The sequence below is a fragment of the Tupaia chinensis genome, unplaced genomic scaffold (genome assembly GCF_000334495.1).
Source record: "Tupaia chinensis unplaced genomic scaffold, TupChi_1.0 Scaffold000685_1, whole genome shotgun sequence".
Classification (NCBI taxonomy): Eukaryota; Metazoa; Chordata; class Mammalia; order Scandentia; family Tupaiidae; genus Tupaia; species Tupaia belangeri.
This window is the reverse complement of record NW_006160208.1, coordinates 1,012,787-1,084,875: the sequence shown is the minus strand read 5'-3', so window position 1 is coordinate 1,084,875 and position 72,089 is coordinate 1,012,787. Positions and strand designations below refer to the sequence as shown.

At 43.4% G+C, this 72,089-nt stretch overlaps 1 pseudogene; it reads left to right on the top strand.

The window, feature by feature from the left end:
• The first annotated feature begins 39,514 nt into the window (after positions 1-39,514).
• LOC102491806 (ribonuclease T2 pseudogene) lies at positions 39,515-58,795 on the top strand (annotated as a pseudogene).
• Positions 58,796-72,089: the final 13,294 nt, after the last annotated feature.

Sequence of the window (72,089 nt, the reverse complement as noted above, 5' to 3'; positions counted from 1 at the left end):
GCTTTTCAGGTCATCAGAGTTGGGATTCGAACTACGCAGTCGACCATGTGGGATGGTAAAGTCCCATTCAGTATAGCTCTTCTGAGCACCACCTGGTATCCTCCAGGCCTGAAGAGGAACCAAGGCCAAACTTCTGCATAATTGCTTTTGGCAAGAGCCCACACTCCAGGTGCTCTGATTGCAAGGTCACACTGGCCCAGGAAGTGGCAGATAAAGGCCCAAAGGGAGTACTGGGAGGGAGAACGATCAAAAGACCCACCAAATGTTTCATGTGTGCTTATCCCACTGTGCCTGACTCCCCTGCTTGTCACTCACACATACAGTCTCCCCAAATAGCTTGATTACCTCCTCCCTCTTGGCTGGTGGGCTGAGGTGCTTCTGGCTTCAGACCCCTGGGTGCTCTTTCTCTCAAAAATATGTCCTTTTCTCTTGAGATGATGTCTCCTGAGTTTTACTGGGGACAGTGACAGAGATCTGGCTCCCTTAACCACCAGGCCAAGGAGCTGGCTCCCTACTGTTTTTTCATGCTCCTCATTTCCACACCCTTCCATTCTCCTCAAGTAAATTTCATCTGCTTTGTCTCCTGCTCCCTCCCCCAGGTCTCCTCCTAGGTCGGCCATAAAACCTAAACGAATCCCACTAGCCTTTTCCCCCCAGGGTTCACCAGCAAATCAATCAAGTCACTCGTGACTCCTAAGACTGTTCTAGGTTTCTTCCAGAAGAGAACCTATGCAGCCAGCCATGGAGAAATGGTAAAATGGCCACCCACATGCCAAAGGCCCAACCATACCAAGGACACATGATATAGTTCAGACGCGCCGCACTTGAACTGCGGCTACACGAGCCTTACTGACGTTAGCTGCTGTGAGAAAGCTACCAACGATAAACCCCACATATAAATCACGATAGGTCATAATGTAAAACTACGCGTCCAGCCACATTTGAACTTAGGCAAGTTGGACAAGTACTTAAGAAACCACCCATTGAGGGAGTTCTGCGGTTTCCTCCACAGCAATGCGAGCTCAGAGCCACTGTGTGCTTCCGGGGGTTTTTGTTCTATATAAATACATCCAAGCTGGATTTATTGGCTGAGAGCAGGAAAGTGTGTGAGTGGTTGTTTGCGGGGTCCAGGGAAATGGGGAAAGATGAGATGGAGAGAGGGAGCGAGAAGGCAGCTGTTCTGGGGAGGTGGATGGGCAAAGAATGAACAGAGGCTGGCTTTAGGCCGCTTGGGCTCACTCAGCCAGTCTGCACCAACCCATATAAGATAGTCTGGGAAATAGCTGGCTTTTTATCTTTTATGCCAACAGGGTGTAAGGACATGAAGTTGATCTGGAAGTCGAGTCCTTTCAGTACCGCAGTTGATTTTTCTCGTTTAAGGACAGACACCATTGTGCAGATTCCGTCCTAGTGCAGACCTCAAAAAAGAAAAAAAAAAAAACCCTATCAATGAGTAAGGAACAATTTCAGAGAGCAGAGCTTTCATTGCAATTCTTTAGGGGAAAGAAAAACAAAACGAAGAACTCAGCTCCCCCCTGGCGGGCTACCCTTTGTGCTCCTAATCTCAATACAAAGGTTGGGATTAAAAGCACTGGCATTAAAATAGCCTGCAGTTTCTGCTTTGATGTCTAATGATGACAATAGCTAAAATCTTTGGCAACTTTGGAGAAGGCAGAGTCCTTCGAAATCCTTTGAAATGTTAAACACTAAATTGAAAGGGTCGTTATAGAGGAAAATTTTTCATAAAAGGTGCACAATGAACATGCTTTTTGAATTCACACTCATTCCGTTTTCTTTCAACACCTGGACTGCATGTATGTTCCCCATTGGCTATTGTCTGCAATTCTAATTCAAAACCAGAATCAGGACCCAACTTCCTGGATTAAATGCAGGAAACAACTGTTAAAACAGAATAATTGGTCCTTATGAAGTGACAAATATTTCTTATGTTGTGGCGGCCCTCATTTGTCATTGGGCCAATCCACCACTGAAGACCTAGTTAATAGATGTTTGGAAAAAAAAAAAAAAACCAACTAAATAATAAAACAAAATGAATAAGCTTGGAGCAGCATCATTAAGCCTATTTTTTAGTCTTTTTTTATTCCTGGAAATTCTACATACGGGCACCTTTACCAGGCAGGTTCATTGATTTTACACATGTCTGCAGCAAGGCCAGGCCACAGATAAGATGGAGAGAGGGGCACGAGAAGGCCGCTGTCCTGAGAGGCGCATGGACAAAGAGTAACGGGAAGCTGGGTTTAGGTGGCTGCGCTCACTCAGCTAATTTATGCCAACCCCTGTCCCCCATCCCTATCTACTCACTGCACATCACAATCCTGACACATACAGTGATGTAAATAAACCTTGAACTGGACATTGCCTCTTGGATTCAACCCTCCTGGGTGCTAATACACATCTTTTCCCTCCTAGCAAGTTGCCTTGACTGGCTGCTAAGCTCTTTGCAACTAAAAATCCAAGCAATAATTATTCTCTCATAGTATATTATTGGCTGGACTTCATAAAATAAATTATGTGGAAGTGTGGCATGAGATAGGTACTGATGATTCTTTTTTTTTATTTTTCTAGATTCTTTCTGGGTGCATGTGCTCACCAGAGAGACAGAAAGTGAGAAATCACTCCCCCCCCCCCGCAACCCCCGAAGATTTGGCCATGCTGCAATCCCTTCTCCTCCATTCTCCTCTCGGGATTTTGGGCATGCACACACACATGCTTGGCAAGTTTCAAGTCAGTGGGCCCGGGACACAAACCTCAGTCAACCATCTAGGAGTCCAGCACCTAAACCACTATACCACCAACTGGCCCCAAGTGGTGACAATTCTGAATAAAGTTAATAACCCTTAATCCTCAACTTGAAGGTCAAAGCTTCCATATCTGGTACCCCACTGTATAAAGAATGCAAAACAATATTGTAACAAAACTCGACCTTATTTTCTCCTTCCGCCAGAATTAATTTCCATGTTGGCCCAGCTGTGGTGACACACGCTGCTGAGACACTGTGTCTCCAGGCCGGGACTGAGGCAGGAGAAAGTTGGCAAATGGAGTGGGTCAAGGCGATGGAGTGTCTGCTCATGTGGCTGGATAGAAAAACGGATGGAGGCAGAAATTTCCCTGCCCAAATGAATGCAGGCAGATTGGGGGGTGGGTGTCTAGCTGAACAAGCCACATTCAACAGAGCCACTGAGATGAGAAGAGTCAGAGGGCTCAGCCAGCCAACAATCTACACGACCAAGATTTTAAAATGATAAAGCTCGCAGAATGTCACGGCCGGGGCCTTGGGCCACTCTTCCTCTGTCCGCTTGGGCCAGCTCCCACCTCTCAGGAGTGGACTTTCGCTTTTACTTCATAAACTACCTTTTCCTTTCACTACTGGCATGGTCCTGTTCAATGCTTTGTCCAAAACACCAAGAACCTGGGTATCACTGCAGAAGCCATCCCACAGCGGGACACATGGGAGACCGGGTTCCAGGCCAGGCTCAGTGGCACGGGCTATGATAGAGGCACTCAGGGAGGTGAGGCAGGAGGGTCTGGAGCTCGGGCTGATCAAGGTGGACACAGTGAGACCCTGTCTAAAAAAGAGCCACCTGCAGGCACATGCCTGTGTCCCAGCTGGGAGGCTGAGGCAGGAGGCTCGTGGCATGACAAGACCCCATCTTTAAAAACTGTACCATCATCTTCATCTCGTCTGACCCATTCATTCCTTTGGTCAGCGAATTCATCTGATCACTGGATTCGTGCTAACATAGTGGGGAGTGTTCATGTTTCTCCTTACTGAGAAATATTTTAGCAGAATATTTCCTGAAGGGCCTGGAATCTTGTTAAAATGTTGATCCTGTGGGTCTGCAGGAGTCTGAGATTCTTCATTTCTCTGGAATCTAGGAGATGCTGAGAACGCTGGTGCACCATGGACCAAATCGGACCATGGTTCGTTTTGAGGAGTAGAGTAATTCACCGGGCTGACGAGAGTCTGAGGCTCGCAGCCCTTTGAGCTCAAAGAGAACAAGAGTTGTTCTTAAAGTTGGAAAACTGGTCAAATTCTGCTCCCATGTAAGTGTTTTTTATTTTCGATCTTTGAAGTGTTTTAGAAATTGGGCAGTTTTTGCTGATTTACAGCATCAAAACAAAACAAAACAAACAAACGAGAAAACAAGATACGATAGCATGGATCTTTTTTGCTCTGAACAGCAATGAATGCTTAAACTGAAGAATGGCTCTATCCATGGGCCACACGCCCAAGACCCTCCCCAGCCATGTTCCATGGTCCTCCCCAACGCAGAGGTTCAATGGTGAGGCCGTGTAGCACGACATGAGCATGATGGTGACTTTTCTTACACTAGTGACATACTGGGTCATCCGAAAAACCATCAGGCATTTTGCCCTATAGCAAAAACCTCTCCAAAAAAAATAAAAATAAAACCAGAAAACTTGGTCCTGACTTCCCAGTGACCCGGTGTTTCTCAGCTCCCATCTCAGTGGTGTTCACAGGGCCAAGAAACAACAGCAAAGCATGCTGGGCCCACAGCGCTCATTTACCTTACCCACCTGGCAGGCCCTGACCAGCCCCACTGGCTCTGAAAACAGTCAAGTGGGAGGCTAGCCTGTGGCATGGTGGTTAAGGTGGCTGGATCCCACATGACCAACTATGTGGTTCAAGTCCCAAACCTAGTGGCTTGAAAAGCACACAGGACACATGTGCATGCTTGCCCAAAATCCCGAGGGGAGAATGAAGAAGAAGGGGTTGAGACATCATGACCCCTCCCCCTGAGGATGATTTTTCACTTTCTTGCTTCCCCTCACCCTCCCACCTGGGAAGCGCACACATCCTCTAGCAAATTAAACAAATAAATAAAATGAAATAACATAAAACAAGACTTTACCAAGAAAAAAAAAAAAAAACAAAGATTAGCCAAAAAAAAAAAAAAAAAAAGGTGGGCAGCACAGCAGTGATGTGAATGGACCCGGGCCACTGAGCTGGTCAGCAGAGAGAAGGGGAGACTCTGGGTCCCCTACTGAACAATGACAGTTACAGACAGCTCAGCGGCAACCCCGGGGGGGTGGGGTGGGGTGGGGGGGTTGCCTTTGTGCAGGCGGGGCTGTCAGCACCTTTCAAATCCCTGCAGTTGGCAACCTCTCCTCCCCCTCCCGCTTACCATGACTAACTACTTTCATTTTTAAAACTCTCCTCTCTGTAGAGCTCCATTCCCTGCTATTAGCACTATAAACAAAGAACACCAAGAAGCCTATTAGTCATCCACGTTCTGGTCAGGGCCAGCCAGGATGCAGGGCCAAAGCTGGCATCTTCCCAAAGGAAAGGAAGCCCAGACTTTGCAAACCCCAGGAAGGCCGTCATGCACCGCCTCTGCAGGCATGTTTAGGAGGCTGGAAGAGCTTGGGGTCTGGCCAAGTCGGGGGTAATGCATCAGGCTGCTTGCGAGTCTCCCCTTAAGGTTCCAATTGTGGACAATGGTCTCTGTCAAAGAACCGTGCATGGCAGAGACAGGGTCCATGTGTCCTCACAAAACAGAACCTGGGTCACTGAGAGATCTGAACCCTTTGGGGAGCTCAGGGGAGTCACGGTGATCATCAGCAGAATGTTCCTTGTGAAAACTTGAGCTGATGGAGGGCCTCTGGGTCAACAGTATCGAGCACACACATGTAAAACTAAAATAAGCCAAATTCCACTCCGTGAAGAGCCAGCAAGCTTATCCTCCCTTTCAACCCTCTTGGGACAAAACACTTGCTGGCACCAAGTTTTCTCAGGGGACTTTGCAAACGAGACAAAGGAGCAAAGGAAGGCCGAGGCTGGTGGCCAGCGAGGACCCTCCAGGTAACGAGCCACAAAGTGTGCTGTGCAGACGCTTCTCCCAGGGAGGCCTGGCCTGGGACAGAGGCAGACTCTCTCTATATATACCATTTGGGGGGCTGCAGGGGGCGGGGGGGGGGGGGGGGGGGGGGCAGGTGCAGATGGTGGCACAACAGTAACCCAGGTTGACCCACATGAGAAGGTCCTGGTTCACATCCCAGGACCTCCCCACCACCCCGGCTGGCCCAGGCTGGCTGAAGCTGGGGTGTGGTTGCAGTGCGAAGACTCTGTTGGAGGTGCTTCTCTCTCTCAAGAAATAAAAAAAATAAGACTTTAAATAAAAAGCCCTTTGGCTTCTGAGGAAGTATTATTAATAAGGAGAAAACAGAACCACAATTGCTTCCTCCCTTCTGTTCCATCTTCTAGAAGCTTAACCCTGGTATTCTCCGCTACCTAAGATTGATGCCTGGAAGAAGTGGAGGGAAGGGAGAGAAAGAACCTTCCTTGTCTGCAAGAGAGTAAGAACTAAAAGAATGGGAGCTCAGGTGCTCCACGATCCCTAGCACCTCCACCCCTGATAACAGGCTTTGCCAGCCACTGCTGGGGGCAGAATCCTGGCCAGCGAGGGAGGGGGCAGCCACTAGGTCTAGGATAGTCAGGAAGGACTCAAGGGCGCTCGGAAGGTACGTGACTTGTTCTTGGGAATGCCCCGAAACCAAAGCTGCCCCACAGCATGCAAACTTGAGTTACGCTGTAAAGTTGTCATACATACAGACAGAGACAGGTAACTATGGAGTCTCTGCATTCCATATATAGTCTCTGCATATGTATATGTAAAATACTTGCATACCTATGTACATAGTTCTACAAATCACAAAAAAATACTATTAGAGTTCTATATAATTGCTTAGAATGGTAAGAACGTTTTCAAATACTCAACATAAAAAGTGACAGAAGTTCATTCATTTTCTTTTGTCCTCCGGAGAAACTTTTTTTTTTTTGGAGAGGTTTTTGCTATAGGGCGCATGCGCTTGCCAGACAGAGAGAGACAGAGAGATAGAAAGCGAGAAATCACCCGCTGGGGGGATGGCCACACCGCAATCCCTTCTCCTCCATTCTCCTCTCGGGATCTTGGGCATGCCTGCACATGCGCCCGGCATGAGTTTAAGCCACCCGGTCCAGGACTCGAACCACAGTCGACTACGTGGGAGTCCAGTGACAGCCATTACGCCAACTGCTGGTCCCCCAGAGAAACTTTGAGTTTCCTAGAAGGCAACCAAAGATCGCAGCTGCTTACACAGAACTCTAGGGCTAAGCTTCGGCCGCATGACTGTATTTCGTATTTCCTTTTGGAGGAGGAAATACAGAAGGATTTTCTAATTTAGTAATGACTGCAGGGAGGCTGGGCCTGAAGAGTTTCATAGTTCACAGTTCCATTCCCGGCACACCCTCAGAAAAGTGGCTTACTGGAGCCATCAGGTGGCGTAGTGATTAAGATGCTGGACCGCAGTTCGAGTCCCAGAACTGGCGACTTGCTTTCTCACTCTCTCTCTCTCATAAGCACATATTCCCTATAGCAAATTAGATAATAATAATAAATAAAATTGAATAATTCTTTTTATTTTAATAAAAGTAATTTACAAACAGGTCACTTTTGCCAGGGCATAAACACTCTCCCATCATATCCCAACTGAAGTTGTGGATAAAAATGAAGGTTGAATACATCCACGACATTTTTTTTTCCCCTCTAAGTCTCTGCAATCTGCTTCTTGCCATCTGCTAGGGTATTAGTAAAACCACCTCTGAGTCAGACGTCTCTTCTCTCAGAAAGAGAATGATTGCCACTACCATTTACTTACTGGGAGCCACCAACAACCCCCCCCCCCCCAAGCCAGGGAGGGATAAAGGGTGGACCTGGACAACAAAAGGCAAACAGCTAGGGTGTGGGGAGGCCACAAGTCTGGAGGAAAGCTCATCCAGGCTCTCCAGCTTGAGAAGAGGCCATTCCAAACTCATTACTGAGCACAGGAGCTCCAGGCCCGGGGAGCTCCAACACCACCTCCACGTGGGCAGCCTACAGCTTGTTATTTCCACACAAAGTACAAATAATGGTAACAAAACTAATTATTTCTTTTTCTTTTCTTTTCTTTTTCTTTTTTTTTTTTTTTTTGGAGAGGTTTTTGCTATAGGGCACATGCGCTCACCAGAAAGACAGAGAGAGACAGAGAGACAGAAAGCGAGAATTCACCTCCCCCTTCCAGGGGGAGGCAATCCCATCTCCTCCATTCTCCTCTCGGGATCTTGGGCACACATGCACATGTGCCCAGAGTGAGTTTAAGTCACTTGGGTCCAGGACTCGAACCATGGTCGACTACATGGGATTTCAGCAACATAGCCATTACGCCAACTGCTGGTCCTCGAAACTAATTATTTCGAATAGATTTCTTCCCAAAAACTCAAAGCACGTTCACATTCTTTGTTTTATCCTTTCAACACACTTGCGAGATAGCAAAGGGCGGTACTATTAGGCTGTAAGAAAAGTCCTGCCGTGTGTTTTCTATACAAAAACGCATCGTGACTTTCCCAACCATCCAATATTATTCCCCACCTATCTATGAAAACAGGCCCCGAATTATAGTGTTGCAGGAGAAAGGTTGCTGTGGCGTGTGTCACTAGCACAAGTTGCCATTTATTAATTCCCAAAGAAGTCGACCAATTCTCCAAATTTTTTATACACGCACAACACAAAAATGTTGACAGACAGATCTGAACGTGCCAACAGGATGGAACATGCAGGGAAAAGACGTAAGATTCTCTTTGTATTAAAAATAAAGAGACAGCTTTGGAAAAATAAGTAACACTTTATAAATCTGAGAAGTAACATTCACAGCTTACACACAAGTCTCAGAACGTGACTTGCGGGAAGTGTTCTGTCTTATCGATTCTGGGATTTTCACGGTTTTTCAAACTTTCACTGGAAAGCAAACAGCAAGGACCTCGAGATGACTGACTAATCTCATTAGAGCAGATCTGAATTCCAAAGTGTCAGCTACATCGATACCGCAGGGTGAGAAAACACAGGATTAAAAAACTAATATTAAGCAGATGGTCAGTGAGTTACGAAGACCCCAGCCATCAATGTATGTGGGTGTATCGTGTTTATTTACTCAGCTCTTGGCACAAAGCAGGACACCTACCCTAGCAACAGCTCCATCATATGCTCCTGAGGTTGCAACATACCCCGCTGCTAATTTTAAAATGCCACCACTTCGCAATCTTGCAAGAAGCCTCCTTTGTTATCGATGTTAAATATGCTATTTCGAGTCCCAGAGCCTTTATCTTTTCCCTTACATTTACATTTTTAAACACATTTGTGATTTTTTTTAAAGTACATGTAAAATTTGTACATATTCTGCATGCTGACTATACCTCTTCTTTGAGAGTCAATGATGCAGCAGAATCCTAAGCTGAAGGTATTTCACTTCCTTTTTTTTTTTTTAATTTTTCATTATGTTTTTAGATCTTTGCCATAAGATGCATGTGCTTGCTGGAGAGAGTGAGACAGAGAGAGAGAGAGAAAGTGAGAAATCACAACTAGGGGATTGGCAAGGAGGAAGTTGGCCATGCCACAATCCCTTCTATTCCAACCTCCTCTTGGGATCTTGGGCACCATGCGCACACATGTGCCCAGCATGTTTTTCAAGCCTCCTGGTCTGGACTAGAACCACGGGACCGGTCATGTGGAATCCAGCGCCTTAACTACCATGCAGTGTGCTGGTCCCAGAGCTATTTCTAATAAATAAAACATCTTGAACAAGATCCAAACAGCTCTGCTTGATGCCATGTTCTCTTGGTACAAGTTATAGTTTATCCAGATGATAGTTTAAAAAAAAAAATCATGCAACACTTCGTATTAAGTTATTACGTTAACATATGAGGCACGCATTTTCATCTTTACAAAAGTAACTACCTTGGATACACAAAATCCCCTATCTTTCTAGTATAAACTCCTCTTTCTGTAGTAAATTATAGCTGGATTTTCTTTTTTTCGTATTGAATGTTTCATAAGAAGAGCTCACGGGCTGTCAGAGAAATTTTCCAAACAATAACTTATTACATAAGGAATTCATTTTTTCCCCCTAAAAAGAACAGGACTTGAGGTGGTAGTTATAAGGCAGAATAATCACAAGCAGATGTAAAAATACTTTACAAAGTTAAAATAATAATAATAATTTTTAAAAAAAAACCTTTATATGTTTTGTGCCTTTAAAAAAATGTCAGATAGAGCCGGCAGTGGGCAGGCCCCTAATTGTCATTAATTGCCATTATTATGTGCTGTTAATGGCTCCTAATCGTACATTTTTTTTTTGAGCAATGATTTTAGATTATTTTTCTGGCACAAAAGCCTGTTCCCAAATACCACAATGTTCTCATACCAAAACTAAAGTGACTAGGAGATTAAAAGCAATTAGTGTAATTTCACCCACTGGCATTAGTACCGAAAGCAGATCAGGATACAGGCTTTTCGAGATTCAGAAACTTTTTCAAGTTTAGCAAGATTTGAAAACAGAGCAGGAAATGCCCGGCAAAAGCTCTAAAAACTGGCATGTCTTCTAAAGGGTGGCCAAGAAAAGGATCAAGAATTCCTATTCCCTTGAAGAGAGAAAGACCACTGACAAAGCAAAAATAAAGAAATCAATAAAAATCACAGCACACCTGGACTGAAGGTATGAAGCCGATGGTTCCTAAGTAAGGACAGCAACTCCCTGTTACATCCAGCCAGGAATTTGCCCGCTCACCAGAGAATACCCGCTGTGGTCCCGTATGAGTTCAAACAGATAAGGGAATCACAGCAATAAAAAGCTCGTAAATAATTTTGGGCATCCATCCAGTAAGCCATATATAACCATATACAACCACAATTTCGAAGGTTACTTTCTTTTGCTCTAGGGCACATGTGCTCACTGAGAGTGACGGAGAAAAGAGAAACATTAAGAGGAAAAGTGAGAAATCATCCCTGCCCCAGGTTGCAATCCCTTCTCCGTTCTCCTCCTGGGATTTTGGGCACGCACACACGTGCACCTAGTGTGATTTTCAAGCCATCAGGTCTGGGACTTAAACTATGGTCAGCCATGTGGGAGTCCAACACTTTAACCACTACGCCACCTGTTGGGCCCAAATCTGATGTTTATATTACTAAATACATTTCATGCTCATTCTTGTAATTCAGATATGTACACAGATGATCTTTGACTTAAAATTTATAAACCACGATAAACAGTGGCAGAAAGCACGGTCCCAAGAACGGGTATTATAAATGGTAACTCATGTTATCGTCCAAAGTACAAAAAGCCAATAGAATTCATAATGTAGGTGAAATGATCAAAAGTACAAGAGAGGGGTCAGTAGATGGCATGACACATGACTAGTCATTTGGTCACAAGTGAACTCTTAGAACACAACTTATTTTTTTTATGAAGAACCGACTCACATGTGGTGTTAGAAGTATCGTGCAAGTTCCCAAGTCAACCCATCAAAGCCATTGTAATCCTTCTATGGCTCAAGTATTTTAGTACTAGCAAATTACACAATAGCATTATAGTTCTTAGACATTAATATGAGAATATCGCAACTGTATAAAATAGGCTTTGGTGGGTTAGTCTAAAACTTTATTCATTATTTATAATAATTTTTCTCCCACAGAAAAGTGGGTTTACAGAAGCTCCAAATTATCTCATCAACAAATTTTAGGAAATACCTGTATGTTCTTAATTCGAATCCCATTCTTTGGTCTTGCCATAACAAAGCCTGGAATTAATACATCACCCCCCCTCACCTTCGCCTCCCCCTCCACCCAAAGGAAAAAAAAAAAAGGCAAGGAAAAGCAAACCATCTTCAAGATGCAATTAATGAATAAAGAGAATGGCTATAGCTCCTCAATGTTTTCAAGTATATGGGCTCTTCCAGAGAATGGTCTTTCTTCCTTGTTTCCTTTCTATTTCTTTCTTTCTTGTCTCTCTCTCTCTCTCTCAGATTTTTGCTATAGGGCATATGTGCTCACTGGAGAAATAGAGACAGAAAGCGAGAAATGACCTCCTAGGGTGGATGGCCACACTGCAATCTAGTCTCCTCTTGGGATTTTGGGCATGCACACACACGTGCCTGGACTCGAACTGCGGTCGACTATGTGGGAGTCCAGCAACATAACCATTATGCCATCTGCTGGTCCCCAGAGAATGGTTTCTCAACTAGCTTTAGATAGTCACTATTTCTATTTATACGATTTTTATCATCAAACAAGCCTTTTCATAAACTTCACAAGATTAACCCAATCCAACTTTCATCCAAAAATTACAAAGTTGAGTTAGTGAAGCCAAAATTAACAAAGGTAAATTCTGAGTTGCCAAGTTAAGAGTGTGATCCACAACTAGACTAAGTATCAAGATAGATTAAATCTAAGAAATAAAAACAGATCTTATTTTCAAAGATATGTAGTCATGTGGTATACAGATTTATTAATACAAATTACCTCCAATGATGAAACTATAACTTAGACAGTTGAAAAGGTGATACAGCTTTTAACCTTTCATGGGATTCCTACAGCTATAGTTTAAAAAAAAAAAAAAAAAGCTTAGGAATACCATGAAAACAGCTGTTCCTCCCCATCAGTTTCTACGTACCACACGGACATGGATTCTGACTAGCTTTCAATGGTCGGCAGTTTCTCGCCCTCTTACAACTCTGACAGCAGTACGTGGTGGCTCGTATTTTCTTTGTAGTCTCTTTTCTTTCCTTCTGGTGGCAAAACTGCAGAGTGAGACAGCGCAGCTCGCTTCTCCTGTGTCTGTCACGTATCCCAACACCGGCCTCCATCACACTGTACTGGGAAGCTTTCATTTCACTAACCAGAACCATCACAGAGCAAATAAATACTCGATAGTGTTTACTTGTTGCTTAAGTTACAGAAAATAATCTGAGGGAACCAGCAGTTAGCATAATGGCTATGTCACTGGACTCTGACATAGTCGACTGCGGTTCGCGTCCCGGACCCGGTGGCTTAAAACTCACACTGGGCACGTGTACATGCGTGCCCAAGATCCTGAGAGGAGAATGGAGGAGAAGGGATTGTGGCGTAGCCATCCCCCCTGGGGGGGTGATTTCTCGCTTTCTGTCTCTGTCTCTCTCTGTCTGTCTGGCAAGCGCACGTGCCCTATAGCAAAAAACCTCTCAAAAAAAAAAAAAAGAAAAAGAAAAAAGAAAATAATCTGAGTCTCTCAGAGCTACAGCCACATGTCTCATGTCTTACCACGAGGATTAATACAAAAATTGAATGAACCTGGGGAAAGCCTCAAAACACCAAATAACCAAAAAGGTTCAAGGGTATTCACTGGTTGTGGTTAAGTATACATTCGTGGACAAAAACACAGAAGAAAAATAAGGGCTCACTCCTTTGCTTTTTTAATAAAAGGGCTTACTCTTAATAAAAGGGTTTACTCTTAATAAACTAGAACATTCAATTAAGACAGGGGCGTGTTTTCGCTCATGTGAGGTTGTGCTAGGAGCAGCCATACACGACCCACGTCGTGAATTTGAGTAAGAAACTGGCATTGCGGGGCCAGCAGGTGACATAGTGGTTAAGGTGCTGGATTCCCACATGGTTGACTGTAGCTCAAATTCCAGACCTGGAGCCTTGAAACTCATGTGTGTGTGTGCCCAAAATCCCAAGAGGAAAATGGAGGAGACGGGATTGTGGTGTGGTGTGGCCAACCCCTGCGGTGTGATTTCTCACTTTCTCTCTGGCAAATGCATGTGCCTTATAGCAAAAAAAAAAAAAAAAAAAAAAAAAAAAAAAAAAAAAAAAAAAAAAAAAAACCGTCTCTAGAAAGAAAGAAAGAAAGAAGGAAAGGAGGTAGGGAGGAAGGGGAGAGAGAGAAAGAAAAAGAAAGGAAGGAAACAAAGAGAGAGAAAGGAAGCGGGGGGGAGGGGAAGAAATTGTTTGCTGTATTTGGTAGAAACAAACAAGCAGTTGAGGTGAGGGTGTGCTGTCCTGAGCCTCCCTCTGGTTTAATGAGTCGTTTGTCATTTCCACGGGCTCTTCAAGTGCACCTGAGCCATCCTCACCTAAATTAGGACCCCTGACTTGGAAGTAGTCCCACCACCTCGGCAGCAGGCCCAGACCAAGATCTGGATGACTTAACACTATCCAACTCAAAGGTACACAGGGAAGTTTTAAAAGTGACCATCCAGGGACCAGCAGGTGGTGTGACGCATAAGGCTCTGAACTCCCACATGACTGCAGTTCTAGACCCAGATCTGGAGGCTTGAAAGTCACGCTGCATGTGTGTCTGTGTGTGTGTGTGTGTGTGTGTATGTGTGAGTGAGTGAGTATAAATGCCCTGTGGCAAAACCTTAACAATTTTTTAGTTAAAAAAAAAATGTTTTAAAAAAGTGGCCATCCATAGCTCTCTGGGACTCTAGTGTCTTCCCTAAAAATGTCACTAAATTGCATGGGGATAGAGTGACACAGCAGTAGGAAAATGCCAAGACTGACCCTATATAGGAAGGTTCTAGTCGCCTCCTGGGACCTCCCTAAACATGCCACGACACTGGTGCCCATGATCCAAGACTGGTCAAGTCTGGGGTACACTGCAGCCTGAAGACTATAAGGGACGCCTGTCTGTCTATCTTGTTCTCTTGCTCACAGAGAAAAGAAACAAATACTTTTTTAAGTCACTTAAACTTGAAGAGTAAAATGGTTTGACCTGATGTTAAATGCTTCCCTAACGTTTCACCTCCGAGGCCACCAGGAAGCCAGTCATGTTGGGAATCCTGAAGAGAAACATCCAGGGAAAACACAGACCCGTTGGGCAAGCACAGTGCTCTTGGAGCGCATTCTAGATCTACAATGTGGGCGCTTGCTTGACCACATGTCCATCTGCTTCCCTACCATGCAAATTTCACACCACGTGAATAAAATGCTGAAGGAGCTTGGGCTGTCTGGAGCAATAGCTGCGATTCTGCATCCCTTGTACCTGCGAGTGCTGTGTTCCACCTCCTGGCGCTCTGCAATAAGCGGTGTCCCTGTGCGTTTCCTCCTATGGGGCTGCAAGACACCTGTAGGAGAAGCTACTGACCGCTGGATCTCCTGAGCCCAGCGCAGAAGGTAGACCAGAAAAGGGACTCGAATATTAACAGACTGGAAGTGCTAGTACAGCCATGAGTTAACTGTAAGGGAAGAAGTTGGTTTGGGAAATATGTTAGTTATTAAAGGGAAACCCCCTTTTGACATAATGAAGGACAGGCAACTGTCACTAGGTACGTGGTCCCATATCCCCCATGAAACAGAACCACAGTCATGTGGGCCACTGCTCTGAAACACTAACTTTTTTTTTTTTTCGCTATAGGGCGCATGTGCTAGCCAGACAGACAGAGAGAGACAGAGAGATAGAAAGCGAGAAATCACCCCCTAGGGGGGATGGCCACGCCACAATCCCTTCTCCTCCATTCTTCTCTCGGGATCTTGGGCACGCACGCACACGTGCCCGGTGTAAGTTTTAAGCCACCGGGTCCAGGACGCAAACCGCAGTCGACTACATGGGAGTCCAACGACATAGCCATTACGCTAACTGCTGGATCCCACTATCTTTTTTTTTTTTTTTGAGAGACAGATTTTTGCTATAGAGATATATATTTTGTGCTCACCAGAGAAACAGAAAGTAAGAAATCACCACCCAGGGCGGATGGCCATGCCACAATTCCTCCTCCTCCATTCTCCTCTGGGGATTCTGGGCATGCACATACACACACCCAGCGTGAATTTTAAGTCGCTGGGTCCGGGACTCAAACCGCAGTTGGCCACCTGGGAGTCCAGCAATGTAACCATTACACTATCTGTTGCTGCCAACACAGACATTTTTATATGATCTCCATGATGATCTTACCAATAAAAAGTGATCTGCACCATCACAGCTTTCTCTCCTTGGGTTCCTGGCTTAATAAGTTCTGTCATTTCACCCTCTCATCTCATCTTTTTTAAGTTTCTGCCTAACCCCCAGGTAAAGAGTCTCTGTAAATTTTAAAGATAATCTGGGAGGCCAGCAGATGGCATAGCAGTTATGTCAGTAGACTCTCACATAGCCGACCACAGTTCAAGTCCAAATGTTTCATATATGCTTATCCTCACTGTGCCTAACTCCCTTGCATATCACCCATACATATAGTCTCCCCAAATAGCTTGATTACCCCAAATTGGCAGTTCAAATATATTAGTCCCAAGAAAACAAATTTCTGTGACTTCTACTACTGACCACTAGAAGATCCAGGTGACTAAGTGTTTTACACAGGAGTAAACTTTATCCCTGGGCTTTTAAAAACATCAAGTGCTGACTCTATAGCCTGTTGGTTAAGGCAATTACATCCCACATGGGCAACCAAGAGGTTCGAGTCCTGGATTCAGCGGTTTGAGACACACACCAGGCACATGTGTATGCATGCCCAAAATCTCAAAAAGAAGGGAGAGATAGAGAAGGGATTGTAGTGTAACCATTCCCCATGGTAGGGGTGTTTTATCTTCTTTCTTTATGTTTTTCTCTGGCAAGTACAAGATCATTACCATGAAACGCAATGGTCACTGGTTAAACCTGAAGTATGGTCAAGGTGTTGGGTGTCAAACCTGATCCCTAAGTAATACTAACAATGGGAGGAGATATAAACTCCTTTGAACCTTTATCCCTTCTGTTAGTGAAGATCATGCTTGTGATAACAAAATTCCAAATGGTGGTCATTTATAATCTGGAAAAAAACATAATTCAATAAAATGACATGCCAAAAAGTGAACCATGAAAAAAAAATAAATAAATGATACAATGGTATAAGCTGAATCTCGCCTGAACATGGCGTTTTGGACGTCTTGAACATGCCCGTCTTCCTAGCTCCACACCGTTGAGCAAACCCCTATGATGTTTGGGCATCATGAAATAAAATAGCCCCCATCCCACATCTCCCAAAGGCAGCTGAAACCCTTTCTTTCCATCATTTGTGTTAGAGTTTCATGAAACTTTAAAACTCAAATAATTTTACGCATGAGGAACAGATTCAGAAAACAGTATCTCACACAAGGCCACACAGCTCTCCAGAGCCTATGTTCAAATAGAAACTCACTTCTTCTTTTGACTTTAAGGTCACTGTTTATACTACTAATGCCTAAAAAAAACAAAACAAGTACATATTGGAAAAAAAAATTTTTTAAGAGAGATTTTTGCTATAGGAAACATGTGCTCGCCAGAGAGACAGAGACAGAAAGTGAGAAATCACCCCTGGGGGGATGGCCATGCCACAGTCCCTTCTCCTCTGTTCTCCTCTCAGAATTTTGGGCACACACTCTCACACACCCAGCATGAGTTTTAAGATGCTGGGTTTGGGACTTGAACCACAGTTGAGTACGCAAGTCCAGTGACATAACCATTAAACCGTAATCTGATGATCCCAACACCTTGAAATTTTTAAATATCATTTGTATTTTCCGTAAGAACTTCCTGGAAAGGAAAGGGATAAACTTAGTAGGAAATGCATGATTCTCATCTAAAACATAAAAGCAAAATTTTTTGTTCTTTTAGAAAACAGCACTAGCAGAATCTTTCTACAGTACAGCAAATGTCAAAATTATCTGAGGGAAGTTATCGTAATAGTATGCTTACGTGCACAGACTATGGACCTAAACTGCAGATCTAAGCATCCTGGGTTCAAATCTCAGGCACACCATTCCTACTGCTACCCCTTTTGTCTATTTCAGTTTCCTAACCTGAACTACAGTGATAAGAACAGAAGGACCTACTTCAGCATGTTACTAGGAGAATTATGTACGTTCTTATACATCTGGTTGATAGATTATTTCTGGAACTTAGTAAGTATTTAATAGTTAATAGTTAACAGTAAAGCTGTTAACTATTGGGCCAGCAGGTAACGTGGGACTTAAAGAGCTGGATCTCACATGGCTAACTTCCCTGTTCAAGTCCCAGGCCTGGCAGCTTGAAAGAAAACACTATAGGCATGCGTGTGTGTGTGCATGGTCAAAGTCCCAAAAGGAGAATGGAGGAGAAGGAACTGCAGTATGGCCATCCCACTGTGGGCTGATTTCTCACTTCTGCCTCTCTCTGGCAAATATATGAGCCATGTGGCAAAAATCTAAAGAAAAACAAACAAAAGAAACCACTTTTTAACTATTTTTATCATGGAGGGAGGTGGTATAGACCTAAAGAGAAAAAATGGTGAAAGGAAGATCCAGTCATTGTTTATGTGTGTTCTGTTCACTGCCTCGTATTTTAAAATGTACTGTTTTTAATTGATGAACATGGTATACATCTGTTATGTACAACCCACTGTCTTTCAATATATATTTATTGGCTAACTTGAGGTAATTACTCCACATAGTTATCATTTTAGAGGTTTCAATTCATCCATGGTCAAATAACTTGTTCTGCTACAGAATTATTAATTTTTGATGAAGTGCAATTAATCATTTTATTGTGATCATTCTGGGAGTCCCAAAAATACATATTGTTGAAGTTTCAGAAATGCTAACAAGGACTCTTGACAATTAAAAAGCAATTTTAAAAAGCCAGCAACTGGCATGGCGGTTAAGGCACTGGACTTCCATACAACAGACATGGTTCAAGTCCAGGAACTGGTGGCTTGAAAATCATACTGTGAGCACATGTGCCCAGCATTCCAAAATGGGATTGCAGCACGGCCATCCCTCATGAGGGGTGATTTCTTTTCCTCTCACTCCCTCTCCTGTGAGCACATGTGCCCTCTGGCAAAAACCTTAAAAAAAAAAAAAAAAGCAATGAAAGGAAATACAATCACGGCATGAAATAATACAAACACATCCTTGCCCAATGGCCCTTGCATAGTAATTCTGATGTAATTCTGCTCCAATTTGTATATCCCAGCCACCTCCCCCTACATCATCCTGACTGAAGCATCCTACTCCTAACACCGGGAGAAAGAAGATCACATGAGTGTCAGAACTAGTTCTCAACCAGCAGATAGTGTAATGGCTAGGTTGCTGGACTCCCACATGCCCGACTGCACTTCAAGTCCCGAACCCGGTGGCTTCAAACTCACGCTAAGCGCGTGTGCATGCGTGCCCAAAATAAACCCAGGGGGAGGGGGCGTGATTTCTCGCTTTCTATTTCTCTCTCTGTCAGTCTCTCCCTGGTGAGTGCATGTACCCTACAGTAAACATCTCCCGCTGAAAAACAAACACCAAACAACAGGTCCTCCGCAGAAACTCCTTTCTGCACTCATTATTGTAGGGTGTCTGGAGGCTACCAGTTAGAGAAGCCTGGAGAGACACCACTAGGGAAATTAGCAATCAGGTTTTCAGCAAATACACAGCAGGCTCAGGGGTAGCTTGTTAGAAGAGGGCACGCAGGCCAGCAGGTGGCATGTGGTTAAGGCCCTGGATCCCACATGGCCTACTCTGTTGTACAGTTCTGGACCCAGAGGCCTGAAAACTCACTAGGCTTGTGTGTGTGTGTATGCCCAAAATCCTGAAAGAAGAATAGAGGAGAAGGGACTTCGGTGTGGCCATCCCCCTTGGGGAATGATTTCTCACTTTCCCCCTCTCTCTCTGGCACTCACACCCACACTGTGGCAAACAAAAAAAAAAAATCTAAAAAAGTTTTCTTTACTCCTCGTATCCAGATCTGCTGGGATTAACCAAGATCCTTGGATGCATGATGTTCTCAGTAAAGTTTCTCTTTCTTCCAAGAGCAAGAGGCACAGACAGACAGACAGACAGACAGCACTCCCTACAGTGTCTTGATACCATGACCCACTGTCAGCTTCAGCCACCCCTAGAGCGTGGGCACGCATGTGGCTAGCAGCCTCCGCAGTCTTGGGACATGCACCCGGAACATTCCCACATGGATCAGAAGAGTGTCACTTCTTACTAGCGTCAATTGCGTCACATCACTCACCAACTGCAACTTTGCTTTCATGGCCACTCATTGCCTATGGAGTAAAAAGCCTCCCACAATGTGACCTCCACGCAATATCCTCCCTTTGCCTCCACCATGCTCCCACACAACACCTCCACTCCAAAGTTCTCCTGCTTTCTAACCTTCATTTGTGCCATTGCTTTCTTCCAGTTGCAACTCCCTTGCCTCCCCTTGCCCCCACTGTGAACTCCTGACTTGGTCCTATTTTTCAGCCTAAATCACTATCTCCTCTTTGATGAATCTTTCTTTTTATATCCCTTAGATTCTACTTTCCTTTCCGCAGCCCTCTTTCCTTGAAATTAACCGTCCTCGTTTTTGTATTCCTACAATGCTTCTCAACGCAATGAGCATGGCCTTTTATTAAACTGTATTATAATATTTATCTCCCCGAACAGACCGTAAGTTCAATTAGGGAAAATAAGAGTGCTCTTTCTTCACAGAGCCTGGCACCCTCTGTGCTTAATAGGTTGTTTGCAATTTCTACAGTAATTGTTCATTGCTTTTCTACAGTCTCTGTCCACCTCATGGGCCAAGAGGTAGGTAAACCAACAACCCCACCCACCCCAGGCAGTTTCAAACCTAGCATCCAAGAAGAGAAAGAACAGTCTATCTGTAAAATGAAATATAAACCATCCTTTTCCTTCAAAGGAGTCTCCACTGTGTGCAAAGCCTAAGGAGTAAACACACGCACACACACACACAAACACACAGATACACACACATGTGCTAGCCTCCAGGAGCTGAGATAGCACACAGGTGGGGGAACTAGCAGTTAGCGTAATGGCTATGTCGCTGGACTCCCACGTAGTCGACCACGGTTTGTGTCCCGGACCCGGTGGCTTAAAACACACCGGGTGCGTGTGTGTGCGTGCCCAAGATCCTGAGAGGAGAATGGAGGAGAAGCGATTGCGGCGTGACCATTCCTCCTGGGGGGGTGATTTCTCACTTTCTGTCTCTATGTCTCTCTCTGTCTGTCTGGCGAGCACACACGCCCTATAGCGAAAACCTCTCCAAAAAAAAAAAAGATAGCACACAGGTGGTAAGTCACAAGGCAGAAAACGCTGCTAACACTGGCTGAAGCTGTGGTACAGATGACAACCGCTCTCGGAGACGTTCTCTGAGGAGGGTGGTGGTCAGCAAAGTCTTCCCAGAGGCACCGGAATCTTCAAACTGGGATTTGAAGAACTGTATCTATCATTTAGGTGCTGAGAAAAGAAAAGCATTCTAGATTTGCTAAAGAAGAATGGGAGGAGAGAGAGAGAATATCGTGAGACCAAAAGTGGAGAAATGTGAAGTTTTTTAGGAGGATTATTAAAGAGTTGGATTGCTGGAACAGATAGGAGGGCATGGGACACAATGCTGGAGGCCTGAGTAAGCAGCATCCAGGCTGAGAGACCTGGGTTTGACACTGTAAAGGCACTATCCAAAGTGAGATTTGCAGAGTGACGGCTCTACCAGTTGCTGTTAAAGGGGCTGAGACAGGTGTTCATAGTTAAATCAGTGTGCAAAAATGAAAAGACTGACCATTCTATCTCACTTCTGCAGAGAAGCAATGCGCACCAGAGCGTTAAAGGCGCTGAGAAGGTCTGCAGTACGAAGCCCCATGTACCACTGTACTTCCTCGTATTGCAAAATTTTTGTTTTGAAAGCTGAATTAGAAAAATGCAGAGCTCCAAGGAACACAGGGTACTAAAATAAAGTTCACATTTTTAAAAGTGTAGACCACAGAGTTAACAAAATGAAGAAGACAACACAGATGGAGCTGGAACTGGGAACGGGAAAGAGAGAAAGGTGTGAAGAGAAGTGAAAATTCTCTGAGGAATTATAAAGTCGAAGTCGGAAGTGACTGAGGCACTTGTCCATAAACTTTTCCACTGTTCGGTGGGATTTCTATGAATTTCTACCAAGCCCATTTCCTGTTAAGTCCAGATATAACTGCGTAAACCTTTAAGAGCAAAGGAGGAAAAAAAAAAACCCTGCAAAAAGCAATCTGCAGGGAAACAGGTATAGATCCTTTTTATATAGTATAGATCCCTGCATATCATAATCCAAAATCAAAGCCATGCGCAGTTTAGAACACTTCTCTTTTAAACCAGATAAGACTAGCTCCTGTTTTGAAATCCTCAACTCCCCTACCACGATGCTAATGGAAATGCTGTGAGTTCAAAGGGCAAAGTAATTAACATTAGCGTTCAGAACGGGAGTGGATTTAAGATTTTCAACACTTCGAATCTCCATTCATCCGGGTTCTTCATTCTAAGCATATGGAAGTGCTTTACAAATGGTGTTTCTAATCCCTTCGCACAGAGAAGAGATTCAGGCTCAGAAAATACTTGCACTCTTTCAAGACACCATTTAGTCAACACTGCATAGCAGCTCTCTGGACTGACGTTTTCCAAATGGCATTTGCGAAACTTGCCCTCCTAGAGATCTCTGCAGATGCTACACATGAAACGGAGTTCTGTGGCCCCATGAGGAGGCGTCTGTGACACCGGTTAGCCTTCTGGTGTGTACCCGGATGGTGGTTACACAGGTGTGTGAACACTGGGATCATTTATGGAGCTTTAAACTAGTATTTGGGCTTTAGGGTCCTGATTTAATCTACAGTGGTAGCTGGTGTCGGGTCCACACAATCATGAACCAATGCATAATGCTAGCTATTTCTGGTTCTGAGGACCCACAAGGAGCCCTACGCTCTGCCAGGCCCTTCATGTACACTGCTGTACTGCATCCCAAGACATCCCTCCACGTGGTCACCACCATTCACTGGACAGATGAAGAAACTGAGGGGTGAAGAGAACATATCATTTGTTCACAGTCACACAACTGGTTAAGCAAAACTGGGATCTCAAGCCAGTGTGTTCTATCTACAAAAGCCACATGTGTTCTATAACCATGGTCTGGAACTCAGTTCAAAGTCAGAAGTGCCATTGTGAGACATCCTTCTCCTTCTCCATACCCTTCTCTACCTGGAGGCTCTCACGGGCGAAGAGTGGCTGAATGCTCCCTGATCCTCTGCACATTCCTGAGTACCTCTGAGCACCTCAGTGGGATGACCTTCACCTCTGCATCGAACACGTCAGAAACGACCTAATCTGACACAACGACAGTGAGCGGAAAGAACACTGCCCACAGGGCAGAGGTGAGGCCTGCCACGGTTGGAGGGCAGTCCACTCTCACCCAGGGATTCCCTGGACTCCTAAGGTGGGAACAGCTCCTTTTCTGATCTGAGAGGTCCCAGCTGCTCCTGAATGTGAAATCTGACCAGGTTCTGGTGTTTTCTCCACGTCACTGAGAACTTCTTTGGAAGAAATAGCCCCTCTTGTTAGGAGGGATCTGAGGAGCAAGCTGTAGTGGGGAGAAGTTACGCTTTGCTATTTCTTCCCCCAAAAAACCACCTGCATCGCTGGATTAGTATAACGTAACAACAACTGGAAAGGATTTGTTTCTCCAAACAGTCACCTTAGAGCGGTTAGAACGCTGCCAAGATCTAATCCCTTAGCGGCGACTGACGGGGGCACTGACAAGTTTCTGCAGGAACACGCCTGGCAGGCGGGTATGTGGGAAAGGCCCGTCCTGTACCCCAGCAAGCTCTCCTGGAAATGAAATGGTTTGCTTTTCCTTCCACGTGTCTGACAGATCCCCCAGTTTCTATGGGGTTTATTATGAAAGTGTCAGGCTCTATCAGAAATTTGATGGCAGCCATACATTATCAAATAAATAAAAAGAACACTCTTTTGTCCTATCTTTGAAGTTTTCTTAAGTTACTCTGAATAGCATCTCCCTCTGCCAAGTTTCCTGTTTCTTGCATAATGAGAGACTTTCTAATTAGCATATCACAAATATTCCTGATCTTCTTTACAAGTCCTGATACATTTTTAAATGTTTCTTTTAAGGTACATCAGGATTTTTCACACTTTATAAAGAGGTAGGAGAATTAAAATGATGTGTCAGCTCAATGTTCCTTTTTTCTTTCCCATTTTTTGCTTTTTAAGGTTTTTTTTTTCTATAGAGTACATGCACTCACCAGAGAGAGAAGAAAAGAGAAGGAAAGTGAGAAAGCACCGCCCCGGGGGGATGATCACGCCACAACCCCTTCTCCTCCATTCTCTTCTCGGAATTTTGGGCACGCACACACACGCATTCGGCGTGTTTCTCAATCTGCCAGGTCTGGGTCTTCAACTGCGCAGTAGGCTATGTGGGATCCAGCCACCTTAACCACCATGCCACCTAGCAGGCCCCTTTTTTTGCTTTACTCTTTTGTCTTCCCTCCCTCTCTCTTTCGCTCCCTCTCCCGCACAAACACTAGCTAGCTGCAAGAATAGTGGAGAGGTCACAGGACTGAAACCCAGGAATGCTGGGTTGAGGTTTTGGCTGTGCCACTAATTAGCTGTGTCATTTTAGGCAAATTGCTCCACCTTCGAGAGTCTTTCTTTTTCTGTGTAATGATGAGGTTGGCCAGATGAAAAGGCCCTCACCGTTTAAAACAATATGATTCTATTTGTGAAGCTTAAACAATTCCTGTCTCCTTACTCAAAAACTAGAACAAGTTATTTTCCTTGATTTAAAAATTCACAGTGAAGTACATCCAAAATAGGTATAGACATCAGTTAAAAGAAATGTGATTTTTAAAGGAACACAGAGACTTACTTGCAGAATTCTATATTATCTTTAAGCAGCAAAAAGGTTTTTCTAGAGAAGTATAGTCATATTTTTGACTAGCTCTAATATGTTCACAAGTATGTAAATACAGACATACTCTTTTTTATTAATTGATTTATTTATTTTTAGATTTTTGCCACAGGGTGCATGTGCTAGCCAGAGAGAGACAGAGAGAAGGGGAGAGAGACCAGTGCAAGGGGCCGCTGAGAAATCACTCCCCAGGGGGATGGCCATGCCACAGTCTCTTCTCCATTCTCCTCCTGGGACTTTGGGAATGCATGCACTCATGCCCAGCGTGATTTTCAAGCCACCAAGCCCAGGACTCAAACTGTGGTTAGCCATATTGGAATCTAGCACCTTAACCACCACTACCTGCTGGCACCAACACTCACATATTCTAATCTGCCTTTTAGATCAGTGAATATAACTGACACGAAGTAATTATAATATAAAGAATATCTGTAATGAGTCAGCCTTGTGGCCTAGTGGTTAAGAAAGCCAGATGCCATATGGCTGACTGCAGTTCAAATCCTGGCTCTGGTGACTTTAGAACATGCCAGGCCCATATGTATATGCTCAAAGTCCAAACGAGATGGAGAAATGGAGGAGACAGGATTGTGGTGATTGTCCAGACAGGACTGTGCCCCACTGGAGGTACTTTCTCCCTTTCTCTCCCTGTCTGTCTGTCTCTGGCAAGTGTATACACCCTCTGACAATTAAAAGGAAAAAATACTATTATAAGGAAAATAAAGTCAAAGTTTTATAGTCTTTGATATACTAAGAAAAATTAATTTGGTTAGCAAGATAAAATTATTCAGATGGCCTCAATGACATCTGGTTTCAGGATTTGAACTTGTAATATCAAAAGCATAAAAATACAGAAACTTCTCTCGATGGCAATTATGAGGGTCATAATGGCCTTACATGCTTACTCAAAGCTTTCAGGGTGGCTCAGGTGGATGGGATGTTCCAGGAAAGGCCCTTTATTCCCTGGACCTGCCATCTCTTTATTGCCACAGCCACACCAACAGCCTCAGTAACACCCACAATCTGGGCCCTGCCTTCCTCGGGCTGCTCACGTTTCCCCATTCTGTAGCCTTCCTGTCCCTATGCATCCTGCCCACCTGCACCTGACTGCCAGGTCGCATCCCCTCCGATCAGTGCCAACCAAGCTCCATAAATGCATGTCACACCACAAGGCCAGCTCCAACGTCACCCCAGTCACAGCCCTTTTACGGAGGACCCTGCACTATGATCCTGCTGTGTCTGTCTGTGTACATGGCTGTCCCCAGCTCTCAGGGCAGGAGGAGCATAAGCTCAGGGGTCTTTGGTCACTTATGTTATCCCAGAACCTGGCAAGCATGTGATACCCAGTGACACCAGAGAGAGTGACTGGACCAAGAAAGAAGCAAGGTAGCAAGCAGGGCACTGTAGGATTCCAACAACTCTCCCGCCATGTCCCCCAGGCCTGCCATCCTGAAAGATGTGTGGCACACGGTGCTAACATGACCACCAAATAGCAGCTCTCACTCCAGACAAGGGAAGGAGTACTGAAGACTGACAAGGTCAGAACATGAGTCCTGCATAAAGAGAAAGAGGAGGGTGGGTGTGCAGGGGGACAGCAGGAAGTGCCTATGTTTCTTCAGAAGAATGGCAAGACCAAGCAAGTTTTCAAAAATTACCTAGCAGTGGGTCAGTCAATGACATGGTGGTTAAAGAGGTTGGATCTCACATGGCTGGCTGCACTGTTCAAATCCTGGACCCAGTGGCTTGAAAAACACTCTGGGTCCGTATGCATGTGTGCCCAAAATCCCAAAAGGAGAGTGGAGGAAAAGGGACTGTGGTGTGGTCACCCCCCTGGGTTGGGGGGGGCTTCCTCACTTTCTCCATCTCTATCTATCTCTCTTTCTCTCTCTGGTGAACACACAAACCCTACAGTAATTTTTTTTAATAATAAAAAATAGGAACCAGCAGTTGGCATGATGATGTCACTGGACTCCCACATGGCCGACTGCAGTTCAAGTCCCAGACCCAGCAGATGTGCATGTGTGCCTAAAATCCCAAGAGGAGAATGGAGGAGATGAGACTACAGCATGGCCATCACCCCTGGGAGGTGATTTCTCACTTTATGTCTCTCTGTCTCTCCAGCAAATACATGTGCCCTATAGCAAAAATTCCTCAAAATAATAGTAATAATAATAAATCAAAGTTACCTAGTGGTGGTGTACACAATGCATGAGAATGATATACAGATTGGGGCAAATTATTTCAGATTACCACACCCATAAAAAATCATTACAAATACTAGAAAGAGCAATTATATAGGTTATAATGTTCGAAAAGTAAGTTACAAAAACAATTTAGATAATATAATCATGATTCCTAGGCTATTTCTCACATTTGTATACATGAGAATATTTAGAGAGAGAAATACCATGGAAAAAGTCTAGAAGGATAACTATCAAAGCCTTTATAGGGATGTTAACTGAGTGAAGAAATACCTGATTCCCCCTTCCTTCCTTCTTTCTTGCTCTCTTTATCTGTATTTTCTGATATTTTTCTAACATAAACATAAACTGCTTGGGTAATTTTTATTTACTTATTTTTATTTTTAGATTTTTGTGCTCCAGGGAGACAGTAAGAGGGAAAATGAAAAAGCACCAGCCATGGGGGATGACCACACTGCAATCCCTTCTCCTCCATTCTCCTCTCAGGATTTGGGGCATGACGTACCTGCACCCAGGATGTTTTTCAAGTCACCAGATCCAACACTTAAACCAGGGAATCAGACATGTGGAATCCAGCACTTTTACCATCACAACACTCCTGGCCCATCACTTGGGTAATTTTTTAAAAATCTCCTCTGAATAAATAAGTAGCTCAGTTATAAATATGAAATAGTGCAGGAATGAGGAGGTGAGGATTTGGCCGTGTCAGTGACTATGGGAAGAGACAGTAGAAAGCAGAATTGAGAGCAAGCACAGGAGAAGAGCTGACAGAAGTGAGTGGCTGACTGGGTGAGGAATTTATGGGAAACCAGAAATCTAGTGTGACTCCCAGGTTTCCAACCTAAATAAGGCGGGAAATACTGGTGATACTGCCAAAAGTGAGGCAGATGGAGGGCAGTTAGCTGGAAAGGATCATGGGTTTACTGGTATAGGTGGTTGGTTTGAGGTGGTGACAGGTCATCGGAGAGACTGAAGGACAAGAGAAAGATTAGGACTCAAGGGAACTACAGGTTTCAAAGCCAGGTTAGTTGCTCCTCCGCAGGGTCCCAGAGGAGCCTGTACTTCCCCTAGGTGGCGCCTTTGAGGCTATTCAGAGATGGCCTGTCTACCTGTCTCTCTTCTTTGCTCAATGCTAGAGAGACTCCAGGAGGCAGGGAATCATTGGTCTTGTTCATTGCTCCACCCTCCAATGCCTGAACCAGTACCTGATGTATGGGGGACGCTCAATAAATGTTTGAGATAGGAATCAGTGGATCCTCTAGAGTGATGACTTAAGTATGGATGGGTGAATGGTCATCTTCTGAGGGAGAGAATCAGGAGACAGGTGGATTAATTTGTGGGGAATACCCACAGGGCATGGGAGGGAGCAGAACCACCAACAGTATAGACTCAAACAAGGACAGTGCAACTTTCCAGAAACCAAGAAAGAGAAGATGCAAAACAGAACGACGACCACCATGGCCAAGAGCTGAAGGAGATAAAATTGATGAAAAAAAAAAAAAAGGTCATCAATTACTAGGTTGCTCATAATTCAGGGAAGAATAATTTCAGAACCATGGGAAGGAGACCAACTTGACTGCTAGAGGTAAGAGGTAAGAAAATAGAATGGGGGCCAGCAGGTGGCATAACAGCTAAAGCACTGGACTCCCATGTAGTCAACTGCAGTTGTAGTCCCAGACTCACTGGCTTGAAACTCACGCCAGGCGTATGTGCATGCATGTCCAAAACCCCAAGAGGAGAATGGAGGAGAAGGGATTGTGGCATGGCCATCCCCCAGGGAATGATTTCCCACTTTCTGTCTCTCTCTCTCTCTTTGGTGAGTCTCATACCCTACAGCAAAAATCTCTTTAAGAAAAAAAAATAGAATGAATGAAAGTAGAAGGGTCTTTTACGTTTTTAAGTTGTGTGATGAGGACGTATAGTAACATAGCTCAAGGAGAAGCTGAGTCAGGACAGACATTCACATCCAGAGACTACACGTGGAGGCACAGCATCTAGGACACAGCGGCAGGAGTCAGCTTGTCTGGGATAACCACTCATACAAGGCAGAGGATTACCCTTGAGAAGGCAGAGGAAGGCTTGTTTGATCTCCCTGTCCCCTCAAACCCCTGCGGCACTCCCAGCCTATACCACACAATTTAGCTCTAATTACACACTCCCATCACTCATTGCTGCTTCTATGTCTTTCTCTCATCACTTAGACGGCACAGACCAAATCATCGGGACTTTCCACAGTAAACTCTCCATCAGATTGGGTAGCGGACTGTTGCAATCCCATAGGCTAAGTGCCAAAGAGAATAAAGCTGCAGACATTAATATGTACGCAGTAATTAAAGCAGATACTTCTGCTAAAAAGACCATTTTTAAAGTAACACCTTGACATCTTCCTTCCCTTTGTCTCTAACAGCAAAACATCACATTATTCTTGGGCAAAGAACTTATCAGCCCCCAGGATCTGTTCCAGCCAACTGCAAAGCGATGTCCACATGGCCCCTCTTCCCAGTAGCTGCAAGTCATCCAGGGACAGTGGTTGAGGGCAGTGACTGCTTTCAAACAAGACTTCTGCAGGCAGATCCCTGGGATCCTTCAGTCCGACGGAGACTGATACCCTGGGACTATGTCCAGGATCTCAGTACAGACTTAGGACACTTCTGAGAGGTATATCCTTGCAGCCTGACTCTCCTAAAACCCTTCAGGGAGCCCCCAGAGAGGCCAGGAGTGAAACCTTAGTCTGGAAGCTGACACAGAGGAGACCCTCTGAGGCAGCTGCTGGTTTCAGCTTTGCTGGCCCTGCTCCTGACCCGGACTGCAGCAGCTGAGACCAGAGCATTCCCAGAATTTGTGTGAAGGCTGAGGACGCCTATCAAAGTGGCACCACTAGGCAGCTAGAATGCCAAATGTCACTTCAAAAAGAAGGCAGAATGGAAGTGAGGGGCTCCCATTTGCCTTCCATTCACACACTTCCAGACAAATCATTAACATTCCTCAACACATAATTCCAACCATCCCTTCCGCTGAATGAGCCCTTTTCGCCTGCTCACCTGTACATCATGATGGGAGAAATCGACGACGCCTACTTGGTCCACATGTTTTGGAAGTTATAAGGTCTTTATCTATACATTTTCAAAAGTATGTCCTAAACCCATTTATAATTACTTTTGCAAAAGATTTTCCCACACTTAGATATTTTCAAAATGTATGCTGAAGGTATGATCATTAGTTTTTCTTCAGTAATGAGTTTGGATTTCCAAGTTCCTCTTGCCACAAGTTACACTTTCCAGTAAGAAAACATGAACATGTGGAAATGATAGGAACATTTTTAGGACACTGGGGCCCATTTAATGTATTGAAGCAATAATTTATCAAATAGGACCCAGGAGTCCAGAAAGCCTCATGGCCCCTTTAACATATGTCTAAATTACTCCCTCAGGACTAACCAAGGAACTGTAAGAATCTGCATCATTAATTAAAGAAAATGAATGTCCTGCACTAAGATTGGGGTATCCCTTAGTAGGGGGACCTGAATACATGATTTCATCGCAAAGTGACCAGAGGGGATGAAACATTTTCAGAACTAAACACTTAAACTATAACGCGTGTGATTCAACTTACTGCAAAGCTAGTGTCCAACAGGTGTGGAAATTAATTCTGGTATTTCCACCCTCCCCTGTTTCAATTTGGCCAAATACTCTGTAATGTGTTATTCTGTCCATTTTAGGCAACCAAAGAAAAGTACTGGCGTGAAGAATGTCTCTCTGAAACATCAAAATTTCAGGGCTTTACAAGGAATAAGAAATATACCCATGGAACATTTTATATCCAAGAGACTAGACCAAATATCACAGATCTAAGATTTTAATGTCGCCACATTAGACAAGAATTGCCAAGTATTATACTAAATTCAAATAAACCATAAAAAAAGATCCCGTTTATAAACAGTCTTCCATATGTGTTGGATAAAAAAGCACTATGACAATTAATTGGTTGACGTCCACAACCTGCCATTAATTGCTGTTTTCAAGTTAAAATGACTCCATTAAATTTTATTTTCAGGGCTCTATATCCAACTCATTTATAAGAAAATTTCTATTTCTCAATGAGATCTTGAATGATTTACCTAATGTTGCCATTGACGTAAGATACAACTCTATTTTTATGTACACATCTGATTTATTTTGAAATCTGCATCCATTTTTTTATGAAAAATAATAAACTCACTGTCCTGGTCCTGATTCCTATGAATCTAGTTTTTCAAGGGCTAGGGTTTATAAGTTCAGATCTAATATTTCTGAACAAATATAAGCCCTGAATAAGACATACACATGCATGCATGCACCTGACATATGATCTGCAACTTTTATAGTTTTTGTTTAGTCTCTATCTACGAGTTTCGACTGGAAGGAATCAACTATGGGCTCAAGTTATAATGTCAAATAATCAAACACGGGCAAAAAATGCATCTAATGCTATTTAATGCAGGCTCATCAGAAAGCACTTTCTCTTGAATAATAAATATTAAACCCCAAGATCTATAACCATGATAAAAAAAAATAATTCATTACTCAAAAACACTTACACGTGTTTCATGATGACCTTTCGACAAGTTTCTGGAAAGAACGCCAAAACACATTTTAGAACAATCTGAAATTGGAGAGCAATTTACAAATAATTCTACATTTGCAGAGAAATCATGAAAGTATCAAGGGCCGGAATAGTAAAGGTTTACAGCAGTGATATCTCCCACAAGGGGCACACAACTCCTGCAGAAGTTCCAGCTTTCAGACAAATGAACTATTAGTGCCACTGTCGCCAGAAAAAAAAAATAATAATAATAATAAATTGTCAGGTTTTATGAAGTATGATATTTAAAAATTCAGACCAATTTCTGAGTTTCTTCCATTTAACAACACACCCCAGAGTTCAATATACTTACTCTGCAGTCTGGGTCCTGGTTTCTGGTTTTTGCGAGGGGTCTGTAAAATGTACAGATGGTAATAATCTGTGGCTTACTTCAAATCCTGACGACTGCGGCTTTTTATTCTCTTGATTTCCTTTGGTGCCAAAGATGTCGTTCTAGTCCAGAGTTACCGCATGTTAAGTGAAACTGCTGTCAACATTTTATTACATTCCGCATTTCGGGTTTCCTGATAGCTAACTCCAACATTAAAGATAGCTGTGCTCTGTATATTTTTCAATCCTCTTTTTTTTTTTCTTTTTCCCTCCAAGGAAAGGTGTGGGCTCTCCGAAAGCAGCCCAGAGATTTAAAGTTGTACTTTTCCAGACTGTATTAAAATAAATCCCAATGCAATACATTTCGACCTTCAGACATTTTTTTTTTTTCCTCTTCCCTGGTTGCTCTGGCTGTGTTAATTTTCCCACACTCTCCTGTAGTGGTGAAGGACTTGTCTGGGCAAGTAAGATAACACTTGGGCAGGAGATTAAAAACCCACACTGAAGTCATTAAGGACCTGCAGGGCTGGGCCCTGAATCCACTCAGCACAGTCTCCCAACATTGTCACCTGGACTTGAAAAGCAACCGGAAACGCCTAACAACAGAGACAACTGTGTTCTGGCACTTCCAGGATCTTGAACCACCTGTATTTTATGTAACAACAGAGTCCTTCGACTTAGATGCTAGAACAAAGGGGAAATACCTTGCTTCATTTCACCTCACCTTGAATTATGTGAACTGTGGACCCCCTACTGAGGTCTAGAACCAGGTGAGCAGAAGGTTCATTTTGTCCAAAACGGTTCCAGTGTGTAATTATCCCTAATGCTGTCTTTCACTCTCAAAAGTGTCACAGTGTCATCAATAAATTACTTAGATACATCATCTATAGCTTTGACCTCAGTTCTAGAAAGTTTTGTGGGTTTTTTTTAACATTTGCCACCTATGGTTGAAAAATGGTTGGCCCCAAACTCCCAAAGTTCAGGTTCAAATAACAACCTAGCCATTTTAACAGATAAGAATTTACAGCTTTCTTCTATCTGTTACTTACACTTAGGCACTCTGACACCAACTTGTGAATCCATTAATTTTATTATAGAGATTTTTAAAATTTTATTTATTATTATTATAAAATTCTATAGGGCATGAGTGCTCACCAGAGAAAGAAAGTGAGAGAGAAAGACAGAAAGCAAACTGCCAGCTCCATGACTTGAACCACGGTCAGCCATGTGGTAGTCCAGCACCTTTCTCACTACGCCACCTGTCTATTACATAGAAGTTCCTTTTCCTGGGACCAGCAGTTAGCATAATGGCTATGTCGCTGGACTCCATGTAGTTGCGTCCCGGACCCAGTGACTTAAAACTCATGCCGGGCGCGTGTGCGTGCGTGCCTGCCTAAGATCCCGAGAAGAGAATGGAGGAGAAGGGAATGCGGTGTGACCATCCACCCTGGGGCGTGATTTCTCGCTTTCTGTCTCTCTGTCTCTCTCTGTCTTTTTGGTGAGCACACACACCCTATATCAAAAACCTCTCAAAAAAAAAAAACTTTTTTCTTATTAAGATTTTAATGTCGCCACATTAGACAAGAATTGCCAAGTATTATACTAAATTCAAATAAACCATAAAAAAAGATCCCGTTTATAAACAGTCTTCCATATGTGTTGGATAAAAAAGCACTATGACAATTAATTGGTTGACGTCCACAACCTGCCATTAATTGCTGTTTTCAAGTTAAAATGACTCCATTAAATTTTATTTTCAGGGCTCTATATCCAACTCATTTATAAGAAAATTTCTATTTCTCAATGAGATCTTGAATGATTTACCTAATGTTGCCATTGACGTAAGATACAACTCTATTTTTATGTACACATCTGATTTATTTTGAAATCTGCATCCATTTTTTTATGAAAAATAATAAACTCACTGTCCTGGTCCTGATTCCTATGAATCTAGTTTTTCAAGGGCTAGGGTTTATAAGTTCAGATCTAATATTTCTGAACAAATATAAGCCCTGAATAAGACATACACATGCATGCATGCACCTGACATATGATCTGCAACTTTTATAGTTTTTGTTTAGTCTCTATCTACGAGTTTCGACTGGAAGGAATCAACTATGGGCTCAAGTTATAATGTCAAATAATCAAACACGGGCAAAAAATGCATCTAATGCTATTTAATGCAGGCTCATCAGAAAGCACTTTCTCTTGAATAATAAATATTAAACCCCAAGATCTATAACCATGATAAAAAAAAATAATTCATTACTCAAAAACACTTACACGTGTTTCATGATGACCTTTCGACAAGTTTCTGGAAAGAACGCCAAAACACATTTTAGAACAATCTGAAATTGGAGAGCAATTTACAAATAATTCTACATTTGCAGAGAAATCATGAAAGTATCAAGGGCCGGAATAGTAAAGGTTTACAGCAGTGATATCTCCCACAAGGGGCACACAACTCCTGCAGAAGTTCCAGCTTTCAGACAAATGAACTATTAGTGCCACTGTCGCCAGAAAAAAAAAATAATAATAATAATAAATTGTCAGGTTTTATGAAGTATGATATTTAAAAATTCAGACCAATTTCTGAGTTTCTTCCATTTAACAACACACCCCAGAGTTCAATATACTTACTCTGCAGTCTGGGTCCTGGTTTCTGGTTTTTGCGAGGGGTCTGTAAAATGTACAGATGGTAATAATCTGTGGCTTACTTCAAATCCTGACGACTGCGGCTTTTTATTCTCTTGATTTCCTTTGGTGCCAAAGATGTCGTTCTAGTCCAGAGTTACCGCATGTTAAGTGAAACTGCTGTCAACATTTTATTACATTCCGCATTTCGGGTTTCCTGATAGCTAACTCCAACATTAAAGATAGCTGTGCTCTGTATATTTTTCAATCCTCTTTTTTTTTTTCTTTTTCCCTCCAAGGAAAGGTGTGGGCTCTCCGAAAGCAGCCCAGAGATTTAAAGTTGTACTTTTCCAGACTGTATTAAAATAAATCCCAATGCAATACATTTCGACCTTCAGACATTTTTTTTTTTTCCTCTTCCCTGGTTGCTCTGGCTGTGTTAATTTTCCCACACTCTCCTGTAGTGGTGAAGGACTTGTCTGGGCAAGTAAGATAACACTTGGGCAGGAGATTAAAAACCCACACTGAAGTCATTAAGGACCTGCAGGGCTGGGCCCTGAATCCACTCAGCACAGTCTCCCAACATTGTCACCTGGACTTGAAAAGCAACCGGAAACGCCTAACAACAGAGACAACTGTGTTCTGGCACTTCCAGGATCTTGAACCACCTGTATTTTATGTAACAACAGAGTCCTTCGACTTAGATGCTAGAACAAAGGGGAAATACCTTGCTTCATTTCACCTCACCTTGAATTATGTGAACTGTGGACCCCCTACTGAGGTCTAGAACCAGGTGAGCAGAAGGTTCATTTTGTCCAAAACGGTTCCAGTGTGTAATTATCCCTAATGCTGTCTTTCACTCTCAAAAGTGTCACAGTGTCATCAATAAATTACTTAGATACATCATCTATAGCTTTGACCTCAGTTCTAGAAAGTTTTGTGGGTTTTTTTTAACATTTGCCACCTATGGTTGAAAAATGGTTGGCCCCAAACTCCCAAAGTTCAGGTTCAAATAACAACCTAGCCATTTTAACAGATAAGAATTTACAGCTTTCTTCTATCTGTTACTTACACTTAGGCACTCTGACACCAACTTGTGAATCCATTAATTTTATTATAGAGATTTTTAAAATTTTATTTATTATTATTATAAAATTCTATAGGGCATGAGTGCTCACCAGAGAAAGAAAGTGAGAGAGAAAGACAGAAAGCAAACTGCCAGCTCCATGACTTGAACCACGGTCAGCCATGTGGTAGTCCAGCACCTTTCTCACTACGCCACCTGTCTATTACATAGAAGTTCCTTTTCCTGGGACCAGCAGTTAGCATAATGGCTATGTCGCTGGACTCCATGTAGTTGCGTCCCGGACCCAGTGACTTAAAACTCATGCCGGGCGCGTGTGCGTGCGTGCCTGCCTAAGATCCCGAGAAGAGAATGGAGGAGAAGGGAATGCGGTGTGACCATCCACCCTGGGGCGTGATTTCTCGCTTTCTGTCTCTCTGTCTCTCTCTGTCTTTTTGGTGAGCACACACACCCTATATCAAAAACCTCTCAAAAAAAAAAAACTTTTTTCTTATTAATATAAATCTTAAAAGTTCCACTTCTAACTTAATACAGAAAAGAGAATGCTTAAAGAATGGCTTAAAGGAATGCTCCTTTCAAGGTACAGGGTGTGGCTGGGTTGTTCAATTTAGTCATTTTGATGTATGATAAGACAGCGTCTCCCTTTCTCCCATTTGCTACATGATTAAAGAATGGAGGAGGAGGCAGCAGCATATTCTTCTTTCAATTTTTTTTCTTAAAATAAGTCTTACCAAAAAATCAGTAAGAACTATGAGGAATCATTTAAAAGTTCATGGGAAATCAATATTACGGATATAAAAATCTTTTTCCACCAAAGTGAATTCATATTTTAATTGTATTTTTCCAAGAACTTCTTTTCTTTTTTTTTTACTTGCTGGAGGGCACATGCACTCACCAGAGAGAGAGGGAGAGGAGAAAGCACCTTCACCAGGCATGGTTACAAAGCAATCTCATCTTCTACATTTCTCCCTGCTCTGGGGATTTGGGCATGCACGCACATGTGCCTGGTGTGTTTCTCAAGCCACAGGGTCCAGTAATAAACCCACACAGTTGGCCATATGGGATTCAGACTCCTTAACCTCCACAGCATCAGCCGGCCCTCCAAGAGCTTTCTCAAGTCCTGTCATCCTGGCGGATTACCCATAATGACCATAAGTGGGGATCATAAAGGCACAGCCTTGTCTTGGGGAGTGGAGGAGATGGTATTCTTCACGTTGTGTATGTGTCCTCCGAGTACACTTTTAGGTATTAGAAAATAGAGATATTGGGACCAGCAGTTAGTGTGATGGCTATGTCGCTGCTCTCACACGTAGCCAACCGCGGTTCGCATCCCAGACCCAGTGGCTTAAACTCACACCGGGCGCGTGTGCGTGCATGCCCGAGATCCCAAGGGGAGAATGGTGGAGAAGGGATTGCGGCATGGCCATCCCCCTGGGGGGGGGGATTTCTCGCTTTCTATCTCTCTGTCTCTCTCTGTCTCTTTGGCAAGTGCACGCGCCCTATAGCAAAAGCCTCTAAAAAAAAAAAAAGAAAAGAAAATATAGATATTTGGGGGACACTGGGTGTATTTAGTTAAAAATAGGAAAGAAGAATCAAGGGATCTGGGAAAATGATTCAAGGGGAATAAAATGAACTGGAAACAAATACAGCCACTTGGGGGAACGGCATCTCCTTCGACACATAAATGGAAAGGACGTGCTGAGCTCCTTGTCAATGCCCTCCGCCCGTGCCGTCTCACCCCATCGTTATCCGGGCGTGAAGATTCCAGTCTTTACTTTGAGTAGTGTTCTCTTTCCCAAGTCCCAATCTCACACCATCAATTACTAACATCTCTACCTGGGTCCCATCAACAGCTTAGACTCAAGGCATTTTAGCTTCAAAAATTATTGCTGCTTTTCTATTCCATATTTTTGATAAGGTCAACCACCCAAGCTCAATCTCCAAACTATATCATTTTCAATAAATATGACAGGCAAAAACCAGAGCCAGAAGCCAGGCACTAAGCAGGATTCTCCTTGCTCCATCTGGGCCCTGACATGGGCTCAGGGCTCCTGTTCCAGCTCCAGATGCACACGGGCTTTAGTCTACTTTGGCTCCGGGTGACACTTCTGCCTTACCCCATGACATGACCGTCTGGACATTCTGTATTTCTATCTCCTTCCTTCCCCAATAAAGATGACAGCTGCTCCAATTTTGATATGATTAAGACAGTCTTGCCAGTCCTATAAATATTATCTCCCAAGTACTTCTTGTATCGATCCTCAATGATGCCTCAGCCCCTCTTCTCCCTTCCTAACAGGGAACACCTGATCCATCTGGAGCAGGACAGTCTAATCTTTGGTTCTCAGGATCAATCCCATCCTGAAGCAGGAGGCTTTTAATCTGAGCCAGCTTCACACTAGGGTCTGGCATCAGGTAGCACTGGCTGCTGGCCCCTTCCTGAAGTCCCAGATTAGTCAAAGAGCACCTAGTGCCCTATACCCCAGCCTGCCTCCAGCCCACAAAAAAGCAGGGCTTCACCTCTGATTCCTGTTCTCAAGCTATTGTGGTAACTGCCCAGCAAATACGGCTCCTCCTTAGGTGTGGGACTCTTGCCAGTTTTCCGACTTTGCCCTGCAATGCCATTCTCCCAGCTCCAGTTCAATGCTTGGAACCTGCCAGCCCCTGCAATGCTGTTTGTACCCAGAGCGAACCAGTTGTTTAAGGTTTTGGAGATTGCCACACCTGCCAGAAACTTCTTGCCAGCTCTAAATGCAACCAAAACTTCCACTGGGCGAAAACCAGAGCGAGAAAGCAGGCACCGAGCAGAATTCTACTTCCTCCATCTGGGCCCTGACATGGGCTCAGGGCTCCTGTTCCAGCTCCAGACACACCATAGGCTTCAGTTTACTTTGGCTCCAAGTTGACGCTTCTGGCTTTACCCCTGTTACACGATGATTTGGACATTTTGGATTTCTGATTCCCATTTTTATCGCCCTTCTTCTTCAATAAAGATGACGGGGCTGCTCCAATTTCAATACGATTAAGACAAAGAAACCAGGGCCACAGGTGGCATCCTGGTTAAGGCACTGGACTCCCACATGGCCAACTGTGGTTTAAGTCCTAGACCTGACAACTTAAAACTCATGCTGGGTGCATGTGCATGTGTGCCCAAAATCCCAGGAGAATGGATGAGAAGGGGTTGCATTGTGGCCAATCCTCTGGGGAGGGGGGTGATTTGATTTCTCACTTTCCCTCTCTGCCTCTCTCCAGCAAGCACATGCGCTCTACGGCAAAAACTTCAAAAGAAAAAAAAAAAAAAAGACAAAGAAACTGCTGCAACCCTTTGGATCAGCTGCCTCTCACCCTCACCTGCATCCCTCCTGCCTATGGCAGCCATGTCCATCGCCTGCCTAATACTTACTTACCCTTATTCCTTCTCCCTGACTTGCGCAATCCTGATCCTTTGATCTCTTGGAGGCCCTTGCCGAGCCCTGAGGGCAGAATCATAAACTTGTCATGGTAATCTCTTCTTTTGGCCAGTGATTAATATAAGAGTGAGCATGTGACCTATTTATGGCTAATAAAATATAAAAAGTGTTCTGGAGATGGTTTTTGTTCATTCTAACATTTCTTTTTTTTTTTTATTTTTGGAGAGGTTTTCACTATAGGGCGCGTGCACTCTCCAGAAAGACAGAGACAGAGAGACAGAAAGCGAGAAATCACCCCCAGGAGGGATGGCCATACCACAATCCCTTCTCCTCCATTCCCTCGGGATCTTGGGTATGCACGCACAGGCGCCCGGCGTGAGTTTAAGCCACCGGGTCCAGGACACAAACCGCGGTCAACTACATGGGAGCCCAGCAACATACCCTAACTGCTGGTCCCTCTGTTCTAACGTTTCTAAAAGTCACCAGGAAAAGCCCAAATTATCTGTCTTGAATGCAGAGGAGATACGTGGAGCTGTAACAGCCATGCTGAAATCAAGAGGCAAAAGCTGAGGATCTACGAGTGCAATGACAGTGAAAGAGAAAGATGGGGCAGCAAAATTCTACCGTACTACGTTGGTATAAAGTGGACTGGAGAGGAGCGATACTGAATGACAATAGGAAATGGGGGATACTGAGGTACCTAGTCTAGATGCCTCACCTAGATGACATTATCCGAGTTCCTAACAGCATCCTTGGGCTTCTTCTCTAGCCCTTGCCTGTCCATCCCCATGGCTCTGGTAAGGTTTATTTAGCTATTATCAATACATCTATATGATTTATAAGACAAGGGCCAGCAGGCAGTGGAGAGGTTAAGGTGGTGATTCCCACATGGTGGACTGCAGTTTGAGTGCCAGTCTCGACAAACTTGAAAATCATGCTGGGTGCTTGTACATGTGTGCCCAAAATCCTGAGAGGAGAACAGAGAGGAAGGGACTGCAGTATGGCCATCCCCCCACTGCCCCCTGGGGAATGATTTCTCACTTTCACACTCTCTGTCTCTCTCCAGCAAGTGCACTCATTCTATAGGGAAAAAAAAAACAAAACTAAAAACAAAACTACATAATAGTCACACATCCATATCGACGGGCACACACTGAATAAAGATGTATTTATGACATTAAAGCACGCGTGCACAGGAGCACAGTAAATCTGCAGCAGGATGAGAGGCTGCAGTCCCAAAGCCCTGAAAAGGCATGGTCCTTTATGGGACCAGCAGTTGGCATAATGGCTATGTTGCTGGACTCCCACATAGTCGACCGCAGTCCGGGTCCCGGACCCCGCAGCTTAAACTCACACCTGGCGTGTGTGTGCGTGCCCAAGATCCCAAGAGAATGAAGGAGAAGGGATTGCGGCACAGCCATCCCCCCTGGGGGTGATTTCTCACTTCCTATCTCTCTGTCTCTCTCTGCCTTTCTGGTGAATGCACGCGCCCTATAGCATAAAACCTATCCAAAAAAAAAAGCCACAGTCCTTTAGAAAAGATCTCTTTTTGGCCATAGCCTCTCCATTCTGTCGGTTATGTTTCTGAGCTTCGCAGGCATTCGAGTTTGCAACTCTGGTGTTTAAAAACTGCTTCTAAATTAATCACACTTCTACTTAGCAACCTCAAATGATTCTCCATTTCTCAGCAAGATTTTCAAATTGAATGGCCTGGAAGATGTGGTGGGTTTTTTTTTTTCCCCCTTCTTTTTGGCCTCATCTCTATAACTTTCATGTGGCATATTCTATACTCAAGATAAAAGTAACCATGACCACCATTCCTATTCCCATCTCCCCTTACATATTCCACCTGGGTAAAGTTTTTTTGGGAGAGGTTTTTGCTATAGGGTGCGTGCACTCACCAGACAGACAGAGACAGACAGAGAGACAGAAAGTGAGAAATCATCCCCCAGGGGGGATGGCCACGCCACAATCCCTTCTCCTCCATTCTCCTCTTGGGATCTTGGGCACGCACGCACATGCACCTGGCGTGAGTTTTAAGCCACCGGGTCCAGGACTTGAGCCGCGGTCAAGTACATGGGAGTCCAGCGACATAGCCATTACACTAACTGCTGGTCCCCACCTAGCTAAAGTTTTACTTAAGCTTTTCTAGCTCGTATAGAGTGACCCCCCTGCTCTGTGAATGCAGTCATCCTTCCTTGTCCCAGTGACATTCCTTTATCCATCCTTCACCCAGGAGCCCTGTCTCCTCTTCCGGATTCCTCTACCACTTGAGACCGCACTTCTCTGGCTGTATGGATTGCTGTCTATTTTGTACTTAGCTATGGTGGTCATTTCTTATCTCTGTTAAACTATTAGAAAGACATGTCTAGGACTCGAAAAGGTCATGATAGGTAATCTAAGGAACTGTATTAGAGACAGCCTTCCATCGACTGTTATGTGTCCTGCGTTTCCGTTTCATCATAATTAAAACGAAAGCAACATCTGCTTCATGAGATTCTTGTAAGAACTTGATGTTCCCTGTCATCTGTAGAGCCCTGCGCACGCGGGAAGCAGCATTTCGGCCTGGGGGCTGGTACACTTTAGTCACCTCTGTAAGTCTAACAAAATACTCAGCGCACAGTGAGTGAGATCTCAATACAGGTTTTTGAAATAAATGGACATGCTAACTGTGATACTAAGTTGAATCATTTAAAGCCATTTACGGGCATTTTCATGAATAATCTTAGCATCCTAGTTACAATTTTTTTTAATCATAGGTAAGCAATACAAGAATTTTTTCAAGTTTGTTTATATATTTCTTCCATGAATGAGACACCCAGAGAGAGGGACTGCATGTGCAAGAAGGTTCCAGCACCATGATTCACTCCCAGCTTAAGCCAGCCCTGGAACACAGGTACACACATACCCAGCATGCTCTGGGCGGTCTCCAGACGTGAACCCAGAACCATTTCAGAGCTTCGTGTTTTACTGCTGCACCACATCTGACCTCAAGGGAAAATAAATTCATGGATACAATTATATGACTCACCTTGAGTTTTAACACAAGCAATGGCTTATTTTACTACTAACATGGCTCTTTTGGTATGCCTTGAGTAAAAGTCTCTGACTTCAGGGCTATCCTTCACAAAAGTAAAAGCCAAATTGTCAAAAGTGAAAGAACGAAAGGACCTGCACCTGGCATAGCCAAACTAAGCCCAGTTTCTACTTAAAGGCCAAAAAAAAGTTGTTTAACACAAAATGATTGCGTGAGTAGAAGTGCTGATTTCACAGTAAAATAAACTGACTGCTCATATGCTTTTACTCACTTAAAAATGTCAGGCAGCCTGAAGAGGGAAATGAGTTCACAGGTTTGTTCTAGAGAATCAACTGTTGCTTTCCTGAAGACATTTCTAGCCCACTAGACCATGGGAACACTCTGAGACAGTGTTCAAAGCCAGAGAAGGGCCAGTGGAAGGCGTAGTGATTACATCAGTGGACTCCCACATGGCCAACTGTGTTTCGAGCCCCGGACCTGGTGGCTTGAATATCACACCAGACATGTGTGTGCAAGTGCCCAAGATCCCAGGAGGAGAACGGAGGAGAAGGGATTGCAGCATAGCCATCCCCCCACGGGGTGATTTCTCACTTTCTCTCTCACTGTCTCTGTCTCTCTCTCTGGTGAGCAAATGCACCCTAAGGTAAAAAAAAAAAAAACTCTTAACATAAAAAAAAAGTCAGAGAAAAAAAGTTGCTGCTCTCCTAATAACCACTTGTGACAGTATTTTTTTTTTTAGAGATTTATTTCCTAGAATGCCATCATATAAGAATTCACCAAATTAAATAATGATTTTTTAAAAATACACTTTTGGGGTCAGTAGGTGGCATAGTGGTTAAAGCACTGGACTCTCATATAGCCAACTATGGTTCAAGTCCTGGACTGGCAGCTTGAAAAATCACACCAAGCGCTTGGTTGTGTGTACCCAAAATCCCAGAAAGAGAATGGAGGAGAAGGGATTGCAGCATGGCCATCTGCCCTGGGGGATGATTTCTCACTTTCCCTTTCACTATTTTTCTCTCTCTCTTTGCCAATGTGCTCATAGGCAAAAACCTTTAAAAAAAAATCTTTCTAAATTAGACATTGAAATTGGGTATGAAAACACTAAGTATAGATAAGATTAAAGCAGTAAATATAATTAAGAACTTTAATACTTATATAGGGGGCCAGCAGGTGGTGTGGTGATTAAAGATGCTGAACTCCCACATGGCTGAATGGTTTGAGTCTTGAACCTGGGAGCTTGCCTTCTCATTTCTCTCTCTCTGTCTCTCTGTCTTTCTCTGGTCAAAGTAAAACAAATAATAATACTAATAAATAAAGTCAAATAAAGTAATTTTAAAACAAAATTTAAACTGAGTAAAAACACAGAACTATGGGCCAAGTGTGATTACAATGATCAAAAATGCATGGGTATATGAAGAAAGGCATATAGAACAAACAGATTATGGAATTAAGAATAAGTGTTTCTTTTCCTTTTGAAATGTTCTCCCATGTTATTACCTTTATAATAATTAAAACTCAAAGACAAAAAGGAAATCTGGAATTTTTTTCTTGCTAAAACTAAAGAGAACAAAAATATGGAAGCATTCAAATTAGTACAGTCTGTTGTCAATTCTGAATACAAATAATATTATTTGTGGGACCATTAGGAAAATGTTCTTTCTCCTGCTAACATTATAAACAGTTCTTACAGTTTGTTTTCACTGTTTTTCTCTAAATTGTCACTAAAATTTAAATTTAAGAAGTGTGAAAATAACTGACAAATCATGTTCTGAATTTTTAAATTTGGAACAGAAGAATGCTTTAGCGTCGAGTTTAGAAACAATCAAGAATTCTTTGAGTCTTAAGTATAATGTCAAGAAGGCATGAGATAATTCATCTTTTTTTCTTTTAAAATTAGTGCTTATGTATTTAAGAAAAATATTACAGTGGCTGGCCCATCTACAGGCTTTAGCCACATGAAAGGCCCGAGTTCAACTCCTGACCAACCCTAAAAAGCCTGTAGTCCCAGCTCCTTGGGAAACTGAAGCAGAAGGGATGAGCTTGTCTTTAAAATATATATATGGGGGCCAGCAGGTGGTGTGGTGGTGAAGGCGCCAGACTCCCACATGGCTGAACCTGGCAGCTTGCTTTCTTACTTTCTTTCTTCCCTCTCTCTGGACAAATTAAAAATAAACAAACAAATTAATGAATTAATTAATTCTTAAAATAAATACTTAATTAACCTTCTCAAAGCAGCATTTTCTTTCTATAAGTATAAGAGAAACATGTGCACTAATTACTTTATCATGATTGATTTTTAGGCACCAGTCACTAAATATCTTTCTTCTCATTTGCTTATATGTCTCTGCTCCCTCACTAGCCTCAAGAAATCAGGAGACTAAGAATACTTGGTCACTGGACCACACGTTAATCCCCTGTAATATTTCCAGGTGTCACTTACAGTCTAATGTTTGGGTTATATCTTTAATAGCTTAACAAAAGAAATGGCCAAAGTGTTCATAGATACATTTTTTAAAATCTGAAAGCCACCAAAAGACTGTCCTAGCCTATAAATTACACATTCCTGTAGCACGAACAGTGGTATTCTTTGTCAATTTATATATCTGGCTCTGCCCTTTGGCTGTCAAGTTGATTATTTTCTACATGAAATGAAATATTTATAAATATCTGCTAATACTTCAGGAGGAATTTGCCTTAAATATTAAGATGGAGTGAGAGTTCTTCAATACTACTAAACAGTGGGCCTCAATGAGTATTGATATGTTGAATCATAATTCACTTTCATATCTTTTTCTTAAAAATCTTTCTTTTTAGAAAGAGAGATTTTAGAAAGAGAGGCAGCAGGTGGCGTGGTGGTTATGGTGCTGGCCTCCCATATGGTCAACTGCAGTTGGAGTACCAGACTCAGTGGCTTGGAAATCATGCCAGTTACGTATGTGCGCATACCCAAAATCCCAAGAAGAAAATGGAGAAGGGATTGCAGTGAGGCCATTATCCTATGGCAGAGGTGTATGTGTGTGTGTGGAGGGGATTTCTTGCTTTCCCTCTCTCATATATCTTATAGCAAAAACCTAATAAAACAAAACAAAACAAAACAAAAAACACAAATTTTTCTTTTTTTTTTTTAAGCCAGAGTACATATACACTCATGAGAGACAGAGAGAGACAGAGAGAGAGAGAGAGAGAAAGCATGGCCATGCCACAATCCCTTCTCCTCCAACTCTCCTTACCATCAGGATTTGGGGCACCACTCACACGTACCCAGTGTGTTTTTCAAGCTCCACAGCCCAGTATTCGAACTGTGCTCAGCCGTGTGGGAACCAGCTTCCAATGCACAGTGCTTAGTCACTGCACTACAGGGCTGGCCCCTCTTGAAATCTTTACCTTCACCAGATTATATGCACTTGAAAGTGCACCCAAACTTCAGCCCCATGAGTTGTCATCCTGTCTGAAGCTCTAACCTTGTCAGTGAGCCTGTGGGAGAACCCTGGAATTACTACATAATAGCAAAAGGTCCATACGGGCAGAAGCTTCAGCAATTCCTTCACTGTTGTATCTTCGATTCACAATGTACCACCTGGTATACAGTTGGCATTCAATAAATGTTAAAATATCCACATATTTGTTGACTTTGTAGGACTGAATCACAGAAAGATTCAATTTAGTAGAGAAATAACTATACATAGGAATGTTACCAATTTTACAGGAAACAATAAAAAAATTATTTTTCATAATAACTTTCTGAAGTTGAATCTCTTAACTCTCTAAAGCTCTTTTGGAGAGCCAGGTGGAGCATGATTTTAATCAGTGTAAGACAGCGCACTTTGCTGACATGTAGGAGTTGTTTCAAAGCACACCTCTCTTAGGTAGGAGGATCCATTCAATAAATTGTCACTTAATGTACACCTAATGACAACCTATTAACCCATGAGAGGAGATGTCTCTCCAAGAGGTGAAAGACAGTGCTCTTTGCCTTGGAAGAAATCAACTTGGTGTATCTGAGCCTTTTAATAGTCCTTCCTATTTATAATTAGGAGACCTCTCAGGACTCACGCTACCATTAGAGTCTATAAATCTAAATGCACCTATGCCTTTCTTTTTAGTCATTGTACTTGTTCTTTGTAACTCCCATTTTGAACATTCTTAAGACATCTGAACAGAGTCCTGAAAATTTCAAATGGCTCTAGGAAATAGCATCACTTTGCATTAGAGATCCTGTGCCCCTTGACGTTGGCGGTCCTCAGATGTCACTAACTCATCTCTCCTTTCCCTTATTTTCTAGGATTGATCTGGTCATTTAAGGAAAAAGAGCAGACGTCTCTTTGTTGGAGTTTTAAAAAAGAATTAATAAAAGTGTATTCATTTCTTTCTTCCATGAGCAAGAAAGACAGAGAGAGAGCAACCCCAACAGGGGTCAACGCCACAGTTCACCCTTGGGCCCACAGCCAGCCCTTAATCATGGGCAAGCATATGCTCAGCGTACTCTGAGGGATCTGTGGACTTGAACTGGGAACCTTCCTATGTGGTCAGCCTCACAGAGCATAGTGATTTACCCCTGTGCCACTGCCTGGCCCTGGAGTAAAATCTAAATGAAATACAGGAGGAAATCTAGCGTGACAGTGGGTGAGGAATAACTCTCTTCCTGGAGACCCTTCACACTTGTGCACCACGTCTCCCAGGTGGGCTCATCCATCCTTACTAACCACTGCCTCTCACCTCCTGCAGGACCTCTCAGACTCCCAGGACACCACAGCCTTATCCCTAAAACAGACCCCAGCCCCCCTCTCAACAGCAAACCTCTGTTCATGTTGCCACCCCAGACGATAGGGCCAGGTCCCTCCTGTCTGTAACTTCACACATCTTCCCCATCCTTGGGGTATATCCCATCTACCTCCAGTCTCTCATGATGCAGGAGCTTTCTCTGCTGCTCCACCCGCAATGATCTCTCCTTCCCCTGACCCATGTAAAACCTTCCCAGTGGATTCCCGTGTCCCACCTGGGCAGGGAGGGAGCCTTCTCTAGCTGCAGCAAGAACGCTGCTTTTCTCGTTAGTTTTCTATATTAGACTCCAGTTAAATTTTCATTTGAAAGAAAGATTCTGGTGCTAAAAAAAGTAATAATAAAAATAAAAACAAAATCTAGAAACCATCAGTCTGTAGTGCTATTTTAGTAAACAATTAGTTACTAGATGGTTTCATATTTAGTCCTTTTTTTTTTTTTGAGAGGTTTTCGCCATAGGGCGTGTGTGCTCACCAGACAGACAGAGAGAGACATAGAGACAGAAAGCGAGAAATCACCCCCCAGGGGGGATGGCCATGCCACAATCCCTTCTCCTCCATTCTCCTCTCGGGATCTTGGGCACACACGCACACACGCCCGGTGTGGGTTTTAAGCCACTGGGTCCAGGATGCGAACCGCGGTGGACTACATGGGAGTCCAGTGACATAGCCATTACGCTAACTGCTGGTTCCCCATATTTAGTCCTTCTTATAAATGAAGTAAGGAGGCTCTTTGAGTGCAGAATGTGTCAAACTTCTAGTAGGTATCCCCTAGGAAAGTACATGGCAAGTGTTCTAGAAGACACAGCTGAATATATCAATCTTATATAAAAATCAGAATACATATTATAGAAACCTCTTCTAAAAATAAACCTATATGGTGCCAGGAATTTTCATTATCTCTGTACCTTGATTTGGGTGATTATTACATGGGCGTGTGTGTGTGTGTGTATGTGTGTGTGAAAATCATTGAGCACTTACAATTAAAAAGTAAGAAAATATATTTACTCAATTAATGGAGCCCATATTATATTCTGAGTTGGGAGGGGGCCTTATTTCCTTTATTCAGTCATCTTTGGTCCTAATCTATAAGCTCTGGATTTACATCTGTGAGGTTCAATGGCTCTTATCTTCACAGAGCTGACAGGCAAAGAGGACAGACTTAAATAAGCAGGCGTAGTCGAGAACGACAAACACATTCCAAATCTGTACACTGATACAACTATCGAAGTTCACAACTGGGAGATATTTCCACGCTGGCTTTTCACAATGGAGGGTGGAGGAGCCCAGATTCACGAGCAGGCAGGCACTTCTGTGGCTGGTTTCCTGACCTTCTGCTAAGGGTCTTCATCCCATCATGGCACAAACCCAGCCCCTCCTCAGAAGGGCGAGTAAGAACACAACCCCCTAGGATCACTGTCCCCTCACGCCTGGCTCACATGGTCAGAGCTGGGCCAGTACATTGGTCTCCTTTGTCCTCAAGGGTCACTTACTCCTGAATACACAAGGATGATCTTGGGAAGGAAGCAGACTGTGAACTGCTTTAATTAAATACCTGCTCTGGGCCAGGGACCATGCTAGGAAACGTGTAAACTCCTTTATCCTCACCCTTGTTAGAGTGTCGTTCTTGTTACACACATGACAGTGACCAGTACAGAGGATAAACAACCAGAAGTGATGGGGCTGAGACTGAACCTTAAGACGTAGGAGAAGACCTGATCCACGGGTCCCTCCCTGTAGGAATTTTCAACAGACCACGTCCACCCTTTAGAACCTCCATGAAAATGGAAGGCCATCCCCGGTCCAGCTTCTCAGCTCATGAAAGCAAGAAGCTCAGCGTTGCCCTCTCTCTTTCCCCACAAACAAAATAAGCTACAGAAACCAGCTGGCCATCCCAAGGGTCGGACTCTCATATTCCAAGTCTTGAGATATAAATATTCAACCCAAAGGAAGTAGTTCTGTGAGTGTAATTCTGAAATTCCAAACACTCTCCTATAGCCTAGAAAAATAACTTTATTTCATACCTGAGAAGATATTCTTGAGATGCTATTCTAAGAGTGAACTGAACACATATCCTGAATTTACTGTCATTAGAAAACGGCCAATGGGGCCAGCAATTAGCATAACGGCTATGTTGCTGAACTCCCATGTAGTCAACCACGGTTCGAGTCCTAGACCTGATGACTTAAAACTCATGCTGGGCGCGTGTACGTGCGTGCCCAAGATCCCGAGAGGAGAATGGAGAAGGGATTGCAGCGTGGCCATCCCCCCAGGGGGTGATTTCTCACTTTCTGTCTCTCTGTCTCTCTCTCTGTCTTTCTGGCGAGCGCACACGCCCTATAGCAAAAACCTCTCCAAAAAAAAAAAAAGAAAGAAAGAAAAGAAAACGGCCAGTTGGTGGCCTGGTGGTTACAGCTGCTGGATCCCATATAGCAATTATGTGGCTCAAGTCTTGGCCCCTATGGCTTGAGAAAAGCGCCAGGTGTATGGGCATGCATGCCAAAATCCTGAGAGGAGGGAGAGGTGGAAGAGAAGGGATTGTGATGCAGCCATCGGGGGATTCTCTCTCTTTCTCCCTGGCAAGCACATCCACTCTATAGCAAATTGAAAGGGAAAAATAAAGAAAATGATTTAGTAATTTATTGCTGTTTTTGTTTTTTTTGGTTTTTTATTTGTTTGTTTGTTTGTTTTGGTTATTTTGGGGGGATGTTTAATTGCTTTTCTATCAATCACTATATTTTCCATGCTCCCACACAGGTTTCAGCCTGAAACAGCATTTCAAGAAAGCAAAACTGACATTCTAGACATACATATTTGGCCAGAGCATGAAGAATCCATTTTAATTTCCTAACCAATATAAACTTATCCCTAAGTTCATACATAATTTAGCCTTAAATGATTGCAACAGAAAAGGACACATCCCCTGGCTGGGCATGGTGGCACATGCCTATAATTCTAGCTACTCAGGGCCTGCGGCAGGAAGATTGCAAGTTCGAGGCCAGCCTGGGAAATCTAGCAAGACCCTAGCTTTAAACACAAAATGAAACAACAACAGAAAAATTGGTACTTTCCTAGAATGAGGGGAAAAGATTTACTTCCCCTCCCCAATCTCCAAAACATTTAAATTGAGAAACAGCAAAGAGGTCAAATATGACTGATGGCAGGATGTGGGAAGCCAAAATAGGAAACTCTTATCCAGTCTCTAAGATAAGCTGTAGACAAGTGCTCTTGAACCATCCACAGAGTCTAGGAAGCAACAGACTGTGACAGTTACGGCCTCCAGCCGTGGGCCTGGGCTCCAGCTCAGCTTTGTGGCTAACGTGTGAAGTGATCCTGGCCAAGTCTTTCCAACGCCCCACACTCTGGCCTTGACCTCTAAATGGGCTCACACCAAACAACACTGGCCTACTTATCTGACAGGGTGGCTACGAAGGGCAAATAACATAGCAAATTATGAAACACACAAGTGCAAGTGACACACACACACACACACACACACACACACCCACTATCTCACTGCCCAGGGTCATTCCCATTTGTGGGAACACGGCATTGCACTAGGGGAAGGAACAGATGCCAAGTCAGAATGTACAACCGTGCCCGGGTACTTACTGAGGGAAGCACATTTCAGCCTGTGTATGAATTGGGGAGCGCTTTTCCTGGCTCCAATCTTCAACTCCCCTTCCAGTCTTTCAAACCTGCTGCTCAGCTAGCGGAGTGATAAATTACGTTTTGGCTTTTTTTTTTTTTTTTTTTTTTTTTTGTGTGGTTTTTTCCATTGGGCGCATTCCGCTATTTTTTGAGAGGTTTTTGCCATAGGGCGCATGCGCTCATCAGAAAAACAGAGACAGACAGAAAGACAGAAAGCGACAAATCACCCCTCGGGTATGGCCACACCACAATCCCTTCTCCTCCATTTTCCTCTGGGGATCTTGGGCACGCACACACACACGCACCGGACTTGAGTTTAAAGCACTGGGTCCAGGACTCGAACTGTGGTTCACCACCTGGGAGTCCAGCGACATAGCCATTATGCCAACTGCTGGTCCCTGTTTTGACTTTTTGTTGACTAACGATGTGGGGTCTTGGAAAGAGCAAATGCAGGAATCCAACAACCCCCCAAGTCTATTCATTTCAATTGTTCTTATAAAAACAGAAATAAATTGGAGAGTGTCATGGCGGAATGTGTGCATCCCCTCCCTGTCCCTTAGAATTCTTACGCTGAAACTCTGATCCCCTGTGTGATGGTGTTTGGAGGAGGGCCTTTGGGAATTCGTTAGGTTTAGATGAGGTCATGAGGGCAGAGTCCCCGTGATAGAATTCGTGTCTTTATAGGAAGAGGAAGAGAGACCCAAAGCCACCTTCCTAATGCAGATCTGGGTCAGAAAAATGGCTTCCTAATTTTTCTGCCTCTTTCTTTTGTAATCCACCTGTGAAAAGCAATCAGAATATACTTCCTTGAATGATCTACCTTCTCATGTTACTCCCATATTGAAGAGTCTACAGCGGCTGCCAAGCGTCTGTCCCTTCCATGTTTAAGCCCAAGGCCTCTGACCACCACTCTCCTCTCATCCCACCTTCTTAGCCCTCCACAGTCCCACCTGGCCAGACTCACTGGTAGAGACACCAACTCCAGGCCTCACTCGGGAGCTGTCCTGCCTTGATGTCACCAAGCAGGCTGTGCTCCCTGTCTGGCATGCTCCCAGAATCCTCTTCTACAAAGGCAGTCCGTAAAAGTAAAGGAGGAGGGTGAGGAAAGCGAAGAAATGAAGGAAGCCGGAAAATGTATCGACCACCCTCTCTAAGCCTTTGCCTACTCCCTAACACTCTAAAACCAGGGCAGAGAATTCCAGGAATGGAAAAGAACAGATGAGGGCAAAGGATGAGGGGCCCAAAATAGCTCCTCCAAAGGACACGATTTCAGCATTTATTCCTGTGTTTATTTCTTGGGCCCTTGCTGTTAATTATAGCTCTTCTTCTTACACTTTTTTAACCCATGTACTCTTGTTGTGACAGGACTGCGTGGGGCTGGGGAGAGACCTCAAAGAGCGAGGCAGACACTACTGGGGTCCAGGTTTAGGCATCTGTTCCTTAGAAAATGTCTACTAGGAAGGAAACCTAAGACACTGGGAACAAATCACATGTTAAATCTAAAATAATAGCTTTTTAATTTTACGTGCCAGAGGCCAGCCAGATTTTAACCCAGGTCAATGGCTTATGGTCCCAGTATATATTTAACTGCTTCCTGGCCCAATGTACTCAGGGAACATTTGTATCAGGAATCAGCAGCCTCTCAGATACAAAGCAGAGGCATACCGCAGTCTCAGAAAGGTTTCAAAACAAGAAAGAAGTTGGGCCGGCCAGCGGTGCAGTGGGAAGGCAAGGCTCTGTGGGACTGACCCATGTGAAAAGGTTCTAAGTTCAAGTCCAGAGACCTCCCTGAGTATGGGGGCACATGCATGACCATAATCCAGAGCTGGCAGAGGTTGGGGGTAGATCACAGCATCAAGATGCTCTTGGGGATGCTCTCTCTGGCTCTCTCTCTCTCTCTCTTTCTCTCTCTCTCTCTCTTTACTTTGCTCCTGGAAGAAAGAAACTTTCAAAAACGGGGAGAGGAGCAATAGGTGGTGTGGTGGTTAAGGCACTAGATTCCCACATGGTTGGCCATGGTTGGAGACTCAGACCTGGAATCTTGAAAATTGTGCCCCAAATCCCAAGAGGAGAATGGAGAAGAAGGGGCTGTGGCATGGCCATCCCCCCAGAAGGTGACTGATAGCTCACTTTCCTCTCAGTCTCCCTCTGGCAAGCACTTATAGTCTATGGCAAAACCTTAAAAAAAAAAAAAAAATGGAAAGAGGTGGTCAGAGAAGTTGAAATAAAATACAAATGCCTTTATTCCTTAATTTGAACTTTAGCTAAACCTATCTCTCTGTCCCCCCCCCCGAAAGTATGGCCAAACACTAACGTAAGAGTCAATGAACTAAACCCACAGACCATATCCAGCTCACCACTCTATGGCCCAGGAGCTGAGAATTCCTGTCAATTTTTAAATAACTTTTTTAAAAATCTAAGCCATATACAAGACTCAAATATCGGTATCCTTAGTTTTCCTGGAGCATACCTGAGTGCATTCACCTCTACGTCAGTTACGGCCGCTTTCCTGCCATGGCAGCAGAGTCAAGCAGAGACAGACACCACATGGTCCCTGGGCTGGAAATATTTCCTGTCTGGCCCTTTATAGACAAGGTCAGCTATTCCGATGGAAAGTTCCATTCCTATGAAGGTACATAAATGTTTCCATACATACATGTGACTAAGTCTAAAAAGTGAATGGAGGGACCAGCAGTTAGCGTAATGGCTATGTTGCTGGACTCCCATGTAGTCGACCGCGGTTCGAGTCTGGGACCCGGTAGCTTAAACTCATGCTGGGCATGTGTGCATGTGTGCCCAAGATCCCAAGAGGAGAATGGAGGAGAAGGGATTGTGGGAGCCAGCAGATGTGTCTCTCTGTCTCTCTCTTTCTGGTGAGCACATGCACTGTATAGCAAAAACCTCTCCCAAAAAAAAAAAAAAAAGAAGAGAAAAAAAAGTGAATGGAAATATATAATTGCATAAATACGAAAATGGGGGCCAGGCAGTGGCACTGCAATAAGACACAATGCTCTGCAAAACAATCCCACGTGGGAGACTTCCTAGTTCAAGTCCAGAGACCTCCCTAAGTATGCTGGACACATGTTTGCCCCTGATCCAGAGCTGGCTGAAAGCTAGGGTGGGTCATGACATGGAAACCCTGTTTAGAGACTATCTCTGTCTCCATCTCTCCTCTCTCTTACTTATGAATTTATTTGAGAATAAAAAAATTTTGAAAGCCACACATAGATTTTTTGATAAAAGGCATTTTCCATAAACTTTCTGAAAAGTGTATTTGTATTGGGACACTATGTGCAATTTTATCTAAAAAAGAGTTTTCTTCTTAAAAAAAGACATTTGAAATTTACTGCAACCTATTTTAGAGAAAGACTGCAACCTCAAGCAAGTTTCCAAAGCCATAAATGGAAAGAGCCATGATGCCTCTAAAGCCACACAAAACAGGACTGAAAATCAATCAGCATGCAACAGAATGTACGACAAGACTCTATGCTTTAAGACTGTAATTTCTGGGAGCCAGCAGATGGCGTGGTAGTTAAGGTGCTGGACTTCCATGGCCGACAGCAGCTCAAGCCCTGGACATGGCAGCTTGGAAATCACACTGGAGGGACCAGCAGTTAGCATAATGGCTATGTAACTGAACTCCCATGTAATCGACCGCGGTTCAAGTCCCAAACCCGGTGGCTTAAACTCACGCTGGACGCGTGTGCATGCGTGCCCAAGATCCCCAGAGGAGAATGGAGGAGAAGGGATTGCAGCGTGGCCATCCCTCCTGAGGGGTGATTTTTCGCTTTCTGTCTCTCTGTCTTTCTGGTGAGCACACACGCCCTGTAGCAAAAACCTGTCCAAAAAAAAGAAAAAAGGAAAAGAAAAGAAAATCACACTGGAAACATGTGTATGCATGCTCAAAATCCCAGGAGGAAAACAGGGGAGAAAGGATTGCAGCACGGCCATCCTGCATGGGGGATGACTTCTCACTTGTCCTCTCTCTGCTTCTCTGGCCAGCACACATGCCATATGGCAAAAACCTTAAAAAAAAAAAAAAGTGATTTTGGGGGGCCAACAGGTTAAGGCCCTGGACTCCCATGTGGTTGACCACGGTTCAAATCCTGGACCCAGCATCTTGAAACTCAAGCCAGGTGCGTGTGTATGTGTGCCCAACATCCCAAGGGGAGAATGGAGAAGAAGGGATTATGGTGTGGTCATCCCTCCTGGGGGTGATTTCTCTCTCTCTGTCTCTCCAGAAAGCACATCCACCCTACAGAAAAAATCTCTCTCAAAAAAAAAAAAAAATGTGATTTTTGTCCTAAAGCACTTTCTTCCACCTCAGCTTAACCTCATTTGCACATAACGCTGTTGTATGCTTTATTAAATATATAAAATTACAAAGCAATTTGAGTCACATTCCTGTATTCATGCCACACACTCATCTTCCTGGTGGCAGCCAACTCAAAAACTTTAAAGAAACTACAAACAGGGTTGCAGAGTACCAATAATTTATTTTTATAACTAATGAGTCATTAACAGGTACTTCAGGAGGTAATTAAAGAGAAACTGATAGGACTTGACTGGAAGGCTTGGAGTTTTCATGTTTGCTTTTTTAGTAAAGCAATAGTCTTCTACGCTCCACTCAAAACATCTGAAAAATAAGTTCAGTCATGTTGTATGGAACCAGTAAAGTGATACAGGCTAGGCGCCATGGACAAAAGCAGTTCTCATACCTTCCTACAAAGACTGAACTTTGTAGAATGCCCGGGGCAGCCCATAATGAGCGGGCTTCTTAAATACTCAAATGAATAAAGGCAGTAAGAACTACTAGGGAAATGGGGAATTACCTGTGTGTTATATTTTAATGAATATATGTTGTAATAGGCATGAAAGGATCAAGTGGCTTCATTATCCATCTGACTTTTCGTACAGGGATTATATGAGGAAATTAATTACATAAGCCACACACAGGAAGACCACAGCTCCTGCGGAAAGCTACACTAGTGTTCCTAATGCCAGTCCATTTTCCTCCATCTAAATGACTCTTTAAAGCTGTATGACTCCATGGGAAAAGAAAATTCCTGCTCCAAGTATAGTACACAGCTATTCCATCCCAATGTCTTAATTAATGCAAGGTCAATTTTGTATTTGTTTTCATTGTTTATCCAATAATAAAGTCTTAAAATAGAGTCGTTCTCTGTATTCATCTGGGATATGTTTTGGAATGTCTTAATTAGATGTCTGTTTTTCCTGTTCCTACTTTCTAAACTACTTACCTATTCTAAAAAATTGTTCTAAATGTTCAGAAATAGTGAGTGAGACAACTTCTAAACGACCCTCACTTAAAATATATATATATATATATATCAGCAGCCTGGGCCCAGGGACTTGGGCAGTAACCAGCATGCTACAGGGGGTCCCGATTAGTTAATAATGTTATGTTGAAATTTCTCTCCCACAGGTCTACACTACAGTATACAACATCTCCAAGAAAATACTAACCATATTCTTAAGCAGTTTTTGCAGTCAGATAAAAATAATCAGGACCAAATCTCACAGCAACAAAAAGGAGCTGTGGCAAGTTTGAAATATCCATATTAAGTAAGCCCACAGTATTAAGAATTTCCATCGAATCTACTGCTTGTGTTCTAATCGATAGTAAAGAGATTTTTAAGCAGCCAAGAGGAAAACAATTGTATGTGGTCTAAAAAACAGCAAATAGCTATCTCTACACACATGCACACAACACGCACATAAAACTTCTCATTATTGTGAATGCAGGAGGAGAGCATGCCCTTGTGTGGGAGGTAAATAATACCGGACTCATTCTGCCTGTCTTTGCTCGCCCCCTGGTGGAGAGACTAGACCTGAGCAAGCTACCTAATAATGGAGTCAACAGTGCAGAGAATTAATTCAGTTAATAAGAATCGGCTGTAAAAGTGCAAGGACAAAAGAAACAAAACAGGGACCAGCAGTTAGTAATGGCTATGCCACTGAATTCCCATGTAGTTGACTGCGGTTCGAGTCCTGGACCTCTCTTTCTCCTTGATTTTTTTCTTCACACTCTCCTCCTTTTCCCACCCTCTTCCCACACTGTCTCCAGTATCCATAACCATTTTCCATGCTTCTATATCCTCTCATGTTTCAGTTTCCGCCACAGAGTGCGGATAGTCGTTAGATATTACGTGCAGACATACAATATCTCGCTTACAGAGCCTGGCTTGCTTCACTCAGCAGTAATCTGCGTATGTGTCCACTTTCTATCAAAAGCCAGGGTCTTCCTGCTTTCACGGCTGAGTAGCATTCCATAGAGTATATGTGCCACACTTTGTCAATCCACTCAAAGAAAAGAAAAACAAAGCTGCGTATATTCTTAATTTTTGGCATCCCCCTTTCCCATAATTTCTCCCTCCACCAGACAATTCACACACATGCATGTGCACGCATGTGCACACACACACACACACACACACACACACATCTCATGAAAAAGAAGGGAATCTGTGAATACTGTGTCTTCTTGTGCCACAAGCCTCTTTTGTGTTACTCGAGGGTTTCTTTTTATTTATTCCATGAGCAAGAGAGACAGAGAGACAGACAGAGAGAGAGAGAGAGACAAAGAGAGCACCCCCCCACCAGGGTCTTGTGGTGGTCTCCCTAGCCTGCAGTCAGCCCCAGATAATGGATAAATGTGTCCACAGTGTACTCAAGGAGGTCTCTGGACTTGAACCAGGAACCTTCTCAGGGGGGCAGCCTCACAGAGCTTCACACTTTAGCGCTCTGCCACCATTGGGCTCCACAAGGCAGTATTTTACAAAATGAAATAATGAACAAAACAATGTTCACCACAACTAGCAAGGAGTCAATACCAATAGTATTTTGGTACTCTGGAAATTTTATTATTTCATTTTTCACACTTAACGCTTACTTAGATACTTCGCTCTTATAATCTGTGTAATGTATAGGTGTCATTTCATCATATGGAATTCGTAAGAACCAAAACAGCCCATCGTATTTCAAATGATTTCCTTTAGAGTAGTTGTTAATATAAATTATTAGACTGCCCTATAATAAAAAGAGCTTGAAATACAAAGTCAAAAGGCCACATTTCAGGCCAGCTCCTGGCGTGGTGGTGAAGGTAGCTGGATACCACCTGGCAAACTACGCGGTTCAAATCCCAGACCTGGTGGCTTGAGAAACACACCAGGTGCATGTGCACCCATGCTCTCTCTCAATAGCAAAAGAAGTGAGAAATGGAGGAGAAGGGATTGCAGCATGGCCATTTCCACAAGGGGGAGGGGTGCTTTCTCACTCTCCCTGTCTCTGTCTCTGTCCTGTGAGAGTACACATCCTTTAGCAAAATTTTTTAAACAGGGGAAAAGTAAAGGGCCTCAGCACTTGCTCTAACCTCTATTACTAAATTACTCTGTAGCCTTGTACTGTAAGCTGGTGCCCACTGAAGTAACTCTCTCCATTGCAAATTAGGGACTTGAATGGGGAACAACCTCTAGGGTTGCCTGCCTGCTAATCAAGGTTATTCTGCAAGGAGTAGAGCAGCCACATCTTTTGTTTCCCTAGTTCACAGTGCCCTCAAGTGGTTCCTAGGAAAAATTAAGTTTTAGGTGTTTCTATTTTTAATCTTGCATACAGTTGTCTAAGAAAACATTCAAGCCAGTGGTACTCAAACTTTTTAGATGATTAATTTTACATGTCAACTAACCTAGGCCATAGAACCAGTTACCTGGTGAAACGCGTCTAGAGAAAGCAGAAAGGCCCCTCCCCCGGGATGGCGGGCGACTCAGGCCGTCCTCAAGACAGCGCTAGGCCGGGCCGTCAAATTCGCCAGTGGCTGTTGCACAGAACTGTTCCAATCCTGTAGGTGCCCCAGGCGGTCTCGGAGCTGCAACCACGAGTGGAAGAAACTGATTACGCTTCAGCACTGGCCCGCAACGGAGTGCGAGGAAGTTCAAAATGACTGCAGAGACCCTCCGGATTCCTGGACAATCCATGGATCATAGCACTTCTACTTTGACGAGATCAAGGACCTTCTGCCGGAAGTGAAGGCGCAGTAGCCCGTCCTCGTCCCCTCCGCTCCTAACCGCAGCCGCTTCTGGAGCACGAGTGGGAGAAGCAGGGCACCTGCGCCGCCCAGGTGGACGCGCGCAACTCCCAGCACAAGTGCTTCAGCAAGAGTCTGGCCCTAGACAAGCAGCTGGACCTCAACGGTAAGCTCCTTAAGTCTGGATGCAAACCATCTATCAACTACGACCATATTCTAGATTTTAAAGACGCCCTTACCAGAGTGTATGGAGTGATAGGAAAATCCAGTGTCTTCCGCCAGAGCATCGGCCAGCTAGAGCTGTGCCTCACCAAGGAGGACCAGTGCCTGAGCACCCGGGCAGGGGGTCTGGCTGGCGGATGTGGCAGCCCAGGGCCGGGAGCTGGTCTGTGAAGACAGCCCAGTGTTTTACCACCGCCCAAGAGGGCCTGACACTGACAAAAGCAAGATAAACCCATACTGCTTTGTGAAAAAAAACACCCCAAAGTAAAAATCACACATTCGTTAAAAAAAAAAAAAAAAAAAGAAAGAAAGAAAGAAAGAAAAAGAAAAAGAAACAGCAATCTAGCTGTCACTGTGATGGTGCTGTTTAGACGGTATTAGAAGGTGTAGTCAGCAGTCTGAGTAAAGCAGATTACCCTCCCTAATGTGGTGGGCCTCGTCCAATCAGTAGAAGGCCTTAAGAGAAAATGACTGAGTTCCTCCAAAGAGGGATTGTACTAGCAGACGACCCCCAGGCCCAACCTGCAATAGCAGCTCTTCCTTGGGTCTCCAGCCTAGCCTGCTGTGTGTGTGCATGTGCATGTATGTGCATGCATACTCACGTACGTGTGTGTACACACATCCTATGGATTCTGTTTCACCACTCTGGTTAATACAATAGGCAATTCTCAAGTGCTTCCCAGAGAATGTTCATGTGCATCTCTCTAAAAGGAAGGTTCCTGCAAGTAAGGACATGTTACTGTGCCTCTCACGTAAAGGAGGTGAGGGCTGGACAAAGAGTTAAAAACCACTTCGTAAAGTAAACGGGCCCCTTCCTCCTCCTCCATCACCTGTCAGTCTCTACCCATCAACAGTAAATGGTCTCAAGTGGGGGCAGCATAGAGAGAGGCCCAAGCCCCGGAGACTGGGAGTACTATTCTGACCGAAGGTGTTACCATGTTGTTTTGATGGACACGGTCTGTCCCAGACGCAGCAGTGAGCTCTGCTAAGAGTGTGCCCTGCATGTTGGAGCCAGGTGAGTGGTCGGAGTCAGTTCCTGGTCCAATCTAAATGCCAGACACAGTGAAGTGCTCCTGCTGTTCAAGGACCTGGGGAAGCCGAAGCTGGAGGATTGTTAGTGCAAGGCTAGCCTGGACAACAGAGCAAGAGCCTTTCTAAAACACAGCCAGGAGTGGTGGCATGTATCTGCAATCCCAGCTGGGAGGCTGAGGCTGGAGGACTGTGACACAGCAAGACCCACCTACTTTTTTTTTTTTTTTTGGAGAGGTTTTTGCTATAGGGCGCGTGTGCTCACCAGACAGAGAGAGACATAGAGACAGAAAGTGAGAAATCACCCCCCAGGGGGGATGGTCACGCCGCAATCCCTTCTCCTCCATTCTCCTCTTGGGATCTTGGGCACGCACGCACACACGCCCAGCGTGAGTTTTAAGCCACCAGGTCTGGCATGCGAACCGCGGTCGACTGTGTGGGAGTCCAGCGACATAGCCATTACACTAACTGCTGGTTCCCGAGACCCACTCTTAAAACACACAAAAAAAAGGGACTAGCAGATGGCAAAACAGTTACATCACTGGGGCCAGCAGGTGACGTGGGGGTGGAAGCACTGGACTCTCACATGGCTGAACATGGTTCAAGTCCTGCACCTGGCAGCTTGCTTTCTCATTTTCCTTCTCTTTCTCTCTCTCTCTCTCTTGTGAGTTCACGTGCCCTATAGGAAATTAAATAATAATAAATAAAATTAAATAGGTAATTTTTTTAAAAAAAGTTACATCACTGAACTCTCACGGAGTCAACTGCAGTTCAAGTCCTGGACTCGGCGGCTTGAAACTCACACTGGGGACGTGTGCATGCGTGCCTAGGATCCCAAGAGGAGAATGGAAGAAGAAGGATTGTGGTGTGGCCATCCCCCCTTGAGGGTGATTTCTCACTTTCTCTGTCTCTCTCTGTCTCTCCCTGTCTCTCCAGCCAGTGCATGTGCCCTATAGTAAAAATCTCTCTCTCAAAAAAAAAAAAAATGTCTCATACCTTTGTCATGGCTGTGGCAAAACACTAACAAAGTAATCTGGCCAGGTGTGACAAGCATGTTAAAATATTCTTATCTTAGATGTAGTAACTTCATTTCTCAGTAAATAAGAAACTTACCAACAAAGATTTATATAGAAATGTTCATCTCCACGTAATTTATAATAAATCTCAAAATTAAATGAAAAGTAATTAAATAATAAATTAAAACACACCAACAAATAATTTTTACCGTCATTAAAAATGCTTCAAATAATTTTAATCACCACAAAATAATGCTAAGAGAACAACAGGATAAAAGATTTAATATACAGTTTTTGTCTGTTTGCCTGTTTTATTCTTTAGTTTCTTATATGATACTTTAGGAAGACTTATATTACAAATGTATGTATCGGTCTATGATTTTCAATAGGTAATCAGAGCATGCCATCTTACTTTTTACGAATTCAGGAATCTTTGTATAGAAAGAAGTTTATACATCCAATTACTGTACATCACTATAGCTTGTGAAATGAATTTACCCAACATGAACATACTTCCCAACAGTCCAGCTGAAGAGATCATACATGTTATCATCAGCAGACGGTCCTCCATTTCTGTGTCCCTCAAATGTCCTGCCTCTCTATTTTTCTTCTTGATTCCTTTCCTCACTCTCCCCCATTTCCCACCCTGTTGCCACATTGTCTCAGTGTCCATAACCATTTTCCATGCTTCTGTATCCTCTATTCTTTCAGTTTCCACCACAGAGTGCAGACAGTCGGTATATATTAAGTGGAGACATACAATGTCTCTCTTTCATAGCCTGGCTGGCTTCTCTCAGCAGTAAATCTTCCATATCCATCCACTTTCTATCAAATGCCAGGATATTGGTTCTTTATTTTTGTTTTTATGGCTGAGTAGTATTTCATAGTGTATATGTGCCACACTTTTTCAGTCCATTCATCTGTTCATGGACATTGTGGTTGGTTTCATGTCTTAGCAATTGTGAATAATGCCACCATGAACACAGAGGTGCAAGCACTTTTCTGACTGAGTGTTTTTCTATCCTTTGAGTAGATACCCAGGAGTGGAATTGCTGGCTCATATGGTAGTTCTATTTGTAGGTCTTTGAGGAACCTCCATATTGTTCTCCACAGAGGCTGTACTAATTTACATTCCCACCAACTGCGTAGGACAGTCCCCTTTTCACCACAGCCTTGTCCGCACTTATTATTGTTTTTATAATCTTAGCCATTCTGACTGGGTTTAGGCGGAATCCCATTGTAGTTTTGATTTGCATCTCCCTTATTATAAGGGATGTTGAGCATTTTTTCATATGCTGTTTGGCTGTTTGTATGTCTTCCTTAGAGAGTTGCTTGTTCAGCTCATTTTCCCATCTTTTAATTGGCTTGATCATTTTTTTTTTGGTCTGGGTAAGCCACTTGAGTTCCCCAGGTATTCTGTTTTTAAAGATAAAAATTGTCTCTAAGTGTAAAACATGGTATTTCCTATAGTATTTACTTGCAATATTTTCTTCTTTGTTTTTTCTTTAAGAGAGATTTTTGCTATAGGTGTGTACTCTCACCAGAAAGGCAGAGAGACAGAAAGCAAGAAACCACCCGCCCAGGGGGGATGGCCACACCACAATCCCTTGTCTTCCATTCTCCTTTCAGGACCCTGGGCGTGTGTGTGTGTCACACACACACACATGCCTGGTGTAAGTTTTAAGCCACCCAGTTAGGGACTCAAATGGCTGTTGGCTACATGGAAGTCCCTTTTATTTTTCTTTTTTCTAGGTTTGCTTTGTTTTCTTTCCTTTTTGTGTGTTTTGCTATAGTGCGTGTATACTCACCACAGAGAGAGAAAGAAAGAAAAAGTGAGAAATCATCCCCCACCAGGGGTAAGGCCACACCACAATCCTTTCGCCTCCATTTTCTCAGGATTTGGAACACACACGCACATGAGCCTGGTGTGTTTTTCATGTTGCCAAGTCCAGGACTCAAACTATGTAGCTGGCCATGAGGGATCCGGCTGCCTTAACTTCCATGCCACCTGCTGGCCTCCGTTTGCTATATTTTCTAAATAATCCATAGTCAATGTGTTTTTGCATAAAGTAAAATGTTGTTTTTAAAAGCGAATACCCCTCAAACAGAAACCTGTACACTTCCATTCATAGCTATATCATTCACAACACCAAAAGGTGGGAATGACCCAAGTGTCCATTAATAGAGCAATGAATAAACAAAATGAAGTTTAATCTTATTATTCAGCTACAAAAGGGAATGAAATTTCAATATATGCTATAAGAAGGGTGGAACCCAAAAACATGGTATTTAGTGAAATAAACCAGGCACAGACAGACAATATTGTATTGTCCCACCCGTATAAGGGACCTAGAAGAGGCAAATGTACAGACACAGAAAGTGGGACAGGGTTACCTGCGGCTGGGAGGAGGGAGGGAGAGTTATTATCTAAGTACAGAGTTTTCCGGGGATGATGAAAAAGGTGTAAGTATAGACAGGGGGGATGAATACATGACATTGTGAATGTACTTAATGCCACTGCATTGGTATCCTGAAGAATGATCGCGATAATAAATACCATATTTTATTACAATAAAATAAAAAGGAAATGTCTTGGGATGCTTTTCCCCAGCCCCTGAGGGAGTCCCTTCTCCTGCCACGAAAGTACATGCAGGAGGGAACTTCAAAAAGTTCATAGAAAATGAAACGAAAGTACAAGGTTGTTTTAGTGTAAACATTTTCTTGGAAAATCACGCATATCTTTCTCATAATGCATTTTCCATGACCTCATCCCACCCTGAACCTTCACTCAATGCACAATTACTGGTTTTACCTTGGTGTCACTGTGACCTGAGCTCCAGTGAGTCCCCCATCCCAGGCACACAGCACAACACTTGCATATAGCAGGTACTCAAAAAAAAAAAAAAATGTCATCCAGGAATGAACACATGAAAGAAGAAAAGCCAGCCCATTCAAAGGTTCATTCTGCTTAGTCAAATTAAAAGCAAATTCCAGATCAATCCTAATATCCCTAATGAAGTTCTATAGTTCCACTGCATCTGATGATGTATTTTCAGAAAGTATTAGGATATCAAATTTGCTAACATTACCCCTTTTTCATCTCCATGAGAGGCTGTCACAAGGGGTCACATGGGGTCAGACAAGAGATCGCTGATGGTGCACCAGCATAACACTCTGTTAGCCAGCCCAAATGGGAGGGTCCTGGGTTTGTGGCCAGGAATGGTCATGCCAGATACATGCATGCCCATGCTCCAGGGCTGGCTGGGGCTGGGGATGAATCATGGTGTGGGGAGCCTGTTGGGAATGCCTGCCTCTGTTTCTGTCTGCCTTTCCCTCTCTCTCTGCAATTTGCTCCCAGCTTCAGCCAGATCGTGAGCACACATGCGCCTAGGAGGTCTTCAGAGGTGAGCCCAGAACCTTCCCATATGGATCAGCTTCACAGACCACTGTGTTACTTCTATACTACCATCTGCCCCCCGAAACTTACACTTTAGCCCGATTTTTTCATTTTTTTAAAATATGGTTTTTTTTGTTTATTTTTTTAATTTCTATGAATGAGAAAGACAGGGAGAGAAACCGAGAGACAGCACCCACAGCAGGGTCCTGACATGACAGTCCCCACCCAGCTTCAGCAAGCCCAGAGAGCATCGTGCTTTATGCTGCACTGCGTCCATCCCACAAACTTCAGTAAGTCCCCTCTTACATCCAGCACTGCAACGTTTCAGTATATGCTAGTCTGTAGAGAAATAAAACAAAGGCGAGCAAAACACCTAGTAGAGCAAAAATTAACGGCACACATCATAATGTGGTGGTCTTTGTTGGAAATGATAATATCCTTGATTTCATTCTTGCATACTGCATGCATGCTTCGAAAATTCATATTACACCCCACAAAGATGTGCAATAGCTAAATGTAAATAAGAAATTATAAAATAGAAAAAAATTATAGAGACTAGCAAATGCTTTATTGCTTATAAAATATTCCTCTCCTGAATAGCAAACACTGTTTCTCGGTCCCAGAAGTCAGACAAGGCATTTCATTACACTCAGGCATACTCTTACTAATATGACAAAACTAGCCCCTATCTCAATCTTATGTCAAATCGTCGCATCAATTAATCTCAATTTAATTCTACTCAGAGCACTAGCCTCAATTTTAGTAGGCAGACAAGAAGGGCTCAACCAAAACCATCTATGAAAAATAACAGCCTACTCATCAATCACCCACATGGGCTGAGTAACAGCCATCCTGCCATAGAACATCCCCACTATACAGATCCGGACGCTGAGACCAATCGCCTGCCTAAGAAAGCTCACCTAGTCAGAGAGGGCAAATACAGTCACACCTGGATCTTGCCACGCCACATTCTCACCTTTCCACCAGCTTTGATCAAATTCTCATACACCTGGAAAGAAAAACATCCTGTAGAAATATGAAACTCCTCCTCTGCCTACCACATTTTCATCAGCTCTAGCTCCACCTCCCAGGTGTTCTATTTTTTGCTGTGACAACCCGGAACAATTGTTTCTGGCGTATCCTTGTCTGTTATATGTTCTCCTGGATGTGTCCTGTACTACTTGAATGTTTTAAAAGCTGGGCCCCAGAGAAGAGATTGAAGAACACTTGATACTTTCCGTGGAGAAAATACTCATGTTATGAGCTTACCTGAAGAAACAACTTTTTAGGAGTAACTCGACAAACCCTACCAGTGGTGTCATCACCAGAGTCTGACACTGTGTGATTACTCTGGACTTGAGTGCGCTGCTAAAGAGCCATGAGGAGCATCCTGACAGGTCACTTGAAGAACAGGGATCGGGCTGCAGGACACAAAAGCACCATGAAATTGGGAAGAGATTCCAGTCCCTTTAGTCTGGACTTGACTTCTCTTTTTTCTTCTCTTTTTTAAGTTCCTTAATTTATTTTATCCAGAGAAACAGAAGAGGAGGTGCATCCCTACTAGGGTCTCATACACAGTCTCTGTCAGCCCAGATCACAGGCACACGTAAGTGCACCAAGAGTTCTCAGGGAGGTCCCAGGACATGAACCCAGTACCATTCGCATATGGGTCCAGCTGTGTCACCAGTGCACCACCACCAGGCCCCTGGACTTGATTCTAGCAGGCAGTTATTAAACATAGAAAAAAGAACTGTAACTAAATTTATGATTATCAAGAACTCATGGGACCAGCAGTTAGGGTGATGGCTATGTCGCTGAACTCCCATGTAGTCGACTGTGGTTCGAGTCCCGGACCTGGTGGCTTAAACTCACGCCAGGCGCGTGTGTGTGTGTGCCCAAGATTCCGAGAGGAGAATGGAGGAGAAGGGATTGTGGCGTGGCCATTCCCCCTGGGGGTGATTTCTTGCTTTCTGTCTGTCTCTATCTTTCTGGTGAGCGCATGCGCCCTATAGCAAAAACCTCTCCAAAAAAAAAAAAGGAACTCACCAATATTAACATTTCCATCTCAGGGAAGAAATTTTAGGTATACCATCACCACTCTGGACAATCTAAGTTTGGTAACAAATGAGCAAAATATCCTTAGGCTAATAAAGTCCATATTCATGGACTAATCTTCCAATGTCATTTAAGGTTGAAATAAATATACCATAACAAAAAGTGTTAAAGTAACAGAAACCTCAGTGTTTGGTTTACACAGGTGAAGTTAAAAGAAGATGTAGCCCTATCCTATATAGGTAAGAAACTAGTAATAGGCTCTCAAAGAGTTGCAGAATCTAGTTTTCTAGAGTTTTTAAATATTGGGTAATTTTTCTTCTTTTCTTATTTTTTTACATTTAATCACTGTACATCTTTACAGCATACAAAATTAATTTTTCTAGCATGAATACACTGAATAAATTTTTTTTAATTTAAAATTTAAAATAAAGTAAATCACTAGCCTATATTGATACTTCAGTGACCACTAGAGTACTTGGCTTTTCAAAGCCCAGCAATAAAATTAAAATTATGGAAAGGTTTAAAAAAATATACTGGGGGACCCAGAGGGTGATACAGTGGTTAAGGCACTGGACTCCCACATGGCTGACCATGGTTTGAGTCCCGGACCTAGCAACAGCTTGCTTTTCCAATTTCTCTTTCTCTGTGTCTCTCTCCGGTGAGCACACATGCCCTATAGCAAATTTTCAAACAATAATAATAAATTAAATTAAATAAATAATTCTTGTTTAAAAATATATATGTAGGGTAAATTATTACCCATATGCCTTAAATACAGGATCCCCCCCATTCACAGGTATTCACAGGGATGCCCAAAATCAAATCCTTTGTGTGTTTTTCCTATACATGCATCCCTATGATGAGGTTATCTATAAATTAGGCAAAAATAACTATAATAAAATAGAACAATTATAACACTATTATGCAATAAAAGTTATGCGAATGTGGTTTCTCTCTCTTTCACTCCAAATGTCTTCTTATACTGATCTGACCTATTTTGGGACCATGGGTGACCACAGATCAATGAAGTCATAGAGCGCAAAATGTGGGTAACGAGAGGCTACTTTTCTAAAAAGTGACAAAGTGTGACTGACAGCCAAGATCGATGGTGGTGATAATTATAGCCACTGCTTCCAGAAACAAATCAACCAGTTCCAGGACGGCTACAGGGTTCAGGGAAGAGACTGGGAGGAGGCTACACCTTGGCGATCTGAGCCTGACAATCCCAGCAAAGGACACAAAACAAAGACACAGAGGCTGGAACAAGGTATTTCAGGCCATAAAGAGAGTGATAAAAAATGGGATTACCAAAATTTATTAAAAAAAAAAAAACTAACACAGTAAAGTTTTTTTAAAATATAAACTAATAGATTAATCTTGCCTGCACTATAAAATTCCAACACCTTAACAAAATATGATTACACCACCTTCTCCATAATTTAAGTCTGATATTCACAAAACATTTAGAAATTTATAAACTTTCCATCACGGTTTTCAAAAAATAATTTTCATAATCAACATGATTATTGCATTTGCAGGAACTGTCTAACCACCTGTTTCCTGAAAAGAGGAGCAATTTGGCAACCCCAGTAAGGAAAAGAGTCCAAGTTCAAGGCCGAATTAAGGGCAGAAATGAAGACAGGCAAAAGGGCTAAGTTTCTTTCCTGCCAAGCTTTTCCTTCCATTTGTGCGATGTCTCTGGGTGTGTCTTTTACAGGACAACCTCTGTAACCTTCTGTATCCTGCCTTTCAAATCCTCTTCTTTCCCATAGACTTTCAGCAGCAAACAACCCCCACTGAAATCTGCCAGACCTCCAATGTCCCACCCACCACTCCACCCCACCAGGAAAAAAGGAAACGCCAACACCCTCCAACACAGCTACTTTGGCTCAAAGTTCTGCCTTGTCCCTGGCCATTTCCACGGAGGTGGGACCCAGAAACTGGTGATTCTCTTGAGGCCGGCCTAGGAAGGTGTAAACACCGGAGGTGCAGCTTTGGAACTGAGAACTGTTCAATTCCATGCAGCTGAGGCCGGATTGTGGCACAGACGCAAAACAACACTCTGTGAGGCAGACTCAATGGAAAGGTCACAGGTTCACATCCAAAGAGAGTAGGCACCCATGTGCCCATGACCTGGGCTGGCTGGAGCAGAGGGTGGATCATGGTGTCGAGATCCTGTCGGGGTGCTGTATCTCTCTCTCTCTCCTCCCCTCCACTTCATGGAATAAATACATAAACATCAAAAGGAAAAAAAAAATTACGTAAATTACATGCAGCTAACAAACTGTGTGTACATGTTTAATTTTCTCAAAATGCGGACCCACCTACAACAACCTTTCAAACATTTGCACCACATCTTACTTAGTCGTCCCCTATTACTGTGACTTTCCCAGATGTGGATCAGGTGACACCTAAACCATAACGAATTTTCTATTCTTGGAGGAGGGCCCCTTAATTGCTGCTCTTCAGCTGAGAGTGAAGTATGTGACTAATTTCTTTTCAATAAGCCGCTGGGCCAAGACGAAAGGTATGTTTCCCACCCCAGCCAACTTCAATCAACAGATGCTCCCTGTCACCCAAAACCATCCTCACCGCACCCCCACATGACAAGTATTCAATGTCCAGGCCAGACCAGCCCCAGGTACATGAAGAGGGCAGGACCGGGATCAGCAGGTGGCATAATAGTTAAAGTCGTTGTACTCCCATGGCAGACTGGTTTCAGTCCTGAACCCAGAGGCTTGAAAATCACACTCGAAGCATGTGTGCATTGCAGCCATTCCCCCAGGGGGCGATTTCTCACTTTCCCTCTCACTGTCTCTCTCTGGCAAAGCGCATGAGCCCTAAGACAAAAACCTTTAAGAGAGAGAGAAAGAGACAGAGCAAGGCCAAAGCTAAACCCAGCCCCTGGGTCAGAGTACAAGCACCATCCCAACCACCCCTCCCAGCACTGACCCTGTAGCCTTCGCCCAAAGGAAGGATAGACACAGACAGCTGCATTTCGCTGCCCTGTGGAATCGGAAAATGTAGTACCTATAGTGGTCATCTCGTGGTGCACCCAGAATGCCTATCTGAGTTTATAAACCCCATCTGCTTGCATTTTGCCAATGGGAAGGAAGTCTTTTCATTATACCTAGAACATTAAATTATATTTGGCCCAATTTTCTGCCATGTGCAAGGAAAACAGGTTGGCAAAAAAAAAAAAAAAAAAAAGCCAGATAACCCTAGATACTTTTTTAGGGGTGGAAGTGAGGTTAGTTGTTCTAGGACCCTAGAAATAACACTCACTCCCACAGGCGCTATGCCCAGAGCAGGTAAAATCCTGTCGAAAGCCCAGAAATGGTCACGATCGGCCTAATTCCGGCCACAATGCAGGAAGTGGCAGGAAAGGCTTGCCGGTCTTACTCCAGTCGCTTGTAATTTTATCAACAAGAAGCACAATAATGCTCACCTTTCGGATTACGCTTTTAAATGTCTGTGGAAAACACCCAGCATTGTGCGCAATAACGTCTCCACGTCTCTTAGGAGGCAGATATTGGGTCGTAGGAAAAGTCATGATGTGTTTTTCTGTTTTACGATGCAAACATGTGCAGTGACTTTTCTGATGAGCCAATAAATTCCTTGGCCCAGAGAGAAGAATGGCCGTTTCATTTCTAACATATAACAGATGATCTGCTTATAAAGTACACTGCAGTTAGGATCAGTTAGGTGCTTTGGGCTGCAAGTAATAGTAACCCCAAGTTGAGCTGGCTTAAAATGGCACGGCATCAAGGAGAGCGCTGGCCCAGGGGCTCAGACAGTGAGAGCAGGAATTGTTTTCCAAATGATATTTAAAATGTACTGCATGGCCAAAACTGATTCATTATAGTCTGTACAAAAATACAAGGGATGGGGCCAGCAAGTGGCACGGTGCTTGAGGTGCTGGATTCCCACATGGAAAACCATAGTTCAAGTCCCAGACCTGGAAGCTTGCTTTCACACGTTCCCTCTGTCTCTCCCTGGTGAATTTTAATTAATTAATTAATAATTAATTAAAATAATTATTTTTAAAAAACACAGAAGAGAGACTTTTAGCCAAATGTAAAGAGAGTGAGGAGCATTAAATAATCTTTTTACAGAGGTTTTCTGTTACCTACAGCATAATGGCACTATTGGGTTCTTGAACAAGGAAAGATCTGTGAGTGCCAGAAAGGCCATAAAATGACATAGGACCAAAAATTTTAATGGAAAGAGAAAGGAAACGGGCAAGTTTTCCCTGTTTTCTCTCATTCTCTCGGCTACTACTACAACTCACAATCCCCCCACAGTCTTAAAGAGTACTGAATATAGGGATTAATGTTTTTAATTTTTCCAAAATAAGAACTTATGTATCTAGAGCTAAATTTTTTTAAAAAATAATTTGCCAGAGAGTGCACACACCCTCCAGAGAGAGAAAAAGAGGGAACATGAGAAAGCACCTTCAGGACCAGCAGTTGGCATAATGGCTATGTTGCTGGACTCCCATGTAGCCAACCGCAGTACAAGTCCTGGACCCAGTGGCTTAAACTCACTCAGGGTGCGTGTGCATGCGTGCCAAAGATCCCAAGAGGAGAATGGAGGATAAGGGACTGCTGTGTGGCCATCCCCCCTGGGGGGTGAGTTCTCACTTTCTGTCTCTCTGTCTCTCTCTCTTTCTTGCGAGCACATACGCCCTAAAGCAAAAATCTCTCCAAAAAAAAAAAAAAAAAAAAAAAAAAAAAAAAAACTCCATGCCACAATCCCTCTCCTCCATTTCTCCTTTTGGGATTTTAGGCATACACACACATGCACCCAGAGTGTTTTTCAAGCTGCTAAGTCTAGGACTCAAACTGTGCAGTTGGCCATATGGATTCAGCACCTTAACCACCAGGCCACTAGCTGGTCCCTGGAGCTAAGTTTCAAAACACAGCAGTACCAAATGTCTCACAAAAAATCTAGTAGCTTCACGATTCAGTTTTGAAAATAACTTACAAAAACTATAAAAAAAATTCATATGTAAATCAAACATAATTTCTCTAACCAAGTGAAAAATGATAGATTAAAAAAAAGAAGAAGAAGAAGAAGAAAAGAAAACTACCTCTTTATGGAAGAAAAGAATAAAAGTTTGTTTTTTAAAGAATTACTTTAACTTCACTTGTTTATTTTAATTTGACCGAAGAGGGATAGAGTGTGTGTGTGTGTGTGTGTGTGTGTGTGTGTGTGTGTGTGTGTGTGAGAGAGAGAGAGAGAGGGAAAGGGAGAAAGCAAGCTGCCAGGTCCAGGACTCAAACCATGGTCAGCCATGTGGGAATCCAGTGCCTTTAACCCTCAACGCCATCTGCCAGCCCCTAAAAGTTTATTTCTTAAATCTTTTGTTTCCTAATGCCGATTGGCATGATTTCTGTGGGGAAAATTAGTCAACTGTATAAACACTGCTATGAAACAGCTGAAGTAAGCAAATCTCTGTTCTAATCTCCTGGCTGGCATCACAGCAAAACTGCTTTCTTCCTCACGCCTGCTACAGCTTACCTTTCCTTGATGAAACTCCTAGGTCTGCAGCGGCAGGTTTGGTTTCAGAGACAGTTAGATAATACCCATGATTCGCAATCTGCCTTTAAAGTGTGATCCCAGTTAAAGACAAAAAAAAAAAAAAAAAAATCCCGTCAATACTTTACTTTGAAGTTAGCAAGGTCCCTCAAACAAAGAAATGAATAATTTCAAAGTAAACAGAAATACCTCACCGAATTTCATTTTTCCAGTTCTCGGAGTGCTCATCTGACAAGACAATTTCAATACGCAGAGCCAGACGGAATCGTAGAAGCATACATCTAAAAACCGAAATCTGTCACCACTGGGATTATGCCCTAAATGCATGGATTTACCCTGCCACATTTATTGACTTTACTCAAAGACACGTCATCATTAAGTATATCCCTTCATTTTCTATTCATTTATTTTTTCTATTCATTTATTTAAAGGAAAAAAAACCAAAAACACAAACAAAAACAGCTGACCTACTGACTTTCTAGATGTCACGAAAGACGATTCAAGTGAAGGGTAGACAGGACAGG